The following is a 61033-nucleotide window of genomic DNA, read 5'->3' as shown; positions in this document are numbered from 1 at the left end:
AATGGCTGTAAAAAAAAAAAAAAAAAGAACCTGCATTAAAACACATCTGAAAATCACCAATAACAACGGTTAACAGGAAATAGTCGTGGAAAAATAACAGTCACATACGGATGTTGTATCCCTTATCTCACACTTGCACGTTGCTGTGTCTTACACCATTCTGGCACACAAGTTGCCCTGGTAGCAAGCAAAGCAATCTTTACATAGGCTTCTTTAAACAACAAACTATATTGAACCATCAGATATCACTTGATCAGGTGCTAGAAATAGGTTGCGGGCTACAGATCACTCACCAAGGTTTACACATTCATTGTACAGACCTACTGAACAGGCACACTCATTAGAAAAAGACAGCTCAGAGAAATGTGTCCTTAACAAGGATTCAAAATGGCAACAGAATCTCTGTCAAACTGTGTCCACGCACCAATAAAAAGTAAGAGGGTAGCTGTTATTTGCTTCATGCTAATATTGGACTTGGCTTTTGCGTAGAGAAAATGAGAGAGTGAGAGAGTAGTGGTGGGGACCAACCAAGACCCAGCTTCTCCGTAATATATGATCCTTCAGCGTCTTTCCTCCTCCAGGAATGGGGTTTTTCTATTGGCCCGGTGTTGATGGCTGACACGTAATGTGCCAAATCAAAATGAATATAGTGAATTATTGAGAACTGGAGACAGCTAACTACTCTATGTGAAGTACTCATTTACTACAGTATATGGGGTACGGATGTGATATTTGTGTGACTATCAAACTTGAATTACCCTTAAGAACGCTTTCCATTAGTTAACCATTTGTGAGCTGGACCTACTTTGTCATATCAGAGTACGATATATACTCTCCAGCTTCACAGTTATAGCTCTCTCTGGCTCCTGCTCGAAAGGGAAATAACAAATTAAGTAGAGGTAGAGCTGTGCTTGTGAGAAATCAGAGAGAGGGGCTGCAGCTTCCTGTGCCTTTGGGAAACAATCTGACTGGCGCAGACAGGACGTGGATTAACAGGGAAACAGGAAGTCTATGAGACAATAGAGATATTCAGGAGCAGCCACATCTGTGCGCCCCTGCATTTCTATTTGGTACAGAAAAACACACACAGTAAGTGTAAACAGATACGTAATTGGTAAGGATCTGTGTTGAACACTTGAACTTTACTTCTAGCCACTTCTTGGAAATCCACAAACAGTGGATAATAACACAATTGGATAGGCCCACATGTACTGGGCCTGAATAGGTCCACATTGTGCTTATATATATTTGGTAATAATGTGGACCCTTCTCCACTGCCTCCAGTGTAACTAGTCTAATAAAGATGAACCTACAGGCTCATAATTTACACGCTCAAATTATATTCCATGCATATGATGTCTTATAATGCATAAGAGAACTGCTTAATAAAACAGGCCTGGCATATGTTAATATACTGCAACCAGGATGCAACTCTGTTATGATGTAATACACAGTATGCAGATTGGGACAAGAGTAACCGTAGAGACATGTAAACTGCATTTTGCTGTCAAAAATAAGTTCATCCATTGCAAAGACTGATAGCACTGTGACTGTGATATCTTGGATGGGCTCTGTTCCAAAAGAGAGGGCTCTGTTCACCTACCTGTTTAAAACAGACCCATAATCTGTGATCTTCTTGTTCAAGAATGTCTTTGCTATCTTGCTCTGCCCCTCACCCTCCACAGTAAGACATTCCAGTAACTGACATTTTATTTCAGAAGCAGAATGAGGTAAGTGGAAGAGAGTCCATTAAGAGAATAATAAAAAGCAACACTCTTCTTGTGATTTCTTACATCTTCAAATCCTAAACCCCACCTGTCAAAGGCCTACTTTCAACCTGTACAGTATTCATGCTTTTCATTCGTTTGAAAAGAAACTTGCCCTTCAAATAGATGCTGCCTCACAAAAGGCCAGCTGTGCTGAGTCCTAGTTAAGCACCACGCTTTTGGACTCTGCCTGCCCTGATCGTATTCAGTCAGAAGGTCCCTTTGATTGAGAGAATATTTTACTGGAACACACAAAGAAACCTTTCATCAGACAGCAGTGGGTGTAGGAATGGACAGCGCTCAAGTATGCTGCCTCCTCTGTCAAAACCTTATCCTAGATGTACTCACATGTGACTAACAGGGTATCTGCATTTCATTTACATTTAAAGGCACTGTGTGTTTCGACAAATAGAAAGTTACGTTTCAGTCAATCACTGCTTTTTAAAATGCAATCATCATTTAAAGGCTGTTACATGGTGGGCGTTGCTTCATGTGCAAACAGCACATATTATTATATTGTTCATTATAAATCAAGTATGAGAATCACTGATAAGGATTTGTCATCACTCCAGCATATCTGATCCTGTGTGCAGATGTCATCCCGTGCATAGAACATACAGCATAATACAATATATATATCATAGTAGCAGTTCATGAGTACCGCCTTTGTTTTTGGTGCCTCTTATTATTTCATTTGGCAGTTTCGCTTCACGGTCCTGTCTCTCAAACTGCACAAGATAGCATCTCTTATAACAATAATCCTATTTGATTTGTGAATAGTTCTGTATGATTGCTGCTGTTTTGTACCTCTTTAAATGCCTAATAAATAATGGCACTCCAAATGACCCACATGTCTGCCAGGGCTTCCTGCTACACTCAGAACACTGAGACAAGCAAGCACAGGCCCTTTTAAAATGAGAGCGGTCTGCAGCAGTGTTGAATCCTGTGAGAGCTCACCATGCAATTTCATTACTGGACAAAAAAGACATGCCGAGTAAGCCAACCAGTCCATCTGGGAGCCAGGACAGAGCTGTGGATTTCATCTGTTTTAATTCTCTTGTTTTATGTGGTTTTCTACAGGGTATTCTGATGGGCTGGCCTCACTAAAGCACAACTATATAAGGTATATAACCAGCTGACACAAAATATATCTTCATGGTTATGAAGACCATGTCATTGGCTTTTATTGATTTGCCCCCAGTCTACAGCAGGGTGACCTTCACTCCCACATTGTTCCATGCTAGGCAGAGACAATGGGTCGCTTTGACTCCTCTGTACTTTCACAGCACAAAGATCAGGGTAACCCTGAGTTGTATCTCCCTGTGAGGTACTGGGTTAAGTTGTGATAGGTTTGTGGTGTTGGTGTGTGTGCTGGGCTTTCTGCTCATGTAAAAATGTAAGCCAAGGTTTAACTATATTAATAGGGCTGGAATAGATGTATTTAGACCAGTATACTTCCATTCACACAATGCACTGTTGCTGTTTTCTACTCTTTTGCATACATTGTTTTGTACACATACTGTACACATTTGTACACAGTGTTGCAAATTACTTTATAAACACAATGACTTTTAGATAATTTGAGTAGTTGCTGTAAACTGATATTCTAACACAATTTACAACAATTAAATAATCTGTCATGATTAATTTATCAGGAATGCATGCAATACCTGTGGATTACTATTACTGGAGAACAATGTAATGAATCATTAATGATGTGAACCTTCTACTAATAAAGAGGCAGTCTAACTGTCATCCTTTTTTAATGAACTGTTAAAAAAAGCCATAGGAAATCAGTGCCAAACTTTCAGAAACCTTTTTTTATTATTTCTGTGAGAAAAAAAAAACAACAACCAGACAAACACAAAACAATCTAATCCTTTCGCCAGTTGGACACAAGGCACAGCATCAACTCTTGAGTATCAAACCAGTCCAAGCCTACCAGATGATATAAAACACACAGAGGACAGAAATCAAAAAGGCCCGGGCCATTTTAAACTCTTTTAACCTTTCAATAAAAATGACAGTGCCTCATTTGAGAAAAGTCATTTCGGCAATCCATGAATTTGGTTTGGGCAGGGCAGTTCCTGTTGTTAGGCTACATTCAAACAGTTTGTGTTAGCAGGTTTCACAGACTGTACAGTCTATGCCCAATTTGGTAGGCCTGTAAGTTGGTAATGCCTGCAAGAATACATTCAAATTCTTAGCAAAAGAAGAACTGCAAACACTAGCATCATTGTCTACATAATACAGCAGCAGAAAGGGATGTATTCATTTATATTTCCCTCTAAATTCTGCAGTTAATTTTGTCCAATTTGCCCAGGAACTGTATCAGTATGTTTCCTATTTTTATTTGCAAGGAAACCATTAACAGACATTGAAAGAGTGAGTCGTTGGCTTTGATTGAAGCAGCAAAACAAATCTGAAAACAGCTGCTTGTGCTTCCTGTGGGATTCCTGTTTGGAATGACAGGGAACCAGGCTCACCAAACTCAACAGCAGTAACAATACAGTGCTTTTTAGGTGCTGCAAACTGCATGCATCATCGGAATCAAGTAAAATCATGCGTCAAACAACATATCTTACTAACCTGTTCTTTCTGGGTTCTTATTTGAAGCCTAAATTGAAAATATCCTTTTTGTAATGTGGTTTTATATATTTGTAGCTGGAGTATACTGTGCATACAGCTCTCTGAGATGCCATAGCATGAAGGGTGCTATATAGAAAATGGTATTTTACTGTTGCAGTGTTACTGTTGAGTCCACAAAATCAGCATCATATTTTTCTGCTTTAATTATTCAAAAAAAAAAAAAAGATCTTTCAATAGACACGTGATAGGGTTTTAAACAGACTGTGATCATTTCAAATAGAAAATAAATAAGATGTCTCGCCACTTGTGCAACTCTAATTAAACTGTGCAGATGGTTTAATTAAAATACATTTTAAACATACAATTTCTTTAAATAGGGTCCTCAGTTTGTAACATAGATATATATATATATATATATATATTTATATATATATATATATTATATATATCTTATATATATATATACTATATATGATCATATAATAAGTTAATCTTCAAAAAATTCTATACAAGCGAGCCTTCCAATTTAGAAATATTTTGAGAATGTATTAAGTAATAATTAGTTTGCTGAGTCTAAAAGTTTAAAATTGTCATCCCCAGTCATTATTATTATCATTATTATTATTATTATTATTATTATTATTATTATTATTGCAGTACCATAACTAAGTTTTCAGTTTCAATTACCTGTCCACAGCAAAAGGCTACCTGACTGTGTTCGAGTGAAAGTTAGAAAACATTCAGAAAAATAGATTATAAAAAATCTGATGCTTAATACGCTTTCCTGAATATGCCATCAACCAGGCTGAACTGTTTGTAGTCGCTGTGAAGTTGTACTTCATTTAAAACAAGTCTTATACGGTATCAGCCTTGTGCAAAGAAAACCTAAAAAGAAACAGACTTGCAGTGATGTTGTTGATTAACAAGGATTCTAATAAAAACAGTGACTCTTTGCTGCAGAGGCACCATAGTGTATGAGCCCTTGGAGCACTCCCCATAGATTAAAGGGATTTCATTTATTTTCTAGATAAGATGGTTTGTCATCCAGAGGATTCTAGGATGCACTGGAACATCTATTTTGATTGAATCAATGCGCTGATGATGCTGTCCATTGCTTAGGGACCTCCCTGTCCTGTCTGTTTCTATATGTTGTCAGTAGCTGTAGGATTTAGCTTTCATGTTGCAGTCAATTCCTTTGTATTTCATTGGGGGAACTTTGAATTGATTAGTATTGGGTTTGTCATCCGTAACATTGCTGAATAAATAAATACTTAAAGAAACTTGCAATGTCTTCAAATGTTGTACTTGTATTAGATTCACTAGATATATTGGACAGCCCTATCGATATATGTGTGAATGGTCTCTTAATGGTCACATTAAGATAGGTGGGTGTGTGCTAGCTATCCTCAAATTGGACACTGAGCTTGCAGAGGAGTGAGTGAGTGGCTAGTGGAGAAAAGCCCAAGTAGAAATAGATGATATAAAATAAGAATGTGGATATTAGCTGCATGGGTTAATTCTACAGTATTTAAGTACAGTGGCTCAGTATAATTGTATTGGGATAGTAATGGAGTCAATGACTGTGCTACTGAATGGCTCGGAGGGTTTTATTGTGCATGTTGTTCAGTAAGTGTTTCTCAGTATGGATGTGTATGGGCTTGTCGTTGGGGCTCCTGGGGTAATCTGCAGTGATTGTGTGGGGCTCCGGTATGGAGTGGCTCTGCTGGGGATATTGCCTGTGATCGGGCTCAGTGTTGCATGCTCAGTGAGCTGACTGTGCTCACATTATGACTCTTTGGAGTAGCTGTCCTCCTCTTCGCTGATGTGCCCCTTCTCCTCGCTCAGCCCGCTCTCGTCGATGTTCTCCAGTGAGTCCGCGTGCTGCAGGGACAGCTCTGCCGGGTTGATGCTGGGCAGGGTGTTCTGCTCGGGGTACAGCCAGGGCTTCAGGTGGGGGTTGTGCTTCCGCTTCCACTCGGGGTACTTCAGACAGGCCTTGTAGATCTTCTTCATTGCCTGCAGAGACACGCGGATTGCATATAGACATCAACATGCAAAGTGTGTACCATGTGACTTTCCAAAAGAAATGTCAAGGTAAAACTACAAGAAGCTAAGTGAAGTTAACAAATGTGGTTTGGCTATTGTGTCCTTCACTGAACTCTTGATCTTCACTGAAAGAGAAGAACGAGAACAAAGAAAGCGTTTCATTCACAGGACTAACAAGGGGAGAAAGGAGGCAAAACAGAAAGGAGACGAGAAAAGGGGAAAGGGATAAGGGGAAAAGGAAGACAGAAACCAGAGAACCAGAAAAGTGAAAGGAAGATAAGAAAGCAAGAAAAGATAGGGTGAGAAAGAAAGAAAGTACTAAAAGGGAGAAGGAAGAGAAGAGAAAGGGAAAGAGAAAGAACAGGGAACAAGGGAGGGGAGAAAGGGAAAGAAAAGACAAGAAAAAAGGGAAGAGAAGCAATAGTAAGAAAAGGAATAGAATGAAAAGACATACGATGAGAAAGGGAATGTAAAAAGAAAGAAAAGAAAGATAAGAATGATAGAAAAGAAAGGAGCGAAGAGAATAAAGGACAAAGAAAAGAGAAAAGAACAAAGAAAGAAGGAATGAACTTCTTTCTTTCTTTCTTTCTTTCTTTCTTTCTTTCTTTCTTTCTATTGTATGTCTGTCAACTAGAAGTGAAGAGCAGCTCCTGACCAGAAACAACACTTCAGTAATGAAATAGGAACCACAACATGATTGCAAACAACAGAAACAGAAGTGGATTAAAATGTAATGTGAACTTACTGACTTTATAGTAAAAAAGTTCCCCATATGCTGTAAATACTAGGTTAAAAACAACATCATATCTTGACACCAGACAGCAGCACAAATTAAGTAAGCAGGAGATCCCTACAACCTGACACTAGCTCCCCACGCCTCGACTGGGCTTCTGCTCTTCAAGATATACAAGAGAAGACCTACAGTGGTGTGGCTATTCAAATAGCTTAAAGAAAGATTATGTAAGTTTATTGAAATGAGTAACTTATAGTTACGTACTGTTAACTTATATTTACTTATTGGTGACCTATCTAGAACCGACTGTAATGAACCCAGAGGTACCCACAAGCCACCAGCCAAACTTAGACTTAAAAGCCAAAATGCACCTTTTAAAAAAAGAGCTGATGACTTTAATGAAGAAAAAAAACAACAGTAATGTTACAGCCAGACACTCACACATTATAAATGAATGAACCGAAATTACCTTTGGAGCCACAAACTGAGATACTTTATTTACCACCCACTTTGGTAAGGAACCTGAAAGAAATCATATAACATTATAGTAAAACTACCCTTACATACATGTAATACAACACATTATTCAGTCTTTCATATTTGTTGCTGTTACATTTTTAGATGCCAGTGTTTTCAGTTGGCTTTAAAACTGTGGTACAAGTTGGGAGAATGAGAACAGAAAAGAAACAGCTGACAGCAGTGTGGATGTGTCATGTAAATGAAGGATTGTTACCTTTGGGGTCCACCTGCGTCAGGTAGTAGAGGGTGCTGTTGTCACCGTTGGATTTGATCAGGTAGCCTGTCTGCACTGACACACCTCTCACATAGTCTTTCTTTTGGGGATATTTCTGAGAATTGAACAAGCATGTCAGTGACATTCATCCCCTGCCTTGGCTGCAAAGTTCAAATTAGCGCTATCAAAAAGAAAATCACCACGACCTGTATCACATTCTGACACTCTCAATAGCTAAAGTAGGTCCAGACTAATGATATAACTCAACCTGCATGTCTATAGATACAGGTTTAAACAAACTGACAGAAACCAGTATAGTATTACAGTTTGCATTAAAAAACAAAATAACATTAATATCTGATATTGTAAACTGTTCAATAAAATGGTAATTCAATAACTTGTCTAAACTATAGGATACATGTATGGTACCTTCAGTAGTGGCCCTCTATTGAGGCCACACTTTGTTGGTCCCCTGACTGGACTTTATATCAGAGTTTCCACTGCCCTAATAAATTCAGTGTTAGTTGATATTTCAGAGCAACTGAAGAATGACAGATAGCCATGCTCAGCTATCAATTTACAGGCGCATTTCTGCTGATACAGCCACTAGCATGGAACATTGAGCCACTCAACCCTAATTAATACCTGACACTTGGGAAGTACATTCGTGTACCTGAAATACACAGGTAGACTCTCCAACTTTACACCAACCAGCTGTCTGCTAAGCTGCTGTGCACTTCTAAAATATCCAAGCACTGCGGTACATTTGAAGCCTATAACTCAATGAATGCAGAATATTCTCCTTGCCTTTGGAGTGCCTAGGGAATACTAACACAGTGCTGTGTACCATCAAGCACTCTGCTATGTAGGATGAGGCTCTTACAACAAGATGGGTAGGGACAAGTTAAATTTTGATCATGAAATAATTGGTCCCTCTTTCAATTCCTTAAGCGCTCATTTCCAAGGTACATAAATAAAAAAAAAATGCATTTATTGAGTTTGAACTGATTTAGGACTTATCAGGGCAGGACAATGCAAGATTAAAAGTGTATGCAGCACAGCTTGAACTTACAGGATGCTTCACAGAGTAGTTAATAATCATGTAGTCACCGCCAAGAGGAAGCCAGGATCGCAGGGTGATGAAATCTCTATTCTTCAGCGGACTCGGGCACCTCCCTACAATTCACAGCCAAGGACACGAAGAACGTCACATTTTCACACAATGACTGATACCATGCTTTGTTTCATCTTGTGTGTGTGTGTGTGTGTGTGTGTGTGTGTGTGTGTGTGTGTGTGTGTGTGTGTGTGTGTGTGTGTGTGTGTTGTGTGTGTATATATATATATATATATATAGGTAGTGAACAAAAAAATGGAAACACCTGGGTAAATGAGAGACACCAAGTGTATTGAAAGCAAGGACTTACACACAGGTGTGACTCATGCGTTAATAAAGCAAATCATATCCCAGCATTCTTAGGGTTATGTAAAAAATGCTGGACAGGCCTGGTTGCCTATAACTATGGCTAGCATAGCTGCAAGAGGAGACCTCAGAGACTTTGAAAGATGGGTGACTGTTGAGGTGTGTTTGGCAGGATCTTCAGTGACCAAGACAGCTCAACTTGCTGATGTTTCACGAGCAACAGCGTCTAAGGTGATGTCGGCATGGAAAGACATCATCAGCAAAGGGCAACAATGGGCAGAAGTGCATACTCCAGGATTGTGATATCCATGCATTAATTTGAAGTGCAAGACAAAACAGGCGAGCAACTGCAGATCAATTGACTGTAAATTTCAACCTGGGGCGCGAGCAGCCAGTTTCATCAAAAACGGTCAGCCGAGAACTCCACAGAGGGGGGTGCCATAGTCGGGTTGCAGTGCACAAATCGCTCATCACACCTGGCAATGCACGTTTGCAAGTCCAGTGGTGCAAAGAGCACAGGCAATGGAATACCGAGCAGTGGAGAAATGTAATATGGTCAGATGAATCACTTTCACTATGTTCTCGACAAATGGACGAGTGCACGTGTGACGCCAACCTAAAGAACTCTACAGCCCTGAGTGCTTGGTTCCAACAGTAAAGGGTTCTGGTGGTTCTGTAATGTTGTGGGGCGCATTTTCCTGGCATGGTTTGGGTGCACTCATTCCCTTAAAAGGCAAGGTCAATGCTAATCACTATTTAATGGTACTGAGTGTTCATCTTCACCCCATGTTGCAGCATTTCTTTCCTGCCGGGGGTGGGGGAGTGGAGGAGGGGTGTCTTCCAGGATGACAATGCCACCATCCACAGAGCACGTGTGGTCGCCCAACGGTTAATGAGAATGACACTGATGTTATCCATATGTCATGGCCTCAGTCACCAGATCTGAACCCAATTGAGCCTGAGACAGCGTTTTCCACTTCCATCAACCAGGTGTGAGTTGATTGACTTTCTCATGGAAGAATGGTGCTGCATCCCTCTTGCAGAAAACCAGAGGCTGGTAGACTCTATGCCATGGTGCATTCAGGCCGTACTGGCTGCACGTGGTGGCCCAACGCCCTATTAAGTGACTTTACATAGGTGTATCCAATTTTTTGTCCACTACCCGTATACACACACACACACACACACACACACACACACCTCAAATTGGAGCTAGCTCAAATTGGATTTGACAGATACTCTGAATTGAATTAACCACAGCTCAAGAGAAATGACTGATTGCATTACGGGTGGATTTCAAAGAAATGAAAGGCCATTCGTTGATTTAATTACTCAGAAAGCAAATCAATAAAAAAAAACAAAAAAACAGCAAATGACTAGTATGGATGCAGTCCCTTTACAATCAGTTTGAGTTTTCTTTTCTATAGCAATTGCATTTTAGTTTTTCATATAAATTGGTGTTCTTTTGTTTCAGTTGCCCGCCTTAAAATGATGTATTGCATGGGCTAGTGGAGCAGTCAGTGTCTTCATGTCAGCAATACATCAAGGTCAATAGATGGCCCTGGCACTTACGTCATTTATGTCTATGGGAAGCAAATAGAGCCAAAAGTTTTGTATCACCTAGAATTTTAAGATTGAGACATAATTAAAAAATTTAAAAAATTAAAAAAACATAATTGAGATATTTTACTTAACATCACATAATCAAAGAAACCGGTAAATGACATTGCAAGTCATCTGGAAGCCATAATAGTACGAAACATTACATTTTTCCATTTTTGTCAGTTTTTGGTTACGTGGAAAACAACAAAGTGGTATGTAATTTAATATGTTAACGTAACACTACTTCACAGGTTTCATTCAACTTTACGAAGCATAATAAGTTAATTCTATAGGGTGATGCTAAACGTTTGGCCATTATTGTACAACTGAACAATACCTTTTCAGGCCAAAGCCCAGTGTTTCTCTGTTCTCCTGTGCACTGGCTTGCTGTGGTCATGTGCACTCGATGGCCTGTGGTATGTACTGTGTTTTTTAATCTGGTGCTTGTGCTGGGGGTTTATGTGCAATGAGTTGTGGTGATCTCAGCCCAGCTCTTTATCCAATGCTGTGCCTGCTGGAATCCCTGGACTGCAGAGCTGTCACTGGTGCCTAAACTCACTCAGGAGAATGGAACACACTGATTATAAATACATCTCTTTATAGCTAAGGCTTTCTGAAAAAAGCATAAGAAAAAAGTGAATGGCCAGCACAGTTCGCTATGATCACTAGACATGACAGCGATTCATCTGAAAGAGTTCAACCCAGTGCTAAGTCTAGTTTCTAGAGAGCCCCCCCTCTGTAATTCAGCCTGATTTGTGTGTGTGTGTGTGTGTGTGTGTGTGTGTGTGTGTGTGTTGTGTGTGTGTGTGTGTGTATATATGTTTGTTTGTCACATACAAAACAGTAAGGTTAACGTTGGAACATCTTTTAAATTTAAGATTTTGAACAACACATGTGTACTGTTCCATGAAAAGTGGAATTACCTTTTAGAGGAACATCTCCATACTTGTGGCAGACTGGTTGATGTGCAACAGACCAAGGTCTAATCAAATCAAGTTCTGACGAACCCCTGTGGGGTGGGAACCGAGTTATAAATCAATCAAAGACGAACCCTGTGGGGTGGGAACCGTCAGCTTTGACCCCTAGTCTTGTGGCACTTAAATGGGGAGGAACCACCAATCTTCCTGCAATATGGAGGGCTGCAATATGGAAACATGCACTAGTCTAGATCAGCACAAGCATTTTTAGCTCTACTATTTAACTCAAACGAGTAGCACGATTGTAGGTTACTGAATGCGGGCTTACAACCTCATCAATGCTAAGACCTGTCGATAACTGTATATATACACTCGATAACTGTATATATATATATATATATATATAATATATATATATATAGTATTAGATCTATATATATATATATTTAACATGCCAAATCCACTAGAGGGCAGTTTTGCTTTGTTTCCTATGTATAGTACTGTATTAACATTATAGTGTGATCTCTTAACTATACCAACGTACAGGAGTAATAGCCCACGTCAGCATTGACTGTCAGCTTTCCAATGTCGTAGGTATCAATCATGTTGGTATCCCATTTTTTACGGTAGCTGGTGTCATGCAGGACATCATACAGTGTTTCTGCAGTTACATCCTTGCAGACTATTTTCATCTGGAAAAAAAAAAAAAGATACATATTCAGCTCTAACACTACCAGGAAGTTCCTTAACCTGTCTACCTATACTCGTGTATACTTCATTGCAGGCACTGATAGAAGCTTGAGCTTCAAGCTTTATGTTAGAACAGTCCACAGTAAAGTGTAGTGAAAAAGCTTAGCACTGCCGCTACTAGCTTTGGAATACACTTTTAGATCTAACAAACGGGCAAATAACAATTCACTAGACATATGGTACAGAAAACCAGCTGGACTGGTTTCTGTAGGTTACTGCATTGCTGGTTTTGTGACTGTTTTCCCAAATTCAGTCTCATTAGCCAATCCATCTGTAATGCTGCTGCAGTGGCACAGATGTGTTGGAAGGGTTCCCTCATGCCTCTTTTCCTTTTATGCTGTGCTTACAGTTTTCCAGAGTGGTTCACAAAACAAAAATGGCTCCCTTAAGAAGAAAAGAGTCCGCTGCAGATCTCCCTGCACCTACCAGCATTCAGGGATCATTACACCATATTAGCCTTTAATGAGATTTTCACTGGAAACCAAAACTATCTGTCATCCACTTGAAAACCAAGACAACCTGAAGTGTGTGTGTTTTGAATGATTGTCAGCTGCCCGGCCAGTGCAGCTTCTTCAATAGCAGGTCAGTGCTGGTGCTAATTGCATGCTTAGTACAGTACAAACGCCTGTGATGAAGTGCCGGTTCAAGTTTCTGTGTCCCTTGGAGCACGGTCTCCTTCAATTGTCCTCATTAATTAGGGTCCAGACTACAGGTGATATTTCACACTCTGCCTCCGATTGAAAGAACGACAACAGCAGGGGTTTCAAGGGCCAGACTGGGGGAATGATTAGTTCAAGGCTCTGAACGGGAAGGCTTGGGAAGTGAACTGAGAGTGCATAAGACAGACTTGATCAAAGTACATTTCACATTGAATTATCTTGGGTTTGTAAAATCCTTTTAGAACAGGTAATCCTAACATAGGATTCTTCCCTTCCTCAAAGCTGTGAATTTCCTACACAGGCTCTATCAACAGAAAGGTATTTCTGTTCAAAATAGTATTGTGTGCTTGTTTCTCTCTATGCTGACACAGCACACTTTGCTGCTGCCATTTGGCTACTTGTTTATATTGAGAAATAAGCTGGGTCTCAACTGTACTGGATTCTTAATGTCAGCAAATGTAAACATGTTTTAAATCTGGATTTGAACAGGCATATCTCCCTGCAAAGCAAGTCTAGCAAGCTTATACCCTGCATGCTGACATCTCGCATCCCCTAAATGTGTATATCATTGCAGGGCTCTTAGAGAAAGCTCATTTATTAAATAGAGCTCAGTATAGACTTAAATATAGCAAATGCACCACATAGAAAGTATTGTGATGTCTCAGAGCAGACTTCAGTCTTAAACAGATTGGGAAACTAATGTTATTGTCTTAAGTAGTGCAGTTACTCTCTAACAGGTCTTACTGCACAGTGTTATTATAGACTTCCAGTTAGTACACTGGTAAGACAATACGGTATGAAGTAAATGATAGCAAGGCATAGGGGGAGGGGCTTTTTAGTGCCTCTAACTCTTTTGCTGCAAAGAAAAATAATCAACGCAGGTGTAGAAAGATGGGCCAGGCTTTTCAGAGATGGGCCAAATGAGTGAATTTCAATACTGAGTTTAAGATTGAAATCTGTTCTTAATTTCAAGACACACACACACACACACACACACACACACACACACACACACACACACACACCTTAACATTAGGGTTAGGGCCATAGAAGAATCACATTTAGAGTTATTTCATTTTTCAACACTTGATACTGTTGACAAAAACTATAGAGTTTCAGTGTCAATCTCACTCACCATCAAAATGTTTGCTGTATCGCTGGCCATATATTGGTGGCCATTCCGAAAACAGAGATTGTATGTGTGGCCATTCTGAAAACAGACACTGTATGTGTGGACATTTCCAAAAACAGAGACTGTATCAGTGGCCATTTCGAAAACATGTATTTTACTTGTTTCTGATACTGTAAAAAAAACAGCTGCTTTTTGAATAGGTTCATATTACTCTGCAAAGCCTAAGTAAAAACACGTGTGTCTTCAATTAGGAATATTTAGCACATGTTGCCCTTTTGCAGTCGCATTATGAGCGAACCTGCATAGCCATTAAAAACACAAAACAACAAAAATAAAACCTCTTATCTAAATGCCATTCCTTATACCAATGACTTCCCCAGCAACCTTCAGGTTAAGCTTTCAAATGCCAACCAGCCACTCTAGCAGAGAGGTACTTTTGATCTCAGACAGAATATTTTATTTCAGCCTGATTCCATAATTCATAGGTAGGAAATGTCAATATGATCTGTTGCCATAATTGCTGCAATAAGTGGTGAAAAACACAACTTAAATTTATTCCAGTGTAGGTTGATGACAGTTATTCATTCAATTACTTCTTGTTTTTGTTATTTGTTTTTCTTTCCACAAGCCCTGAAAGTTATTGTTGCTATAAAAGTCTACAAGCCATTTCTGTGTAAGTGCATTAGTAATTGTAACAACAGAGTTATAAAACTTGCAAGAGACAATTATTTGCATGACAAAGTAAAGTCTTACTAGTTCTATACTGTTAAACTCATTTGATTTCTCCATGCAGTATGTTTCCTTTGCACTTGGTCCATGATTTATTTCTTACAGATGAAACTGCTCAAGAACTGCGGAAGAAAATAAATCAAAACTAAAACATAAAAGCAGGACAAGCATGAGAGAGAATGTTAGACAGCTGAGGATCTATTAGTTATTTATGAGTGAGAAATGGAAACCAAGGGGGCTTTTTTTTCCGATAGGGCTCCCTTGGCAGGAGCAGGCAAGATGCGCAAAATCATGCTTACATAACAGTAAGCTGCCTACCTTTTATTGTCATGAAACAGGCTGCCCTCATGTTAATGCCTGTGCACATATCTTACCAAACCCGCACCCCATCATGACAGCTAACCCACTATGTTATGTAACTCCATCTTGATGTTTCAAAGCGCACTCTTCCCTTTGAGAACCGGATGAACATGTTTCCTCTGTTGTTCAATACCTCTATTATCTGCAGTCACAATGCTCCAAACTGCTGCTCTGCAGATGCATCGTAATATATTCAAAACGTTTAAGAATTTTTTTTTAAAAAAGCATATTGCCAAGACGCTTCTGGAATATTAAACCACAAGAGAGCATTTGGGTGACTGCATTACATGCTAATGTAAAAACAGCTGCGCTGTGAAGCATCCTGCATGTGCAGTGTTGGCAGTTAAACACAGTAAAAGGGCAATGAATCATATAGATCACCCAGGGTGTGCAAGCACTCCTTACTGATCTCGTAATGGCATCCTTTCGGATATACCGTAAAGAATGTACTCCGGGTGAATGGAATGTCGTATTCAATCACTTAAGCTGAGGGAACACAAAGCCACGTCTTCAGGAATAGTGGCTTGAAACCTGGTTCCAGGAGACCGGGAGACTTAGTATGAGGCAACTTTACTATACCAAAGCCCAAGTCTCCCCTGGTGCCATGCAATGGCCTGAAACCTAGTCCCCTAGTGGCTTCCTGTTACCCCAGCTTTAGGAGGGTGGCTGCTAGCTGAACTCTCTCTTCCACTCAACTGGCTCAGAATGCTGCTGCTAGAATGTTTACTCACACTCAGCAATTTAATTTGATCACTCCAGTACTCAGATCCATGCACTGGCTTTCTGTGAGTTATCATTTAGATTTTAAAGCTATTCTTACTACCTAGAAGGTCCTTTGTGGTTTTGGGTCTTCTTAACTTCCAGGACCTCTTATTCTCTATCTTCCAAGGCGTTCCCTAAGCACACATTTAATCCCAATTGGTATGCTGAAAATCAGCGCAATTTAATCATTTCAGTCTAGATTGAAGATGGGTCCCTTAGTGTCCTGTTGGAACTGATTATAACTACAAGCTAATTTTAAATTGTGAAGCGCCCTAGGATGCCTTGGAATGAACAGTATTATATAATATAATATAATATAATATATTATAATATGTATTGTAATTTATACTTGTATAATTAGTTGGCATGTAGAAACAAATGTTACCACACAGCTTTATAAATTGATGTGGCCTCCATTGATAAACAGAATTGTGATTGAAAATTACATGAATACAATTTAAATTTGATTTTAAAAAGTGAACTATGCATTGTCTTTTCTATCTGCCACTTCCCAGAGACAGTGAAATGCACAATGTGGAATATAATGCATTTCTAACTTAAATTTCTAAACAGTCCTCATTTCCACTGTAGATCTGTATTCCAAGTACATTTCAGGCACAATGCGATCTATTGCTGTTGTCAGTAGAGATGCAAACTCTCTATGTAAGACGATCACACTTTGTTTCGTTATTCATGAGACCCCCCCCCACCAAACCCTGACATCATTCAGTCAGGCTTCTGTGAATGGGATGACGTCAGTCCTTCCCTGTAAACTCAATTATTCATAGAGTGGTTAAGGGGATACTGATGAATTATGAAGGCGGATCTCTTATCCCGTTTTGTTTTGACTATCAGATTCTTATTTTAAATAATCCCCCCCACCTCACTGACAGAATGCCCCCTCCCCAACCATCCTGTGGTTCAGCTTGAGGTCTCCTCAAATGACTTGTATTCTTTCTCATACAGCAAAGCTCAGGTTACAGCTGGGCATTGTACTGGGAAACCTCACCCCAGGTTTTGACCACTGTTTTCCATTCTGAATTTTTCAAACGGGCCATGATGCTGTATACTGCCTTAAAGAGACAGTCTCCTATTTCTGACACAATTAATTGTCTAAGGAAAAACAACAGCATAACATAGTCATTAAGTTTTGATGTCACCAAATTTTTAAAAAGGTGCCTTATTCACAGTGTTGTACAACTCTGAAGTTGAAGATGTTGATTCCCTGGGCTGCAAATCGTTGCTACAGCATGAACGACTGGGGATGGATGTATTTACAGCCCTCCTCAAGAGTGAAAGAGCCACATCATTCTGGTTATGAAAAGGGATGATAAGGTACTTGGCTATTTTCAAATTTAAGGAGACACAAGATAAATGTGGTTAAACGTCTCAGCCAAAATATTCTCCCACCAACAGCCCAATGCCATCTAGCACCGTGTGTGGGATTGAGGAGTTCTAACCCAGCGGGAAGAGTGTTCCTTTCTCCCAATCAATACAACTATCAGTCTTTCTACTGCACAGCCTCCATCCGAGTGAAAGCTGTGCATTCATATCTTAAGCCTGTCCAAAGCCAAAAACCCATTCCCAAGTGAGGTTCGGAAGAATAAGAACTCTAATTGAATGAGAACTCTAATTGAATGCATTTCAAATCGACCCGATATTGGAAGCTATAGGGGGCCTGGGCTCTTCATTCGGGGAATTGATCCTAGTGCAGATTATCTTCAACAATGGGCAGATCAATTACAAAAGCCCTAAGGGCAGCATTGTGTACCTTGAAATGCACACAGATAAGCTTTGTTATGTAGTAATAACAGTGATCAGTAATTTGCAACACATAAACCAATTTCAGCCCTTTTCTACGTCCCTGTAGCATATTATTTTAATGTTCTGTAGACACAGGAAGCTCGTATACAAGTGGACCTCACAAATGCCACAAAAACAACCTTTTCATGTGTCCATCATGTGCTCATCTATATACATCTGCAAAGAGCAGATCCTGTTCAGGATGTTAACCCACAACTTGTCATTATTAACACTCACTTGAGCTCTAATAGGAAGCAGTGTTGGCAGCTTCATCAGCCAATACTTTCAGCCTGTAAAAATTGAACTTGTGAATTGGTAAGAAAATAAGCCAAGCAGTCAGGATGAACAAAGCACCCAGGGTAATGTTCTTGGTGTTGAATCACATCCCATTGTATAGTCAAATCCCTGCACTGCGTCAGAGAAAAAGGACAACTTAGCAACTTTTTAATTAGCAATACTCTTTTCCTCCAAGCGGACACTAGTATCTAGGCCTAACTCTAAAAGAGCTGTGTCATCTAAAGGTCATTTTCTGAACAGACTTAACTGGAGACTGCAGTAAAAGCATTGAAACAAAAACATTTTAAAACATCTCTAAATATATTTTGTTGAAATACTGTGCCTAGCTTTTTAAGCCTTTAAGAACGAAAGGCTAACTTCATTAAAAATGGCCTCAAATATTTCTATCCCGTCTACCTCCTCACCATGCAGAGTGGTGCCTGCATTAATTCAACAGCTCTGAGTGTGTTCTCATTAATCACCTGTCTGTATTCAAACTGAACGGATTCACAGATCAGGATGAACAAACTTGGCATTTTTAATGGATTTTGTCCTGCAATAAAATAATTTCCTAAGGCTGATAAACACTGCTCAATAACATTGCTGCAACTTCTCTAGGAAACTTGATAACATTGCAAAGAATTTGTACATGTTTATCTAAATCTGGGACATGCAGCCTGTAGACCCAGTGTATTAATTCCATTTCACTTATCAGTATATCACAATTTATTTATTTATTTATTTTTGACTTGCTTTTTCTCATTTTTCACATAAAAGCAGCACACTATTTTAAGTCGTACTGTGCAGGTTAATTGCTTCTCATCAACAGCGCACAAACCTGCTGCATTGAAAGAACCCATTCCCAACATAGGAGGCTTTTTTTCTGAAGAGGTGATGTCACTGCCCTGTGCCTTACGTTGCTGCAAGTAGATATTTAATTTGCTTTGCATTATTATGCAATGCGTGTGTACATGGAAACAGTATGCTAGTAATGCTAAATGTTTGTAATTGTTTTGTTTATTTTTGTTTGTGATGTGTGTCGTGCAGTATAAAATAAAATTAACAGTAATTCTAAAGGAAATTGCCTATATATGCCTGTGTGTATTCCAGCTAAGGGTTAAACTCTGATTATTCTTTAGTAATGTGCCGCCCGCTGTAAACATGAGGTCCAACTAGTTTTCTGGATATGCGGCCTGTGATAAAGGTTTGGTTGCGCACCTTTGATCTAAATGGAATACACGTTTCAAAACTGATTCCAAAAGTCCTCAAATACACGTCACATCAGTAAAATGGCATTTCATCATTAACACGTAGGGCTCACTTTTAAATGTTGACTAGCTATTCCGCCACCTTTATGTAGATTGCACCCATCCCACCTGTCGGAAAACAGCAGAAAAGTGTTTCATTTTATGATTGAAACAATGTTTGGGATAAGAGTGGGGTTAAAAGCCATTTAACAAAACTGTAACCCTGTATATGATGGAAGCCATGCAATGCCAGGGGGTGCTACCGCACCCCCAGCACCAGCATCCTTGGTTAAAACAGACGAAGACAGCGAGTTTTGGAAGTGTTGGAAGACATTTTTGATATCCAGGGCCTGTGAGCAGAAAAAGATAAGTAAAACAGTGTCTAGCATGCGCAGTATACTGTAACGAAACACGGTTCTTGCTGGCAGGGGTTTCTTACAGGTGGAGGTGGGACGTGAGCCGGGACATCCCACGCTGAAGCATAGTGCCGACACCGATGTACAAAAGAGCCTGCTCCCTTGCGGGAGCTGGTATCGGGCTTATGTCTTCATAAAGCAGGTTTATGGAGAACACTGTTTACTTGGTTTAACTTAAAATAGACAACTATTGTACCGAGAGCCATTAGATCGCCCATAACCACACTATTATTACATATATATTTTCTAATATGATGTGCATGTACGTTAGTACGTTACATTATAATGCACTACAAGTTTCACAGTTGTGGGTGTGTAATCTGTGCAGGGTTGATTTTTATTGATAGTGTCACTGCCAAATAGTGCCTCCGTTTAAATAACGATGTGACATTATTTGGCAAAGTGATACTATTTGGCATCTCTAGGTGTCTAATAGTGTCACTGCCAAATAGTGTCTCCGTTTAAATAACAATGTGACACTATTTGGCAATGACACTATTTGGCACCTATAGATGTCAAATTCTGCCAGGTGACACTATTTGGCAGTGACACTTTTAAGCATAACACTGGGACCTCCCGCACTGAAGCACAAACAGTGCCGAGCAGGTATAAGCATGGGGCGAGCAGTGGATTGATTACTTTAGATTAAGGACCCGTTTATAAATATGTTATTACATGTCAGTTATTAACAAGCAATAACAATTTATAACAATAACATTTTATTGTTAGCTTCACTAGCATTCCTTATTACTGGTGAAAAGCAAAACAAACAATGCATTTGTATACTTATATTCATGTGACATGTCTGTGCATCCAGCTCCATCAAAACAACTTCCTTCTTCTTTGCTCATTTGCACTGCACTGCGTCTTCGTACAGCAAAGCCTGGCATCATCATCATCATCATCATCATAATAATAATAATAATAATAATAATAACACACACGCTTGCCTTTAATTTCTGCACAGTTTTACTCTCCTGTTGGTCTCGGCACCACACCGTCACCCCCGCTTTGTTGTAGTGTACAGTCCATCCCTCCAGATTCTCACACTGCTCCCTGAACGAGTTGAAATCGGAATCGTCTGGGATCTGGACCGGCATCTCTGCTTGCGAGCAAGCAAATGAAGAGTTCGGGGGATGGTATTCGATTAAACTGGAATGCGTGTAGCCGATCAAACAACGAAAACAATCAAGAAAGCGTGTGCTCGTTCAATTTCCTTTCTGTCCCATAAACTCCTTTTCTTCACTTGTTGTTAAACCCTAAAATGATGTGTAAGGTATTATTACTGCAGTCTCCAGCGCCGTCCTTCTTGCACAGAATAACTCGCAATGGGTTTTAATGATATAGTTCTGCCACTTCCAATGTTATCTCCTCACTTTTTCTGCTACTGTAATGTTTATTTTTAATTTTTATTTATTCTCTATAATAGGAGGTGTCTATCTAAACGAGCATTTCTCACTGTCGCTTATTTATTTGTTATCCTTTTGATCAGGTGCCGCTGCCTCTCTGCACCGGTGCCTGTAGCAACATCACCGTCTGTCTTCACCCCTCTTCTTCATAACAAGGTAGGTTGATAGATAAATATCGGCGTTAATTATATCAGAAGCGGTTGGCTGTACCAGCTCCGTCGGTCAGACTGGCTGATCAGGCAGATCGAGTGTCCCGGTTGCCAGGTTACACTGGATTTATTTGCTTGACTATTATTCTGTTATGCCTCATGTGTTTTCGATGGATGGAATAGCAGCTCCGCTTCTCGTATTTCAGTAGCCTATGCGCCCCCCCCCCCCCCCCTCTCTCTCTCTCTCTCTCTCTCTCTCTCTCTCTCTCTCTCTCTCTCTCTCTCTCTCTCTCTCTCTCTCTCTCTCTCTCTCTCTCTCTCTCTCTCTCTCTCTCTCTCCAGTGGTACAGAGTAGCTGCAACAGTGTTCAAGGGTCTCAGCAGATGCGTGACAAAAATGGAAGGAAGTCCTAGCTGTCTATTTACCCCTATACCCTTTCGTAATACAGTATTAGAACTAGAACAATAATTGGTAATAATTGGTCCAATTAAGTAATTTAGGACACATCTGGAACAAAAACCAGGAGGGACACCAGACAATGGTTTAGATAAAATCCGCACGAAGCAAACACACCAATTTCAAAGAGGGGAACATGACATATACTCTGTAATTCACTTTCCAGTCCAATGTTATGACAGGCACACTAATGCTTTATGGATACATTATTGTTCTACCACAGGGTTTACGATTTCATGCTTAAATGTACGGATGAAATACCATCGTAATTATTTGACAACTGTACCCGTCAGTAAATTATAATCACATCTATATTAATGTATGTGTTACTTTTACCCAGCAAACACATCAGGAATGGACGATTGTACACCAACGGTTATAGCAGCATCAATAATGGCCAAACCCAATTTAAACATAGACACACTTAAAGATAAATGCAGTGTTTGCTTTGAATACGCTAGGGTTATTATTCCACCAGATGGCGCTCTTTACCAAAGGCATTTGATGGTTACGCGACACCAATGGCGCTCCGTAAACTACCAGTATTATTCAGGGATGGGGGGGGGGGGGGGGGTGGGGGGGGGGGGGGGGGGGGGGGGGGGGGGGTGGGGGGGGGGGGGGGGGGGGGGGGGGGGGGGGGGTGGGGGGGGGGGGGGGGGGGGGGGGGGGGGGGGGGGGGTATGCTTTTAGTATGAGTATTACAATAAATGCATTATTTATCATGACTTTCAGCTCAATTACTGTTATTACAGTAAATTAACAGCGCTGAACATTGTTGTCTTCTAGGGAGAGCAGTTTCTGTCACAGCTGACTTTTCCAGTTTAATCCAGGAAAAAATAATACATGGTTGAACAGCTTCACTTATTACAATTATTATTATTATTATTCAGACATGGAGTTATTAAGAGTTGGCTTGATTACAATGCAGTTTGCTTCAACACCTTGGGAAATCAATATAATCAATGCAAAGCATGCATTTTATGCTGTGCTGTACTGCGCACCTTTCATTTCCTGCTTTGAATAACACAAACACATACACAGGGAAAGCAAAGGTAAAACAGTTCACAATGGTGTTGATTTATTGCAGCATGGTAGACCCTTGTGGCAAAGGCAATTGGTTATTCTTGATATTTATACAGGTAAATATCAGAAATAAAGCGCTGTCATATTTATTTTGAACATTTACTTTTTTGCTTGGTAAATGCTAACATTTCCAATATTCTGACTTATACCATAACATATACAGCATAAAGTGTTTAGAAATGGAAACCCTTTTCAACAGCTTCAAATAGTTTTATTGTGACATCAACTCGTGGGCTGATCTAAGTGTAGCTCCAGGTCAATTCTGTTTAATTTTATTAGATTCCCCATCGCCCTCCTTACATTACCAAGGTCCTCAAGGCACCACATCATCCAAGTGAGTTTATACAGGCTGAGGAGCTCAGTGTCCAAGCCTTGGGTTTGGTTCAGGAGATTTTGAACATTTTAACTGTTCAAAGAGGCACGAAGACAACAGATGGGTTCAGATTTTTTTTTTTTTTTAATTGTCGAGCAATTCAATTCAACAACCAGATGTTGGGTGAGTTACAGCTTGGTGGTCTCAAAGAAATAAAACCCCACCAAAGCATGAACTAAAAAAAAGGCAATTCTTAGCAACAAATCCTTTATCATAGTCACTTTCTGAGAGTAGGGTTCTGTGTTTCATTGAAACATTTAAACAAGACAGCTTGAACTGAGTAAGCACTGTTGCACCGCAAGCATGAGTGTATCTATCATTGGATGCATTTTTGTTATGAGTGGAATATCATGCTTACTGTAACTAGTTTCAAATGTGTCCTTGCTTACATTCCAAACCAATGATGTGCTGCTGAAATTCAGGACAGAGCTGCGCTTCGGTACTTCAAACAACACTGCCACTGATGCATGTTTTTTAACAACTTTAAAAATTAATAATGTCAACATTCTACTGTTGTTTTAATATGGGGTTTAGGGAAAGCGGTTTGTGATTTACTGTGCAATCTTCCTACGACAAATAGTACATTCAGTACCCTCTACGCATTATATACAATATACAACTTTTTTTATTTTGTATATTTCAAATATTTGGAAAGTATTTGGAAAGAGAATCTCATATAATACTGTATTCCAATGTGTCTCTCTGTATTCAGAATAGTACAACCCTATCAGAATAATGAAGCATTCTAAATTATATTCAAAGATCATTAGAAATACCAAGAGTAAACTATGTGTTTCAGAACACAAATTATCATTGCAATATATAGGACTCGACTTGAGTAAGACTTTGGAAGGTTTTGTGATAGTTTCCGATTTGCTGCTAAGACATTTTTGTTGCCATGTGGGACTGCTCCACCCCAAGATATCTGCATTGGAAATCTCATCTGTACATAAACAAAGAGCATTAGTTGCCAGTGTCTTTATCTCATCTTCACAGACTGAAACTTGGAGACAGAAATAAACATACATATAAAAAACACTGGCAGTGAGCTACACTTCAGCTTCGGTCATTTTCAGCTAACAAGGATGACTTTCAGCTAAGCTTATAGACTTCTTTTTTTCTTCTAGATATATTGAGGATACACCACAGAGTATTGTAGTTATTAAACAAAATGAGGCTGGTTATCTTACCCACACACACCGCAATGTGTCCATCCTCCTGACTGACATAACCATGTTTAAACCTAAATGAAACAGTTGCATTCTGGGAATTATTTTGCTTTAGAACAAGCACTGCTTAACAATGCAGTGGCAATTTGTCAAATAGTGGCAATCTGCTATGTAGATGAGAAAGATAGCTTACAAAATATTAGCAAGAGTTGAATTAGCCCTTGCTAATAAGAGAAAATTGCACCGACAATCAGTGTAGTCCATCCATATCTACAGGTCCAAAATTAAGAAATGTAGTTTCTTTTAGTGTTTCTACATGTATACATCTCGCTACTATGTGATAACTATGATTCCCCAAGGTGTTAAACAGGGAGTTCTTCACCCATATATTGTGCCACTCTGTAGGCAGCCAGACTCAATGGTAATAGCCATGGTATCACTGACAATCACCAGCAATGGCCTGTTGAAATGATCCAGGTCTCAGGGGGTAACCCCTTGTGGACCCCCTGTTTGACATTGTGGCAGGACTAAAGCCTGCCCTGTACAATATGGTTTGTGTCTGATTATAAATAACATTGGATGGGTTTGTAACAAAAACAAATGTGTTGGATATGGCAGGGCTTCGCTCCATGCCTAATTGAAAGGAATGTGCAGTAGGTTTCCAGGTGTCAGTCGAAGAGTTGATAATCAATGAACCCTGGTCACCTGCCTTTAAAAAGGGTCTGGAGAGCCGGCCCTGGGTTCTTCTTTGTTCTTTGTTTGTTCTGTTCTTTGTCTACCAGCGTGGAGTCTGGTGGCTGTGTGGAGATCCAGGGGAAGAGGACCACTGTGTGTTAACCGGGATCCTGGTGTGTGCTAGGGATTCATTTTGGGGAATTTTAATCCCAGCAAAGTTTGGTTAGTTTGTATAGGAAGAAGGATCCGGGTGCAGGACCTCCCTTTTAGTGGGAGCAGCGAACGGCCTGAGCTTGGCCACCTTTTCTTTTATATCTTCTGTTTTTACTCATTGTGCTATTGTTTAGCATTTTTGTATTGTCATGTACACTGTGCTTGTATAATTCTGCACTAAGGCTTACCATTGCCGGTACCTTAGTGGTGGACACCAACCCCTGTGATTTGTAATAAACCTGGACGCCTGAGCGGCATTTCAACTGCAAACCCTCTGTGTCTCTCATGTCTCTCAGCGGATACTCACATAGTAACAGAATGCCCCTGTTACAGGCATCAAAACAAGATCAGAAGTACTAGTACCGTGCTGCAACAAGTCAGCACAATGTACAGAACACAGAGCAGAGACTAACCCAGCAGAGTATGAGAGGGAATATGATACAAACAGTGGATTAGTTGAAAAGCTACCCCTTCCTGTAATTAATATTGACAGACAGGCAGATTGAACATTTTGTAAACTAGGAGCTGATGTGCCTTAGGCCTTAGCAATCAGTAGACACGTAAGGACTGACTTAAACGATGGAAAACATCTTTCAAACCACAGGCAGCCCTAGACTGCGGTTAGGCAAACACAGACCGTCGCTGGTGACCAATAACAGGAAAGAATGTCAATGGAAAGCCCTTGTCAACCTTGGGGCTGACTCATGCAGGACCATCATCCCTCAACTCACAGGGTTTACCATTCTGGGAGCTGCAAAGCCCAACAGTGCTCCAGTCGAATATTTTGAGCCTTTGCTGGATGAGGGAATCATTGTTTGTTCGTACAGTACAGTATCTCACCAGTAAAGTTTCCATTTGGAATGTTCTGCAGGATCTAGCCTGGCTGCCATAAGAAAGAGTGGACAGGAATATGACTACCGCATAGATGCAGTATTTGGGTGCAGCTTGTGTGTAGGCCTGAAAAGCAAATGCAGAATCGAATATCCTTCATGTTAATGGGATGTCAATAAATGTTTACCACAGGATTCCAACAGCTGTTCTCATGGTCGCCAACATTTGTTTGCATGAACCCCAACAAAATACCTGGGTGTGTGCTACAAACTGGCCGAAATAAACAAACTGCTGTCTATATTGTGTGGGGTCACGTCTGTTGAAATCCACACGCCTGCTGCTCTCCAACATGTGTTTGTCAAGTGCTTTGTTCGAAATGGCTTGAAAGATAAATGTTCTACTGGAGGTAAGGTTTACTTCAGGTCAGGAAAGTCAGTGGGGGGGGGGGGGGGGGGGGGGGGGGGGGACTTAAGATGCTGAACCATTGGGGGGGGGGGGGTGGGGGGGGGGTGGGGGGGGGGGGGGGGGGGGATCCAAACACAAGGTCAGGTCAGCATGCTAGTAAAACAGTAATAGGAGCCTACCAAGCCTCCCGGAGGGTGCTTTCACAGTCATTCACTGGGGTGAACTTTGAACTCTAATGTGGTCTCTTCGAAAGCATGCGTTAATTGGGTGTGAAAGCTCCCCATAGGACTCATTCCTCCTCAGACCAACAGACAAGCTTCCTAATAGAAAAAGGAACACGAACGACCTTGTCTCGTTGTTTTGGAAACATGATTTGTGATTTTGGTATGTGTTGGTTGGCTGAATTGAATATTTGTCTAGGGAAACAATTGAAAGAAAGGCCACTTTAACATGAAACTTGAGACTTGAACTGCTTTGACTCAGCAGCAGAATAAAATACTAAAATAATGCATGAGCTGGGCAACATCAAGGGGAGGTTGTCCTGCTCAGTTGCCTTTAAATTTCACAGCCAGGAGTCCACCAAGCCATCTATTGCTGCACATTCTCCTACTGTGACAACACTTACTTTATTGAATTATTTCAATGCTGGGTAGCCCTTGCTCGTTTTCAAAGAGGCCATCTCATGCTGGGCAGAGGAATGCGTGTGAGAGATCTTAGCCAAGGCTTAGGGCCAGCTATGTCTTCTATTATTACACACACCTAAGGGATTTATGTATCTAAGGCATTTCTACGGGGAAAGCAGAACAAACAACACCCAGACAAACGGGACCCACGCAAATGTCCAAACTGAGAAAATCAACAAGAAAACCTGGATGCGCAGTTTACACAAGATAAACAGTTGGGGGGATGTGGCGCCAGACTCATGTGCTCCTTGTGCTTTGCTTCTAAACCCATAGAAGAGCACCTGCAATCACCGCAGAACAAGGCTGTGCACGTTCCTCTCCTCACAGACATAATAAGGCATCTCTGACCAGATTAAAGTGAGTTAGCTGAAAATCATGTTGTCTATAGATGATGAAGCTGGAGGCTATGTATCGGATTAAATAAAGAAAATAAAAAACTATTAGGAAGGAGATTGAGGACCTCACTTGGCAAGAGTTACAGCTACAATTATTGCTTTTTCTGCCTAAGCCCTGGAATTCCCTTCAGTAATAGCAGTAATTGCTCAACTTCTTGGAAATGCTGTTAACGGCATGATGTGACAGGGTGATTTCATCTGTCAGTCAGTCGTAACAGTCATTAAGTTAATGAACTGACTGTTTTTTTTTCGGACGCAAAATTTTCTGGACAGCCAGAAAAACAAGAACTCCATTGTGACAATTTATAGGTATTGGTTGATATTGTCCAGCTTAAGATTTATAACAATTAAAAAAAAAAAAAAAAAAAAAAAAAAACAATATTGAGTACATTTCACCCTTTTTTTAAATCCAAGCAAACCTTTGTGAGGTATGTAAGTGTCCTGTGAGGACTGCTTTCTGTCTGGGAAAGTCATTTGGAGGGGGTGCAGGGAGACTTTAAACTGAGACTTGCTGTCCTTCCAGCTCACTGTAACCATAGAGACAACAGCCTTCCCTTAACCCAGGCCCTGCCAGACAGGCTTCCTCAGTCAGCACTATTTTAAAGCTTGCGGTTAAATTTTTCACAGGTCAAGGCCTGCCAAATTCTTCATTCAACCCATGAACCTGGCATTCCTTAAATGATATGAGATATTCATTTAACTTTGCTTCGATGTTATTAAAACGGAGTTGTGGTGGGGGTGTTATTCTGGGTTGCAGGTTATTGAAAATCCTCTAAAAGGGTAGAATGTTTTTATACACAAGGGGAATGAAACTTCAAACTAACAGTAGGAAGCAGATAGCAGAGTGGATCCTCAGAATAGTTTCTCTCATGGGATGCAGCCAAATGGAATAGCTGCCGTATTCTTTTTTAACAGCTGGTAAATTGTATGGAAAGTTTGACTTCGATTCTTGGTCTGAGCATAGTACTATGCTTCAAATGACCTACTCCTAATTTCTTAGACTCCTCTACTCAGCGAGGGACACCTGGAGTCCTGTGCAAACACTGTGGTGTGAATTCAGACAGTATCAGCGTAAGGAAAAGGTTAACAAGGGCACAGCTGGAAAACAAAGCTGTACAGTACACACACTTCAGTGTTTCAGCAGATGTAGTGGAACAGCAATAGTAAATCTTCCACTCTGATGTATTCTTCCAATGTTGATAATGGACAGGGGATCTTCAGAACTATAGCCATGCAGTGGTTAAAATATAACAGAGCAAAGTCCCGTTAGGCGACTCCAGGAAACATTTGTAAACGTTCAGGTCTTTTAATGAACTAAATGCTCAATTCCAAATGAAAAGAAAGCCAAATTATAAAAAAACCATCTGTGGCCCTGTTCTTGTGTCACTCTCATTGTCTGGGGAATGCATCACAGATTACACTATGTAACACAGTTTTTGTTCCTGGGTAGTAAGTGTTATTTCCTAATTGCTTATGCCTCAAAAGTAAAGAAAATGGCTATTATTCCCCACAAACTTTGCTTTTGTGACCAGGACAGTGATATTTCAAAATATCACTATTTCCAATGGAAAAACAGGCAAATGTGTGTCTTTTCGTTCACATAAAGTCAGAAAAAAACAACATATGAATCCAAATTAACATGTATTTATACTAAAGTAATACAAAAATGACTACAAAAGATTTAGAAGTGAGTAGTTTTTCGAGATTTGCGATTATACTGTATTTACCTTTTTTTTACACCTTTCAAAATAAACTGAATATATAATCTATCCAGATTATTTTAATGACATGCTTTGCAATTTATACCCCCCTCAGGAATGCACTAAAGGTTTTCCGAAGTTTAACCGATAAATCTTTGAATGTCGTTTCTACCCACATGGGTTTTACAGTTCTTTACAAGTTCCAAAGAAACACTTTTTTATTCCAGGCAAATTCCCGGATGGATAATTCAGGAAAACTAGTATGTTGAAGAGATCAGGAATAGATCACAACATGTTATTGGTAAAGAATCCACAAACAGTGTCACCATGGAGTCTGGAGATCTTGACGCTGAATACAAGCCTTCAAACTGGGCTTGTGTGGCGAGAACCACTATTTTAACAGCCTTTTATAAAGATTTTGGAGTGAACACTTCAACCAATGACAGCGCACATGAAGAGGGTTACCAGATAACTATATTAACTTTCAGTTTCTCTATGAATTTGAAGCCCGTTGCTCAATCTTACATACACTAAGCCTTTGGACATAGCCCTGAGATCAACAAGAACTGAACAAATAATCGCTTCCCCAACTTTCACTCAAAAGGGGGCAATTGTTTTTTTCCACAGAATCTGTGTGTTTATATTTCCAATTTGACCCAACGCCCTTCTGTTCTAGAAACACTTAAGAGTAATTTTCTGTTCAACACACGTGCTAAGCAAGATGCTGGGTGCTTGCCCTTCCAGAAATCAAGCAAGACTAATCAAAATTCCCATCAAAGTAAAATACTGGAAAAAGTAGACATTTGATGCCGAAATCATGGTTTAGCAGAAACTTGATTTTAATCTGGAATGGCAGATGAACGTACAGTTCCCAGTCTGTATTTAACTGCCTGTTTTACCCTAATAAAACCATAACTGTTGCATATCTTTCTAGCCACCCACCATATTTCATCTTCCCTTGGGGTGATGCGTTTCTGGACAGCCCCAACATGTTTTACTCAATCAAGGTGCTGTGTTGCATTGACTACTGATTGACTCGTGGCTGCATGCTTCCTTGCTCATTTGGATTACAGGGTGCGGCTTTACGAAGATTCCTTTAGCAGTATGTTGAGCTGTGAATATTGGCTTTGGAATTGTACCGTTTAGAACTAGATCTGCAGTCCAAGTCAATATGATAGTGTTTCAATGCAGTTGATATGCTCCTGCCATTTAAAAAGTAGCTTTGCAGGCTTTTTAAACCCAAGTGACTGCTATCCTCCCATTCACTCTTTATCTCTTTAGACATGGAAACGAAACAAACTTTACACTGGTGTTACTGTAAGTGTAGTATAAAGAATGTGGTCCAGCGGTTTGTCATTTACACACAGATGTCCCGACTGTGTTTAATAGCCAATCCTTTTGGCACAGCAAGGAGTCTTATAAGTGTGACGCTGCCCTAACTGCTACTGGCAGCTGAGATAGAGCTTGTGCTTGTGTTCCTGATGCATTACCCAGCTGTCAGGTCAGTTTCTATGACACATTCCTAATCCTAACTCTTGCATGGGAGAAATGTTATAACACATGTCTTGTAAAAAAGATACATTTTAAATGAGTAGTAGAACAAAAATATGAAGTGGATTTATTATTATTATTATTATTATTATTATTATTATTATTATTATTATTATTATTATAATTAATAAAAACAATAATAATAATAATAATAATAATAATAATAATAATAATAATAATAATAATAATGTTATTATTTCCATCAGTGACAAAAAATGTGGCATTGTGTATTTTATTGGGAACTACTGCAAAGCTATCATGCAAACTTTAAACTCCTTTTATACACACACACAATGCAAAAGCTTTACAAGTATAGTAACCATATTTTTAACTGGAACAAAACTAAGTGGCCATGTGCCTAATATAACCAACACATCAAGCTTGTATGAAGTAATCTTAGTAACTGATTGTTCTTTACTAAAAGGTATGACTCACAGTGGAATCACGGCTCCACAGACCGTCTGGGTTTTATAATCTAAACAGCCTCTGTCTAACAATCTTGGTTTTGCTTCTTAGCAGAAATCAAGTATCTTAACAGCACAGCATTTCTGAGAGCCATACATCTTGTTCTCTTGGGTTCTTGAGTGTCCATTTTACTGAATTTGGTTAAACATGTCATTCAGACAAAGGTTCCTTCAGCAGCACTGTTCCTGAGAGCTCCATGTTTGTGTGAAGTGAAGTTCAACATGCATTGCAGTGCTTTGTGGAGGAAATGCTTGTGACAGCTTCCCACAGTGCTCTTAGCTTTAGATCACCAAATGCAACTGCATGAGTGCAAACAAGCTGATGGAACCGTGGGTGAATTCCACTGCAATCCTCACACCACATCCTTTTCAGGGCTTTGGGTTTGTTAAAAAACTATTAAACACTGGTTGTTAAACTTGGCTTCATTGAGAAATGAATATGCCCAGAGAAAGCAGTTTTTTTTTTTTTTTTTTTTAAATGCTATACCTAATGGAAGACAATCTTGTTGGTTGGTGGACTGGCTGTAGATATCCAAGTCAGCAGCTTTCTAACCACAAAGCTTGGCAGCAATACTTCTGGAACTGCATGTGCATAACCCACAGGATAAACCTCAGCTCTGAATGACAGTCTTAGGCTGTTAAAGCTGCATTGCAATGTTCGACTTCTGTTCCAAAAGTAATGAGAACAAAGAATTAATTAGGAACGATTTTCCCAAATAGAAATGTTTTTCTGTTATTTGAATATGTTTGAATGCTTTTAAATATGTTGCATATAATTTTTGTTTGACTAAACATTTGAATGGTAAGTGCGCTACCGTTCTTTAAAACAGGCGTCCACAGACAAACGCTCCTTGTTAAGGTGGGGGCGCGGTTATGAAGAGTCTTTTTACTCTATATTACAGAAAGCACGTAGCTTTTGCAAAATAAATTACACTATGGTTTAATACTTAGTTTTGCTAAATTACAGTAGTCGTCCAAACTTGTAAATAGTTTTTTCTTCCCTTGAAACCCTACAACTGAAAATACTTCACGGTGTTCTATTCTTTGTTGCCTGAGGGAACTTAAGGTCCATTATTCTGTTCTGCCCACTGCCTGGTCCAACCTCTCTCCGCCCCTTATAGCCTTTGTCACTACAGTATATAGAGCCCCAGCACTGTGTCGGGTGTGGAGGTGGACAACCAGGGACAAGAAGAATCATGAGGCATTTGGCATTGTTAACTTTCACGCTTGCTCTTTATGTGGTATTAACCACTGCAAAGTCTCCGTACCAACAAGTGCTCCAGCACAGTCGGATCAGAGGAAGACAGCATGGGTATGCACGAGTGTCTTTTTATTGTTTAAAACAGAGTATTATTATTATTATTATTATTATTATTATTATTATTATTATTATTATTATTATTATTATTATTATTATTGTTGTTGTTGTTGTTCATTATTTTCGACCATAAATTTAAACATAAAGTGACTTTAAATTCTTTTTATAAAACCACCCTATACTTTTTGGGATATGAAAAATATTGTTTTTTTTTTTTTTTCTTTTCTTTTTAATGTTATATTTTATTTATGTCATTTTCCGTTTTGAAACCACATTTTTTATTTTTATTGTAGTTTTCTTGTTCAGCTCGACGCAAAGTGGTATTTTATTATTATTATTATTATTATTATTATTATTATTATTATTATTATTATTATTATTATTATTATTATTATTATTATTATTATTACTACTCACGTGAAACCTGTTCCCTATCACTTCAGTTTGTTTAAATTCATTATTTTGATTGGCATTTTTGTAGGAAACTCTTTAGTTCAGGGTTTTAGCCCGTTGTGTACATTTAAATTATTTTACAGTTTTTAATGCACGGTTCTTGGTGTCGCATACTTAGGCTGTCCGTACCTTTTTAACTTGGAACCTGACAGCAAGCACAGGGTTGTGCGATCAAAAGGACTGCGTGAATACTGCTATAACTTAGGACACAAATGTAATGCTGCTCCATGATACTGGGATCATATTGCATGTTACACTTCTTAAAATGCTAGCATTGTGAACCTAATACTCACTGTCGTTTTGTTTTAAACTCAGCCCCAATGTGTGCGCCCTGCAGCAGCTCCATGGCACCAATAAGAAATACTTCACAAACTGCAAGCAGTGGTATCACCGGAAGATCTGTGGCAAGCCCACGTAAGTAAGGGTTATTACAGATAAGGATGGTACAGGGCATTCCAGTACATTTTTAACAAGCTGTGACTTTTTTTTTTTTTTTAAATGATAATTTATATTTAGTTATATCTAGCAGTCATAAGTTCATGTTTCATTTGATAAACACATTTAAGGTGGAACAAGAATTAAATTATTATGGAAAGGAACGAAGGGGCTGCTTTTTCATGCCACCTTAAATAAGTTAACCATTTTAATTTAGTCTTGAACCCAAAGAAGCAGAAAATTGGTCATGAGTATTCTATAAGAGCAGATCTGCACAAGAAGTGCAGGTGATTGAATACTGTATGTTTTCAAGAGAATACTGCTTTGGTTTGTACTTGGATCGGAGACAAGGAGCCACTGGTGCTATATTAAGTGGGTTTGTTCTGTTCTGGGTGAGAACTGAACCAGTACAGCAGCATGATGTTTGGTGATAACCTTTTTGTACAGTTTGCTGACTCCTGGAGAAGCCTTGAATAAAAAGTTATACCCCAGTGCTTTTATAATCTTAGTGTTATGGTGAAAGTCTGATACTGTCAATCCTCCTAACAGGAATGTGTCATTTTCTAAACGTGCCTATTCCCCTTCACCAGAAATATTCATCTACACAATTTTCAACAAGCTTAAACAATGACTGTCATTCCTCAAGACAATAATTACATTAGGTAGGTGGTTTCATCAGTGCCCCATTGGGTGTGCTGGCAGGGTGAGCTCTGGAAAGTAAAAAAAACAAACGAATTTGAATTTCTCCACATAGGAGTCTGACTTTGCTTTTTCACAATGCTGGAAGTTATTAAACTTGATTAAATAAGTGGCTGCGTGATTCAATGGAAAACCGAGCCAATTTACAAAATTGAAACTTGCATTAGTCATGCTAAACATCAGAAGCAATGGTTGTAGTAATCAAATCATGTGCATTCCTTCCTTAAACTGTAATCCGAGGAAGTTAGTCGAAGTAACCATAATGGCTTGTCATAAAGGATATTATCTCATGAAGCTTGTTTATTGCAGTGTCTGGTTATTAGAGACATTTCCAACTAAATAAAACAAAGCACAGACAGCAGTTTGTTTTCAGAGTGATTTGGGACTGAAATTGGAAACTGTTCCAAACCATGCAAGACATTCTTCAGCTTTCTTGAGGCTCCTTATTGCAGGAGGTGATGGAGCTCTGAAGAGTGCTGTGATAGGCTGCTCTTCTGTCCAGAGACTCGTGGTTTGGACTGGGGACCTCTCTGACCTCTCCATCAGCTGGTTTACAAAAAAAAAAAAAGCTAGGTTTACAAAAAGCAGATTCATTTCACATTAAACATTTCTGTCGTCAGTTTATAGACCATTTTTACTCTGTTTTTCTCAATCCAACGAATGCACCTTTTGAGTATGTATAGAATTGGCTTTCCAGGAATGAAGATATCCCACATGTTACACTAAGCCGGGGGTCTCCAACCCTGGTCCCGGAGAGCTATTGTGGCTGCTGATTTTCGTTTCAACCAATATCTCAGTTACTTAATTGAAAAAATTATTGGCTTAATTAGTCAAGATGAACAGATGTTCAAGATCTTTAGCCTCCAATGATGTAAAGACACCTATAAAACCTGTTAGATAGGGGCTTTCCAGGAACAGGGTTGGAGACCCCTGCTCTAAGCAAAGCATTTCATAAAGAATCTTTCACCACACCTGCACAGCATGGCAATGGTTACTAATAAATCTACAAACAACCATTTGCATTTATAATAATAAAAAAAAGTCTACCTTTCTTAATTGTATTGAATAATTTGTAAAGAGAATTTCAATATAAAACTTGTCATAGGATATTTCTTATTACTATATGCATAAAATGTCTGGTAAACTAGCAGGTTTTTTATATTAAAGCAATAATTGTGGTTGTAAAATGAATGTTACAACTTGAGGTTAACAAATTAAAATACTATGAAACCCTTCTTGCTAAACAGTCATGCAGCAGATTCATCCGTGGAGATACATGCCTCACTCTCAATATCAGTGTCGTGGGGGAAATTAATCTAAACTAACAAGGTTGTGTGGCTTTTTACCTGCGCATGAGCAAACAATCTCTTCAATAGATTTGCATTTTTCCAAATGACGCCGTGTTGATGAACAGAAGTGAAGCTTGATCTTAGCAGTGTAATTCTTTGAATTCAGATGTTCAGTTCAGGTTTATTGGTGGAATGACTTTAGGGCTCTATGAATGTTTGGGATGCATCATCTATGTATCCAGCATCCACCCCAAGCCCCACTCAACACATTTCATTTAATTCTAGATGCCTACATTAGGAACTTTTTGGTTGTACAGTAGGTTTTGATGTCTGTAACTATAAACAGCATAATTCCTTTGATTGCTTTGTTGTTATATTGTGAATATACTCAGTACTACGTGGCAGCGGAAACGTGTCAAATAAAGACAAGGGATTGCCAACCTCTGGCACGTTCCTGATTGGTACAAATCGTGGCTCTTACTAGAATTGGAGGATATTAATCAGATTGCAAAACCACATGTTTTCAGATTTCAGAATCATTTTCATATAACTTTTCAATGGGTGTTTTTCTTGCTGTATAGTGTTATTGTACGTTTTGTTTAAAGCTGTTAATGTGACGATTTAGTGGCTGGATGGAGAGATTCCTGAGGGGACTTCCTTTTTCTCCCATAAAAGCAGTTGCATGGCGTCTTGCAGACTTCACTTGGCATTCAAAAACGAGCATTTTTGGAAATGCTTCTGTTGGAAATTTTCTTTTTGGCCGTAAGAGTTTAAGCTCTCCTTAGACCCTTTTTTTTCCGAAGGAGTGCGCAGGAAGCTGTGGTGAGGAGTCCAGCTGAGTGGAAGTCCCAACAATTGCTCTCTTTGTATGGGAGCTGGGAGGTGGGATTCAGAGAGGTTCAGGTCACATGGTTAAAGAGAGCAGCTGCATGCAGTCCTGCGGGTCCCAACACAAACACACATTTACATACGCACACACACATGCACACACACGCACGCACGCACGCACACACACACACACACACACACACACACACACACACACACACACACACACACACACACACACACACACACACACGATCCCTGTTTAGTTTTCCTCTAGTTTTTACAGTAAATGGTACTTATCCATTCATTGGTTATCTACCTTCAATGCATTCCCCAGTGCACAGCTCACCTCACTGCACCATCACTTTCATAATCCACTTTCACTTCTAAGCCGCCTGCACACATTTGTCACATCGTTTGTATTTCAATCTTTCTCAGCAGCATTGCGACTGATAAAGTGAAAAAGTGCACACTTCTGCACTCACTGGAGGGTTATACAAGGTAACCGAGCAAACTGGGCTGCCTTCACCTGAGTTTGAAAAAAGAAAAGAGGGTTTTCAAACTGGCACAAAATGAGGCATGTTGGAAGTTCTGGATGGCTTGCTGTTTTAAAATGCTGTAAAGTATTAGAGTTATGCAATGCAGGGAGCATGCTCACGAAACAAGTGGTAAAACGACAGGTATTGGAACATGTTCCAGACAAAAGGATCAAGATTTCCTAACCCTTTAATCTACACTACACTCCCTTCACTTTCAATCTGGGACATCAAACAGAAGCAGAAGATATTTGAGCATAGTTCAAAGTCTGCATGTTATAACATTTCTGTATTTACAAAGACAAGCTGCTTTTCTTCCAGGATTTGAAATGCTGAGGCTGCCTTGCCCATATAGGTAGGTTGTTGTGGTTATAAGGGAAATGTTTGCAGTAAATAGAGGCTTCATTCTTGATCTAAAATCAAGGAAAGTTTTGTTTTTGTTTGTGTTTTTGTGAATACAGCACATTTCCACTTGTACATTACAGCTATGGCCAAAAGTTTAGCATCACCTAGAATTTTAGAGATATTTTATATATATATATATATATATATATATATATATATATATATATATATATATATATATATATATATATATATATTGTAATACAGCAGGGAGGGGGTTAATATCCTCCCTGCAGAAAACATGTGCCTATGCACATTTTGTTAATTGTTTTATTATTAATTATCACCTGCACCGGGTAGCTATTGTTAAATTAAACCCAGGTGCAAGGTATTTATAGAGAGCAGCCAGTCTGTACAGGGCTGCTGTGAGTGAAGAGCCCGGTTGCGCAAAGGCAACCGTAAAGTATCGTGGTGCCGAAAGGGTACGTGAGTGTGTGTTTAGTTTTTTTTTTTTGTGAACCGGTAAACAGGTTAGCTGTCCGGTCCTGTGTTAGTTAGGTTCCAGATTGTGTTGTACTTAGTGCTCCGAATGGGAGCTAGGTGTTTATTTTCTGTTTTGTTTATTTCGGTTTATTAAAAGTACGCGACAGCGCTGTAAAAATCAATTTCTTGGGTCTTGGGTCTGAATTTAAAGGGGCAACGAACCGTGTGAGTTGCAAGGATCTTTTACTATAATATATATACGTATATATATATAATATCTGGAAGCCATAATAGTATGCTTTTTCAATTTGTCAGTTTTGTAAGTTTATGTAATTCAATGTGTTACCATAACATTATTCAACAGGTTTCATCTGACTTTATGAAGCAAAATTTGATAATTCTATAGGGTGACACAAAACCTTTGGCCAGAGCCGTATACTAAGGCGAACCCCCAAAACGCGTTCATTGTAAATAAATGTTCTCCATTAAGAAAATCAGACACTGAGACTGAGCCAACATGCCAAATGATTCTGAGTCAGACCCAGTGCTCCCACAGTGGTAGTTCTCACCCGCTTCACTAAATGGACTCCATAACTTTAAAAAAAAGCAATTAAGTTACTGTAATTGCTGCTGTAGCATTTTTTAACATGACAGCAGTAGGAGGTCAATGTTAATCAACTGTGGCTAAGAGAACACAACTTTCTACAGGCTGGACTGCTTTTTTATCTACTGTACGTGGCTGTTACATAACACTATCCACTGAAAAGAAACATTGACAGGTAGAGAACCATTTCAGCTGTGCCTTGATTCATCTTCCTTCACCTCTTCTACTTCAACAACGACCATCTTAACACAGCCTTGTTAGTGTAGCTGTAAGACAAATGTGAAATGAAAGCCATTGACAGGGTGTTCAAATATGGGCTTCCCAGGCTCAGTGGCATGTGTGTAGTTAAAACCTCTTACAGTAAAGAGTAAAACCTCAAGAGACGGGAGCTTGGATTGCTAATGTGTTCTCTGGCAAGTTCTACATGTTGAAATGCGTAAGCTGGCCCTGCACTGTGCTAGGGAGCTCCTTAATTCTAAATATTTAGATTGCAAAGTGATTTATGTGATTTTATGGCAAGTAAAACACAGCCCAAGTGGACAGAGGAATTCTTTACTTTCCAGCTGACTGGCAGTTTTGAATGGAATCTATCTGTAGTTTTGAATGGAATCATGCTGTTCTCATGCTGTTTTTATTTCAGCTGCCAGTGTCTTTCTTGAAGGTGTACAAAATTGTCATACTTTTATTTAAATGTTTTTTTTTTACTCTGTTAACAACTAGCTTAGTAAAATATTTAACAGCTGTGTTTATTAAAGATGTAACTGTAGTTACAGTTAACAAGTTGGATCAGGTTTTATTTTATTATACTTTTTTTATTAGTTTATAAATAGGTTGATGTATATTACATAACTAACAAATAAAAATGAACACCATTAGTTAACATGTTAGTAAGGTAGTGTGTCATTTCAATATTTCAGTACTGGCTCTCATACAAATAAAGCTGCGTTGCCTAATACAGAATGAACAAACCATGAGCTTGGTTCCGTCCTGCACTGCCCCCTCATTATCTGGTACTGTGGCATGCGATTCATTGAGGCAAGAAAGCCTGCAGAGCTAAAAATGGAATTAAACAAGTAAAAACAAAAACTCTGTGAAATAAACATGCACTCTGAAAAAAAATACATGTGTGATGTTTATGTAGCTCTAACTCTAACCCTGTCCTAATAATATTTTCTTATGGCAACTTCACCTTTCATTGTGATCATTAATAGAGACGGTTATAAAAACATGGCTATAGACTAGTGTTTCGTTACAGTCTTTGCTAAATAATCAACTATTAAACATAAGAAAGAACAAAAAGTAAGTGAACCAATAGTTCAATGCTTAAAAAAAATGACATGTACTACCTAATAGAAATTAGAAGAATAAAGGAAAATAAATGGAGAAATACTCAATGCCATGACATCTGAAGGTTTAAATAGAAAGGAGCAGCAGATTGTTACATCATTAACTATAGAGTAAATTATGTCACAAGCACATTAATAGATTTCAATAGAAATAAATGAGAATAGTTACCTTGGCATCAAAAGCCTCCACTTTCCCTTGACAAAGGTATGCTAAAATGTTTTATTTCCACTTTTCTATACATTTAATAATGGCTTTTCATTGCAGGGTGATCACCTATGAATGCTGTCCAGGGTATGAAAAGGTCCAAGGGGAGAAAGGCTGCCCTGCAGGTAGGGAGAGCATTGCACGGCAGCTGTATTTATAGATTATTCTGGAGTAAATCTGATGCAGTCATCTGATTTCTCAGCCCATTTGTTTAAGCTCATCTTAGTGAATCGATCTCTCACTGTCCTTGTTTAAAATCCTCTCCGCTCTGTGCTTTCTCCAGCGCTTCCCCTTTCCAATATTTACAACACCCTGGGAGTAGTAGGAGCCACCACCACCAAGATGTACTCGGAAAGAGCTGAACTGCAGCCCGAAATCGAGGGGCCCGGGAGCTTCACCATCTTTGCCCCGAGCAACGAAGCCTGGTCCGCCCTGCCCACTGTAAGAGCTGCTCTGTTCCCCTGCTCTCCGCTGTAGAACAGCCAGTACCTATTGTCACCGGAGCTGGATCATACTCCAAGGAAAAGTAGAAATTTAACAATAATCAAGGGAAGGGATATGCAATTTGCACTTCTATGCAATTGTATATACTATTATCCAGGATATAACCCTCGAGATGTGGCATCTCGTTTACAAGGTGGGGCAGCAGCCACACATGAGATCCAGTTACATTTTTCATGCTAAACATTACAAATGCGTTTAGACTAGGGATTTTAATGGATTTATGATTAATCGATTAATCACACCTGTGGGCTTTGAACGAAAAAAAGATTGATCGATGAATCTTGTCTACCTCAGTGCCATATCAAAAACCATTGCACAAAAAAAAAACCTTGAAAAATAGTGGAGGGCATACCCAATATTTCACAATATCTCTTTCAATACAATTTCAAATATGACCATTAAACGGTGTGATTAATCGATGAATCGATTGTAGATCGGATGATTAATCGATCAATATTATATGTCACAATTAAAACCCCTAATTTAGATAATATAAAAGCAGCAAATCAAACACTTACCAATTCACTAAAATATTACAAACACTGTCTGTCTGTTCATAATAGCTGTAAGCTGTTCGTTAGAAAACAAAAACGGAATTGAAAGTGCCACGAAGCCTCTCGTCACTTGAAGCAGAACCTTGTGCCGAGCTTTTACCAATACATTTTGTAACTCAGCTTCTGCTTCGCTCTGCCCCATAGGAAATCCTGGATGCCCTTGTCAGCAATGTGAACATTGAGCTGCTTAACGCACTTCATTACCACATGGTGAACAGACGCCTGACCAGTGATGACCTGAAACACGGAATGGTCGTGCCTTCCATGTACCAGGACTTGAACCTGCTCATTCACCACTATCCCAATGGGGTGAGTATTACTCATTTACAGCTGCTCTTCAGAGCATTTATCATTGGCTTTTTCTTTTGTTTATCAGTATAATACAGTTTTACATTTCATAACCTTTTCTAGGCTGATGACAACAGCCTGGAACAGTTTCATGAATATTAAACTGCATTGTATTCATAATCATGTTTTATTTATTCAGTAAATTATTTATTACTTAAAGCTTTGTGCACATGGCTCATTGTTTCAGCTCTAATTGAAAATATGTAGACAATCCTTTAATTAAATAGACAACTGTCATTAATGAATCCTGCAAGCCACTTTAGACAGAAATTCATCAATTATTAAGCAGACAAATTAAGGATCGCCTGGAGTACAGAGAGACGAGACAAAGGATGAGTTTTTCAACCAACAACAGCCATCCACAACAGTTTTTACAGTACATTCACAAGCAAAGCATTACTATTCAAGTGCCTAGGGCATTGTCTTTTTCAATCAGGACCGTATCTGTTGTATCCTTTGCTGTTGCAATGGTATACTGAATTGAGTCCCACCATACTCATTCAGTGAACAAAATTCTCAATTGCTTTCAATTGGATGGTCAAGCAGAGGGCTTGGTTTGTGGCTTTGCTTCCTTTACTACAACAGACCATGAGGATCAACAGAGGAAGGGTTATTACCGGGTCTTATTCTCCCTGCAGATTGTGACAGTGAACTGTGCGCGTCTCATGAAGGCCGACCAACACGCTACCAATGGAGTCGTTCACGTCATTGACCGGGTCATCACAGCCATCACCAACACCATCCAGCAATCCATCGAGGGTAATGACCTGCTGGAGACACTGAGCGTGAGTTTCACAATCTCCCTCTTGCAGCACCCCCAACAAACCTGCAGCAACCTTAGCAGAGAGGGGACCCAAAAGCAGGGAAACAAGCACACAGGCCTTTATGCCAGCCAGCCTCCGTACACAACTCCACAAACAACCAGCAAATTGGGTGCAAAGTCTCTTTTAGACGTTTTATTTATTTCACAGACAAAGTAGCTCTACTGGGTCAGCTGTACAGATGACTAAAACAACTGATACCTTTGTGTCTTCTCCCCCGCCCCCTTCCCCCAATGTGCTGCAGACCGCTGTGGCCGCAGCTGGTCTGGAACAGGTTCTGGACAATGAGGGAGAATACACCTTCTTTGCTCCGACCAATGAGGCCTTTGAGAAGATCAATTCAGAAACCCTCAACAGGATCCTGGGAGACCCCGTTGCTCTGAAAGGTTAGCGGAGCGCATTTGGAGCTGTTTTGGTGGTTGGGTTGTTCTTGAAGTTAAAGTATAAATAAAGGTAACTGCTGCTTGACAGGGGTTACAAACACATAAGATCATAAGGTCTATGGATAAAATGCACACTTTTGTGATCAAATGAAAGGTTTCATCAAATGGAACAACCATCTCAAGTGTTTTCCAAAGGGTGAAATAGAGAACAGCAAGATTTTGTAACAACACAGTAATTACACATGAGGATGTGTATTTACATCCAATTAATTGCATAATTACACAATGTATTTACACAGGTGTTTGAGAATGAACAATGTAATTACTATGTAGGCACACGTGCAGTTAGAGTGGAGTGACAGAGTAGCTTGAGACAAGTCTTACCTGGATGACATATTTGCGGTACACCAAGCAGTATAGTAGTCTCCGGCTAAGAGAACACCGCTCAGGAAGCCAGAGAAGTTCTCTTAGTCAAAGTGTTCTTTAAGACTGAGTTGACCACCAGACACAATATGAATCAATAAGTAAATACATATTCATTACTTGTCATGACGCACGTGCATAAACATATTAAATTAACAGAATAAGTAAGAGAAAAGCAATATGCAAGTGTATGTTAATAAGTTATAATAATAATAGTAATAGACTAAGTAACATTAATAAACTACCTGTCAAACTAAATTAATACAGCACCCCTACACATGTTAAAAAATGCAGCAGCAGCTCTAGATTAATTATGAATACCTGTACAGGAGCAATACTCAAGACATGCATACTATTATAACAGGATGGAGAAGCAATTCACCAGCCCAGAAAACCCAAATTGCTGAATGAGTTGTGGCTGATTCACGTTTTCTTCAGGAGCTCAAACAATTTCCAACTTTTTGTAGCATTCTGAAAATATGAAATAAACCAATCACTGTGACTCAAGACACTCGCGTTGACGAGTCACATTTGAAAAGATTAAATTTGAATTTAAGTGTGACGATGATGAGTTATCAGGCTACAAAACAGTACTGTATCAGTTGTGAATGAATCACTGGCACTGCCAAAAAGGTGTTCTTTTAAGTGAAGTTCCTATACGAAGAGAGGGCTGCACTGGAATGGTTGTGTGTTCTCTTAGGAGATGTTCCTGTACGAGGAGACGGCGGCACTGAAATGGTTGTGCGTTTGTCTCTTGCAGACTTGCTGAACTACCATATTCTGAAGACAGTCCAGTGTTCAGAATCCATCGTGGCAGGCACACCCATGGAGACCCTGCAAGGCACTTCCCTGGAGGTGGGCTGCGATGGATCTGAGTTGACCCTCAACGGAAAAGCCATCATCACCAGCAAGGATCATCTGGGAACCAATGGTGTCATCCACTACATCAATGAGCTCCTCATCCCAGATTCAGGTAAGAAGTGGCCTTGTAGAGATCGCTAACAGAAACCTGTGGGACTAAGGATGGTTTTGGTTATTATTCTGAAACTTATTTATTTTTTTGCATGATGGTAAATTTGAAAACAAAGATCAGCAGCAGTTTTTAATTTGTAGGTCATTTTAAAATAAATCTTCCAACTTTTAGGTCACTCATGCACATACGTATTTGTGTCTTGAAGCGCCTATTCCGTTTGGTGGGCATGGACTGGAAATGATAAAAAATACTGTAGATACAGCTCTTCAGTGATTTGAATTCGCTGCTACAGCACAGAATGAAAAGAATGCATTTAAAAATAATTTCCCAGGGTTTGAGCCGGCATGTGGATTAGAGAGGTTGAAAAGAACATTGAGTATTAATTGGTAACACCTTCACATGCTCCTGCGATCTTTCTTTGAAGCTAAGACCCTCGCTGAGCTGGCAGAAGGCTCCACAGTGAGCACAGCCCTGAATCTCTTCAGTCAAGCTGGCCTGAGCTCCCACATGACTGGCAGCGAGACTATCACCGTGCTGGCACCCACTAACGATGCTTTCAAAGGTAGGGATGTTAGAACTAGCCAAGTTGCATCGGTGCATTAATGAGTGTATCTTCAGAAAACATTATTATTATTATTATTATTATTATTATTATTATTATTATTATTATTATTTTTTTATAAATTATGCCATTATTTACAGATACCACATTAAGAGTTACTCCTGAAGTGAAGAATCTCCTCAGGAACCATATTGTGAAGGAGCAGCTGTCCTCCAAGCACTTGTACCATGGACAGGTCCTGGAGACTCTGGGAGGGAAGAAGCTTAGAGTCTTTGTTTACCGCAATGTGAGCTTCTGAATTGCACCCTGCTTGCATGGTTTAACACATGGGGCAGTATTATCCTGGCTTCATTTTTTATTTTTTTTTAATCAAAACGCAATGTTTATTTTGTGCTGTATCTTTCTATTCCTCTTCCCCAGGCTGTGTGCATTGAGAACACCTGTGTTGCAGCCCACGACAAAAAAGGGCGCTATGGCAGCCTGTTTCACATGGAAAAGGTCCTCACCCCACCCGTTGGTACTGTCATGGACGTTCTGAAGGGAGACAATCGCTTCAGGTAAAGGAGGCTGGCGTTTCCATCAGTCCGCTGCATGCTAACAGGCAGGAATACAGTGTCTGTCCGGCAGAAACACCGGAGATCGGAGATAAAATGAAACTCCTTTTCATTTTATGTCTAAGTTTTTTTTTTTTTTTAAAGCAACAAATCTAAAAGGAAGAGCAAAACTTTGACATGACACCAATAAAAAAAGGCTTAATTTTAAGAGGGACCGAATGATGTGGAACACCCACCGCTTGTTCTGCCTCTTCCTACTGCAGTTTGAGCCACTAAATTCCTTTTTTTTTTTTTTTTAAGACAGGTTTCTGTTTATCTTAGTAATTTTTAATGTCTTGAATTTGCAGCACGCTGGTTGGTGCTGTCCAGAGAGCAGGCCTCACTGAGATGCTAAATCAGCAGGGTACTTACACAGTCTTTGCTCCCACCAATGAAGCCTTCAGTGCCATGCCTCGGGGGGAGCTGAACAAGCTCATGGGTAATGACTCTTCACACTGCCTTTGTTAAACGCTGCATACTGTTCAGTGGTTTCAATGGTCTTCTTATGCTGTATATTCAGTAGGGGTTAGCTGACAACTGGTATTTGTACTCGGAATTGCCTTTTAGAAGTATTTATCGACAGGTATTAAAAATGTCCATTCATTAACATGTTGATTTCAAAACAGGAAAAGTTGTCCTTCCCTCACCTTTACAACTGAGTACCTATCAAGGGTGATTAAATTCCACATTGAGTGTTTCCAGAGCTGATTGGAAACTAATTTTCCTCTGACATTTTTACTGCCGCACTGAAGCTGTGAACTTCTTAAAGGCAATTACAAGCACGTGTGCGAACATCAGCACACACCTAGTAGTTAGTGCTGTTTATATTTAGTACAATTACTTAAGATTCAGTGTTCTGTATCTTTAGATATTTAGACTTTAAGTCTAAACTTGACCAAAACAGCATTCTTCAAGAAGGTGACATGGATCATAGATAAGAGATAATGTTTTGATCAGATCAGCTGAGATTTTATTGAATTTGCGGGGTGATCTTAAATTTGTGTATTGTGTTGAATTGCTAGAAACGTTATGTTTGCTATCAGGTGAAGAACATGAGCCGTGGTCTGTTTCCCTGCTGTATTCTAGCACATTACCATAAATGGCTTTATTTTTTATTGATGTGGATACATGGTGTACTAACCAGATCTACGTTTGGCATTATAAACATAGAACACCATACGACAATGACATTAAGCAGATGTAAATAATGATGATACAGTGAACAAATATGAACAGAGGCTCTTTAAGATGTTTAGGTAACTGAAGTCCACACCCTTCAAGTATTCGTTTTACTGTCATGTGACTAATTCCTCGAGGTGTTTATGACAGCTCACACTGTACAGTAATACTGCAGAAGGAATATCTATCCTGAAAAAAAATAAGTACGACGTACAGCTTTCATTACCACTGTCCAACTAGCCCAGGCTAAGTCTCAAGAGATGTATGTGCTTTGTTGACCACTAGGGGTCTTTTTTTAAGCAAACATGGCTTTTAGCACTACCTGGAGGAGTTTTTTTGTATATTTGAACTGTATATTCAACTGCAGTAGCGAGAAACAGCTCAAAGGGTGGTGGTTTCAGACTTCTCTTTGGTCATGGCTATCACAGGTAACTCGCGGCAGCTGGCTGACCTCTTGAAGTACCACATTGGGGAGGAGATCCTGGTCAGTGGGGGAGTGGGATCTTACACCAGGCTAAAATCTCTCCAGGGTGACAAGCTTGAACTGAACATGGTACGTTCACAAGACTAACAGCACAGCGTAAGAGCATCTCTGGCGCGGCTTTCTCGTTCCAGTCAGCAGAGCAAAGACCTACTTTGAAGCCACATAGGTGTCCAAAGGATTTCCTGCTAGTTTTCCTCTGTTAAAATGACGTATTTGCTTCTTTGCCTTCACACTTGCTTCAAAAGACGTTGAATATTGTGTTCAGTAAGAATTAGGAGTTGCCCACTGCATCAATTTCATGGTATTAGCACTACTTATATAACACGTGAATTTCGTCTATTTATTTACTTTTGTAGGAAAAATATGTTGTTTTGTTTTCTTTATATAATACATATCTGTACATTTCCATAAGTAAATGTAAAAAAAAAACTTCTAAAGACCATTAAAAGGTCCTTCACACTTTAACACTTGGGGGTAGTGTTCACATCATCCACTGATGGGAGAATGTGAATCTCTTCAGGGTAATAAGCGTGAAAGACTTTTATTTGAAATGTCTGCCATTGAATTTATTGCCTTTTTTTTAGTATTTGTAGATGTAGCACTGTGTTATAGTTAGAGATGATGAGGCCACTTCGACTATAAATGACACTGGTCTCAGGAGTTCTTTTTGACTGCAGTTTGTGTCTAAAGAGACAAGTTGTCCTAAAGAGAGAACATTTCATTTTCTTTCAGAGGAATTACACTGTGAATGTTAACAGGGTCCCCGTGGCTGAAGCAGACATGATGGCTACCAATGGAGTGGTGTTTGCTGTCAACTCAATCATACAGCCTGTTGGTAAGGAATTCTGTCAGTCATTTTTTACAGAAGGAACTTATTTGTGTCATTTTATATCAAAGTGATTAGTAAGTTCACAAGCTGCTATTTTAAACTAAGTCATATTATATAGAGGTGTAGTAACTGTGGAGTAACTACCTTGCGATGAATTATTTAACCTTTTCGTTAATTAAAATGCTTCAAAGATTCCTAGATTTCACTGAAATAATTTTAAACTGTGTCTGAGCTGCATTTGCTCACTGAGAAGTCATTCTATTCAGTTGATCTGAACAGTAGCTCTGAGTAAGAATATCACCATATACAGTTCTCAATGAGAACACTGTTGAAGGAACTAGAGTAAATGTTTTCATACCACAAACGTGGCTATATCTTGCGTGGGATATATTTTTGTTATTCTACTTAAGTGGAATGACATGAGTGGGATAGCATGCTGATCGGGACTAGTTTAGAGTGTGTCTTTGCTTACATTCCAATCCAGTGACGTGCTGCTGAAATTCAGGACAGAACTGAGTTTTATAATAACTTTAAGTTTTTACTTTACTTTTATGTCTGAAATAATTTCAGATTTCTGTTGTTGGTTTGATTTGTATTGTCAGGGCTTGCGGTTTGCTGGGGCATCCTCTGAAGGCAAATAAAACCCCTACGGCACAAACAGTCATTCAGTATCCTCTATCTCTATGACTTCTCGTAGTTTCACATTGGAATTCTGATTGAGCATTTGGATGTTGTGGATGATGGTTTTGTGGTTGGCCAGGTGCAACAGCCTGAGATAACATTCCTTTTGCCCTCTTAGCTCTCGTAGCAGAAGGTTTAAACAAAAATTTCACACAGGTTGACAGAAATGCCTTACTGTTGGTTTCATAAGTTTTCTCTTGCCACAAACAGCCAGGACTGCAGGAGACGAGGCTGCAGAAAGTACCGTCAGGCAAGCCATGAGGGTGAGTTAGCATTCACATTGGTTATTATTACTGCTGCTATACTTTATTGGACCCTGTCACATGACAGCCAAGAGTATGAAGAGACAAGACGACAGACCCAATAGCTAGAGATTATGCAAAGCCTGGAGATTATGAATCTGATGAGTAGGAAGGGGTAAAACCATATCAAACCATCATCATCAACTGTGCATCTTCGACAGTTATCAGATATTATTATCATGATAAGCACTTTATACAGTGCCTCAGCTAAGGGCAGTCACAAAGGTTCTGCAGCAAAACAGTCAATAGTTCTCTTAAAGGTTTAGAAACAACACAGGTGATTTAAAAACACACATGAAATGTGTCATAAAGAAAGCTTTATAAATGTTCACCAGAACAATACATTTTATTGGATTTTTCTTTTTATTTCTCTGACCTTTTATTTTTGATTGCAGGCTCCAATCCAAATAATCAGACCAGGTAAATATTTATATATGCACATATAAATATCATGGGCCATATTCACAAAGCTTTTATTTATTTATATAAAAACATTTTTGATTAAAAGAATGAAGTGATATTAAGGTGTTTGTATGTCTATGTAACTCATGGGTTAAAGGGACCCTGTATTTCCTTTACAGTCCATATTTCGTAGTTACTGTTATGTTAATAGTTTCGTCTAAAGTAGGTGTAAAATATTTATATGATCCTGTAAAGCCTTAAAACAGGAGTGTCCAATCACGGTCCTGGAGGGCCATTCCACTCCAGGTTTAACAGGTTATACAATAAACTACTGCAGGGTCTGGATGGAGGTTTGATTGGCTCAATTAAACGATTAAGAACAGGGCTGGACCAAAGACCAGGACTGGAAGAACCAACTTTGGCCATGCCTGCCTTACTCAATACCATCAAACTCCAAATCAAAAATGATCATAAGAAACTCAAGTAAGTGTGGAACTTATTTTTCTTTTCCTCTTTTGTTTAGGTGAATTAGTTCGTAGATATTACTCTAGCAGAGAAGTCAGACGCACCCAGTAACTTCCATCGTGACAAAATGCTTTGGAGCCACTCTGGACAGACCCTTCCCGTCACAGCGGTTGAAAGTGATCTGGAACCCATTCTTGCTCTCGAATGTCAATGTGTATTCCTTCATTTGTATTCACCACCACATCAGCTCCTTTAAAAAAATGCTTACTTGACTTATTTTACCACATAAAAAAACCTAAAACTGTACAGATTGTTGGTGGTTTGGGGTAAGTATACATTATCTGCTGACTGACTCGTTTTGTTAACAGTATACATAATTGAATTGGTTTAAAACACCTTCCTGAACGTTAGTTTCAAGCAGAAATTGTTAAAAGCTGTGTTTTTTTTTTCTTCTTATAAATGTAGCATGATTGCATGGTATAAGCTAAAGCAGAAGAAAACAAGTTATTTAATTTCTGTGTCAACAAATGTTTAGGTGACACAGTCCAAATACTGTTTTACGAATGCTGTCGTAATCACATACACAAACTTTTTTGTAAACTAGCCATGCCTTCTACCTGCATATACAAATAAAGAGTTCATTTTGTAACAAAGGGGTTATGAGCTGGGTACTTGCATAAGGTGTTGTTGTTTTTACGTTATATTATAATGGAGGTACTCTGTGTGTTAAATCAGAGTTTTAGGTTACATATTGCTTACCTAATTCCATGCTATAAGGTTCCCCATAAATGTTTCCCATAGTAATTTGCAAAACAGACAGGCAAATGGAACTTAATCTTAGTGGTTATACATTTACCATATGCTTTCAGTGAATAGAAGTGGCATGTAATCATGGCCTAATCCAGTAAAGGCCTGAGAGGCTGTTGTTTCCAATGCCGATGACCCCAGGGTACTGCAGGACACTTCACACTCTGTTTGCAGCTTGGGAAGATGAATGACCCCTTATAACACAGGAGACATGTGCCAGCTGTTACAGCTACAGCACAGGGCCAGCCTGCTACTAGAGATGACCACAGGATTAATAATTTTATATTGAGGCATCTGGCTAGTCTGTTGAGTCTTACTGATTAGTCACAATATAAGTAGGTGATCATGAAGACATGCTAGCTATAAAAGGTTATCCTGCTACACACAAAATTTGGTATATGGGTGATACAGAAGAAGACTGGGATTGTGTGGAGACAGCTACCCTCAGCACAGGATAGAGTGTGCTCACAGGGCCACACTACTGCTAATCTTCATACGGAGGCTTGGATTCCCCCGTGCTGTCAATCACTTTGCAAATGTAATAAATACAACCAAGGAAATCTCTGAAAGTGTGGCTCTCCAGATATCCTGTGGTTCTGGCTGAAAAGCAGCGCCTATGTGAAGTGTAATCTGTGTGAAACCTAGCCCTGTGTTTGCAGTTTAATCTATCTCTATCAGCTGGAATTTCAGAGTCTGTCTCGGAGTTGGAGCACAGCTGCATGCACTTTCTTTTACAGTAAGTAAGACCATATGAATGCTGGCAGTTGTCCTTTCCACATGCCTACAGATATTAAAACTGTGTGTGTCAAGCTACTGAACAAGTCAATTCTCGTTCCATTTTGAACTGGTACATTTCCATGTAACTGCACACTGTAATCAACACACAAGCCTGCTTTAATTTGTTGTGCTTTAGCCAAGACACTGATGATAATGAATAATCATTTCAAAACCACCAATAAAAATGTCATACTAGCAAATAATTTTTTCACTAAAATTTTCAATCCTTCAAATGCATAAAATTATTTAATTATACTGTATACCTTCAAATTTAAGACGCCCTTGAATTCAAGACGCAGCCCAAATTTTCCATCCTGAATTTGAGGAAAAAATTAAACATCAAATAAATCTGTAATTACAAAAAAAAATATGGGGGTCTGATCAGCATTTCTGATCTGCCCAAGCTGGTACTGTTGGTTAGAAATGCTGAAATTGTAAAAGCTTTGCTTTGAATTCCTCATGAAGCTAATGATCCTTCTTTGAAAATAGCTGCCTGTATGTCAATAATGATAGATTGGTCAGTAACAGTATGTACTCGTGTAGTCACATCTTTGTTGGGGATTTTAATACATGCATCGCTAAACTGTACTTGAAGATGCAGGCTATTTTTGAGAAGCACAAAATGATCTTCCCATGCATCAACAGCATTCTCATGATTTAACTAGATTTAGAGATTTATTTGATCTTAACTTAGTTTCACAACTCTGTGTGTCTTCCACTCACTCTCCATTCAAGATGTGTTTTGAGCGCAAAGTAATGATTGGAGTTAGCTGTACTGTACTTCAATTCTAAACTGAAGTACAGTACAGCTGTGGTCAAGCATTTGCCAGAAGACCTACAGCCTACAATGGAAAGTGTGGTCTCCAGGAAGAGGGAAAAGTACAGAGGGATGTGTAAAATGAACCAGGAGGACTATGTCTTCATGCCTGATAAGAATTTAAACAGCAAAGAGCAATATCAACTATTCCGTAATCTTGAAAAGTATTGTGACAGTATAGCCTTATAAAGGTTTACCACACTCATTTTGTACTGTGTTTTTCAGTTGTTTCCATGGTAACCCTATTAATTTACCATTACTCAACCAGAAATAAGGTCCTCAGGAATGTTCTATGGAGTGAGTCTGTTGGCCCTGTTTTTTACATTGCATAAAGTGATCCTGACTCATGGTTTCAAAAACGGATTAAGTTTTTAGTCCAGTTGATATATGTTTCAATTTCATCAGTGTACAAGCACTGTATATAATTTAAAGGTTCAAGTAATTGAATGCCCCCTTCACGGAATTATTTCTGTAAGATGAATATGTTATTTTCCTTTCACACTGGCACTCCTACCAGGGTCCCGATCCTGATTCTGGCTACCCAGGTCACAATCCTGCACAGTGTGAAAACACATACGTGGGTCTTACCTGGGTAGCAGCGACCCACCTCAGGATGTGGGTCGACGCGCTTTAACCTGGGTTGAGAGAGACAAAATGCATGCCAGCCGTTCATAAGCCAACAAATTAACAAACAGCCTTGTGAAGGTTTCACTTCCGCAAGGAACATTTCTGTTTATTCTGTTTAGCCATATTCGTGTTGCTTGAGACACACCATGAGCCGGATTGCAGCAGGGATGAAGAAACATTTGCTCTAATCAACATTTGGGCTCAAGGTTCAATCCAAAGAAGAGTCCATAACAAGCTGCTTCCGGGGCATTGATACACACATTGTGTACTTGTGTCTGTCACCCAGGTCAACCCTGCTTTATCAAAATCAATGTGAAATCACATACCCGACCTGCATGCCACCGGGTCCTGACCAGGTAGGTTCCGACCCAGGTAGAGCATACCAGTGTGAAAGGGGCTTAAGTTTGATACACACATTACGTTCCATGGTTTGTTTTTTCATAATCATTATTGAAGGCTGCACATCTTTTCTTTTTTTGCTTTGCTTATAGAGAGAGCCCTTAGACTTTCCTAAGCACAATGAAGCCAGCCAGCCAGCCAGTAATGTGGAACACATGGGGCGTTATTAACACTTGTGCTTTCCTGTGGAGGGTCTGCTGCCTGGCACATTCCAGTACATGTTCCACTTGCTTAAGCATTTTGTAAAGGAGCTTTGTGTGTCTGGTAAGCAAATAGCAGCAGCCGGAGATGCCCCAACCCCTCCATACAGTGCATCACTCTGCAGGGTCATCTCATCGCTTTTAGAAAGATGATGATGATGATCATCATCATCATCATCATCGCCATCATCTTCTTCTTCTTCTTCTTCTTCTTCTTCTTCTTCTTCTTCTTCTTCAATCAGCTTTAACAGGTCTTTGGAATATTTTTTTTTCCAGCAGGAAATGATGTGTATTTATGCAAAAAAACATTTTACTAGGGAACCCACATTGTTACAAAACATCTTGTGGACGTGGGCCCTGGATGATAGAGAGGAAGTGGAACCAGACGGTTAGGAACAGAGCAGCTAATCTGGATACCAGGGAGATTGCTTTCTTTACTGTGTTGATTTATTAGTCAGTGTTGTACACTATACCCACAAAGGTGCATTCATCATTGAGAAAGTAACATATTAATTAAACTGATCCAAACTACACTTGAACTCACAACTATCTTCCCTGACGCAGGACAGAGAGAATACACACAATGGCGTGGAGTGAACACAGGGCTGCAGGCTTCATTATTTGCTGTATCTTAAATTGTATCTTTTTTTCCCCAGTGTTTTTCATTTTGCTTGCAAATATCCCAAATGAAACACTGCATGCGTGGACCGTTTCAAAGGCAATGGAAAGTGACTTCAGACTGAATTGAATTTTGGAACCTGGCTTATTTGGTTTGGCTAGAATATCAAACTCACTGTTATAGCTCAGCATTATTAATAAAAAAAAATTATCCACACTCATATCCTTCTCAGGCCATATATTATATTAAAAAGAAGGTTGGGATTTACATGGTAGATTTTATGTATTCATTCTAAATTCAAAATCTGTTTAAATAAATACAGGTAGGGAAAATTATTGGATTTAGTCACTTCTTTGTTGCTACAGGATATTTATCTGGTTTAAGTTTTTCCAAGTAATTACATTTTTGGAACAGAGCCTATTACCACATAGACATAGTCAGTTAATGCAGCGTTCTACCGATCATTACTTTGTAAACTCTTTTCAAGCAAAATATTTCTTAATTGTATAGTGCTGTTATCCTATAAAAACGAAAGATCAATTACTTGCAGCTAAGTAAGTTATGCAGAAACCCTAAGATACTATTTAATTACATGAATGAAGGTTCTGTCCCACTGAAGCAAAGCACCTTTTGAGACTGAACTAACTACATTACCTGCTTGTTCCTACTGCATTCTAACTACAGTAGACGTCACCGAGGCCAGTGGGGCTTCAAACCCACTATCTCCCAATCAGAAGTTAGCAACAATGATTTACAACAGAAACCAGTATTGTAACCAGTCTCTTGTTAATGAGCCCTACAGACAGATTCTCCATGTGGAAGACAGATTAGCTTTCAGTCCCTGTTCTGCAGTGTTCTGCAGTGATTTATCTCTTCAGATTCAGGTTTCATGCTGAGCAAAGTGTTAACAAGGAATATTTATGCAGGTGATGGGATTGCTGGCTGCGTGTTACACCTGACCCTGCTGTGCCTCGTTATCAATCAGCACGCAGACCCACAACAGGTTATGTCTTCTATCACCCCACTAGAGCTCAATGGCACCTCCTAGTGGCGAGGGATGACTTTCACTGATTCGGCACGTCAGGACCAAGCAATTTGAAATCTGAAATTGCTCCGATGTTAATAGTCTGAAATAATAACGATTGAACGGATTAACATTACTCAAGACACTTTCCAGCAGGCTGTGATCCGGGTACACATTCAACTAATGGCCAGGCAGTGTATTTCTGTTCAATAACAATAATTAAAAATGACCTTCCTCAACTGTGTTATAACATTAAAATGTACATGTGTACAATTTAAACATTCACTGTAAGATTCAAAGGTGAATGACTATATTTGTGCCTATATTTTAATGTTAGAAAATATTTAAGTTCAATGTGCCACAGTAAAACCTCCTTGTCTGTTTGAAAGATATCTTTCCCTTTAATGGAAGACACTTCTTAAGGCACTGTAATTTAGATCTGTTTTAAGTTCATGTCACTGTGATGAATGGCAGCTAAAAAGGGCTTTTCTGAGTGTTTGGACCCTCAAGGTCAGCTACAGAAGGCAGCTGATAAATCAAAACAGTACCAATGCCAGTGAAGTCTCAAAGCAACTCCAGCTAAGAGCTGACAAATCCCATGCACAGAAAAGACATTCTATTTTTCCATCTGTTCCTTCAAAGAAACAAAACAGCATATAGTACCTCGCTTCACACCACAGTAACTTGTTGGCACCTGAACCAGCTAAACCCCGAAGTGGGATGCATTACAATGGTCTGTAAAAGCATACAAAAAAATGGTTAGGTCCCACACATTAGACTTTAGCTCAGTCTTTACTCAAAGTTAGTTGTAGTCATTGTATTACAATGAATGAAATTCACTGTTTAAGAAGGGTCTGAGGCATTTCAATTTTACATCAACTTCTTGGCCTAGCAGGGTGTAAATCATTAATAGATGCTTTCACCTGAATTCAAGAGCTGTTCTTCAGTTTTTGCTCCCTGCCAGAGACATGTAATGTAGTCTGGGTCGGCCAAAGTGTCTTTATATTATATTACCCTCTAGTGTGTTGGCAGCAAAATAAAAGCAGACTTTATTCAACGTGACAGTTCAGCTTCCTGTAAAAAAAAAAAAAAAAAAAAAAAAGATTGATCATCAAACTGAAAATGCATAGAAAAATATATTTTAAAAATAATAACACAGATGTGTTTTTGAACTGTAGCCATTAGACATGCGTGGCTAAATATCACCCTCTGCTGGGTACAACACTGCATTACCTGTTTAAATATGTGTATTCTTTCTCTACTGTCCATCTGGGTTCCAAGCTATTGAATGAAACACAATTGTATGCAACAGACATTAAAACATACATTAGTATATTAAATCTATCTTGTCTCATGGTTGCACATATAGCTGTTTCTATATGGCACTTTCATATTTCACAATGAAGGTCACAAGTCCATGATGAATTGTGGGGAATTAAAAGCTCTGCAGACAGCATTAAACTGTCATGAATCGCAAACAGGCACTCTATTCTAATCCTGGTATTCAAACACTGAAAAATGGTTATGTCAACAGCAAAACCATGTGCTAATAGGCTCCAGCAGAGATAGCTGTGTGTACATTAATCTTCTGATTGCGTGAGAGAGGAGCAGTTGTTTGTTTTGGTTTTTTTTTTTTTTTTTGCAGTTACCACTTTGCAGCGTGTTAAAATGAAACCACCTAACACATTTCATTTGTGATTTTTGACGGTGGCTGCTGTGGCCAGTTCTGAACAACTAATCAATGTAGTAATTTTCATGCATCCCATTCTTCTATTGGGTATAGTGGCAAAGCAGAGCACATGTTCCCCATCCTAGATAATAATAGGACAGTCACAGAACTTCAAAGGCTGTTTCAAGGACTGTTTTGTGTGCGTGTGTGTGTGTGTGTTCATAAACATTCTTTTAAGTTAAACAAAGCTCTGTAAAAGGAACATCAAACAGGACTGAATAAAAAATATGCTTTAAAAAAAAAAAAAAAAAAAAAAAAAAAAAGTCCTTAAGTATTGTGAAGACAGTTGAATAACACCAAATATTCTGCAGTCCTAGTGCTGTGGATGCAGAAACTCGATAGCAATATGCTTCTCTACTGCATTGCAGGCTACTGCTACACAAAGCTATGCAAAGAAAGATGAAAGTAAAATAGTTATGCCTTCTACAGAGTGTTTAAAGTATTGGAACACACTGCAGAACGTAAATAAATAAAACGTCATACTTCATATATATTAAGACTTTATTTACATTCTATTTACGACCTTAATTTAAGTCCTCGGTATTACATATTAACAATAACGTTATTCTGACAACTACGCTGACAGGCACACTGACAGACACACACACACACACATATATATATATATATATACATATATATATATATATATATATATATATATATATATATATATATATATATATATATATATATAATTTCATTTACATATTTCTTTTCTTCTTTTTTTTAATTGTTTTAATAGCTGATAAGGCTTAATCGCTCTTGTGTGGACTTTTAAATGCTAGGCCGAATGGAGCCAAATTGTGACGTCACCCAGCCCGAGTAAATCCTTCCACGGAATACAATAAACCCAGGCAGAGGGATTGTATCCTTCCGCAGATTGCCACACTCCGAGCAATTTTAAATTAAATCAATGCACGAACTTTCAGTTATAGAAGTCTGCCGATGAGTTTTTTTCAGTTCGTAATTCGGTTCATTAATTTCAAATGAATTACACAATTAGTCTATTACAATTCCGGACCTGGGTTCAACTAAACAATTAATGGCTGGCTTTTTTTTAGTTTTTTTTTTGGCCTGCATCTTGCACCGTTCATTTTACTTCCTGGCAGTTTTACCTAAAGGAAATTAGATTCCAAGCAACTGAAAGAGATCCTGGGAATTGTAGTTTTATGTAGGCGTAGCAAAGACACCGTGAATTCCTTCGACGCCTGTTGTAGCACTGATGATATACTGTTATTTGTTGACAGGACATGCGGGGGGGACGACAAACATGACTCTGAACTAAATCAATACAAACAATAACATAGCAGCTTTGGAAGAGAGACTTACGATGTTTTATGACAGCGCTCGTATTTAATTCCTTGAACCAATACTATATTTGAAGGCTGCAAAACAAATCACATTTTGCCCTCACGTCCCTTTACCCCATTGTAACCGGAACAATTACTTTTAAATACGGGTAGGACAAAACACCCGCACAGGCGCTCTCTGTTGCTGACCCTGCCTTACTGTGTGTGCAATTCCTTGGCACTGTCTGTCTGAGACTCGAACGCCGAGCGCAAAAACGCGAGCCTTTGGCAGGCGGAGGGATACGGGCTGCGACGCTCCGCCTCCAGTCTCACTGACGCCAGGATTCAGAAGGCAGTGAGGGAGAGACAGTAGAAGGAAAAAAAAAAAAAAACACAACTAAATAAAGAAACGACCAAGGAAGTTACACCGCTTCCTAAAAGGTAAGAGATTTTATCAAACAACTTTCCGTGTTTGCGGTAAAACGCGGCATTATTTAAAACGCACGAGAAATACTTTCTTTTGGGTCTGGCGTTATATTGACTGAAAAACTTTTTTTTTTTTCATTCCTAAAACTTTAAGGTGGGGGGGGTGGAATGAGGAATCTGGGATCTGCAGACATGGCGTCAGTTTTGGAATGATTTCTCGTTGATTTGAACTTGACTGTGTTTAGAGTAACTCTGGGTTGTTTAACTCATCCCATGAGTTGCGTTGTAACTTGTGTTATTTTGTTGTTCCACAAATCTCGTAAGGTGAACCTTGATGTAATCGGGTTGAGTTTGATTTATTTATTTATTTATGTATTTATTTATTTGGAATTACTATTTCGTTTGTTTAACCGGGTAACAACAACACGCTTTGCTTAGTCGATCTAAAACGTTACGTCGATAGCAGTTTAAAATCAATTTTCTGAATGCTATGTTAAGATTGTGTGGGTGGATTTGTGTAACAGTTGTGCTGTTGCACATTACTTGGAGGTTAATGAAACGAGTACTGTGTGTTTTCATGAAAGTGAAACTCCGTCTTGTCGTGTCCTTTTCTGTGATCATTCTACTAATCCCACACTCATTCTTTCTTTATTTCTTTATTTATTGTGGACACCCATTTTCTTTGTACAGAACTTGCTGTAGTTTTAATTGTGTTGTTTGTCTGAAGTTAGCTTCGCACAGATGCAAATTAATTGAGTACAAGAAGACAACGGGTTGCAGGGATCATGCAACCGATTTGCACACATTCTCCAAAGTATTAATATTGGGTGTCTCTTTATCCACATCTACCAACCTACCTTACGGTCATACGGTCTGCGCTGGATGAAAATCGCAGACCAGGAGCTTTTCCTAAATTGGAAGGCTCGCTTACAGTTTTTAAATATAGAAAAACAAAAATCCAATTTTGATTTGACTTGTTATGAATACTAATAGCACATGTACATTCGTGTTGTATTCTGGTGACCTCGTGATGCTTTTTTGCTGGTAGGGTTCATGGTTGTCTGATTTCCAAGAGATTGCAGTGAAACTTGCTGAACTGTTGAGTGCATTTTGTGGTACATGTAGGCTCTCTGTCTGTAGCCTCACACTTGCATTTTAGAGACCAGCTTACTGAGTTAATCTGAAACTTGAAACACATTTTTATTTTTATTTATTTATTTTTTTTTGGCAGGCAGCAGCAAAAGAACAGACTGAAATGTACCGACCACAAGTGATTTTAAAGATGTTATCTGTATTTAAACGTGTTATTTTAGAAAAACAAACAAACTGTAAATAGCGCTTTCCCAGAGGAACATGAGGTTACTAATGTAAGGAGAGCCTAAGAAATGGTTGAAATGCTGCTGCATTGACAGCCCCGTTTTATGTTTAATTCCATAGGGTGAGTTTCATAACTGTACATTGTGATAATTGTAATCAAAGTTAAACATTCAGGGTTGGTTTTATTGACCCCACGTAGCACCAGCTCTGTGAAACCAGCAATTAAATACTTGAAAATTAATAAATCATCGGTGAATTAAATTGAAGACTCTGTATGTTTCATGTGACACCAACTGTCTTTGTTCTGTTTTTTCTTACAGGTCCCTGAAGTGTGCACAAGACAACTGAACATACAGTATATTAACAATCTGATTCTCTGGTATGGGATAGACACCTGAATATAGGAAGAAGGAAGAAGGAAAAGTATAGTTACTCTCTGTCATTTATACTGTGAATGGTTTCAGTCACCACAGAGTTTAAAAGTTGGCTCCATTTCACTTTGGCAACTAGTTTTGGACTGTGTCACAAATACTCTGCTACTGTGGTTTCTCTGTCCATTTCATTTTGGATGTATCAAGCTACAGTTGACCTTACTGTGGTTTCAGACCATCACCAACTAGCAAACTAGCAGACAACCTCCTAGCTGAGCCACTAGAAGGAGTCTCTTCTGGACAAAAAAATAAGAAAAAAAAATCAAGAAAATAAGCTGGCAAGCATTTTGACTGTGTAAAGAGGAAAACCCTTGGAGGAGAAACACCTTGCTGTGTTTTTTTTTTTCTGATCTTTGCCAAATTTACTGCAGGTCCTAACTGTGGTTCCGACCATGACGACAATGTCCAGCCTGTTCTCTTTCACTAGCCCGGCAGTGAAGCGGCTCTTGGGGTGGAAGCAGGGGGATGAAGAGGAGAAGTGGGCTGAGAAAGCAGTCGACGCTCTGGTTAAGAAGCTGAAAAAGAAGAAGGGTGCCATGGAAGACCTGGAGAAGGCGCTGAGTAGCCCCGGACAGCCCTCAAAATGCGTCACCATCCCTCGCTCCTTGGATGGCCGGCTTCAGGTGTCCCACCGCAAGGGCCTTCCCCATGTGATCTATTGCCGTGTCTGGCGCTGGCCTGACCTCCAGAGCCACCATGAGCTCAAGCCCCTTGAAGTGTGCGAGTATCCCTTTGGTTCCAAGCAGAAGGAAGTCTGCATCAACCCTTATCACTACAAACGAGTGGAGAGCCCAGGTACGTACAAGGTGAGGTGGGGCAAAGGTTTTTAAGCCTCAATCCTATCCACTGACGCAGTTGTGAACGTCACAGTTTAGTCTTTTGCACGGATCCAGAGAACTGCTTGAAAACTTCCAAGGACATTCTTTAGAACAGTTAATTATGACCGGGTAACTTTAGGCCCCTGTCTGTACATCCATATATCCTTTTTCATTTGTGAAAAATGGTTTGGACATTGTTTACAGTCATGA

The 61033-nt window shown here is 39.3% G+C and overlaps 3 protein-coding genes and 1 long non-coding RNA gene across 5 annotated transcripts in view; 2 read left to right on the top strand and 2 right to left on the bottom strand.

Annotated features, from left to right (window-relative positions):
* Nucleotides 1-4844: 4844 nt before the first annotated feature.
* Nucleotides 4845-21685, bottom strand: LOC121323768 (START domain-containing protein 10-like). The gene is made up of 6 exons (XM_041264970.1): nucleotides 20891-21685; nucleotides 12351-12498; nucleotides 8940-9043; nucleotides 7868-7982; nucleotides 7604-7656; nucleotides 4845-6371 (listed from the first exon to the last, which is right to left on the bottom strand). Exons 1-6 carry the CDS (start codon nucleotides 21038-21040, stop codon nucleotides 6141-6143), a joined length of 801 nt encoding a protein of 266 aa, XP_041120904.1. The 5' UTR covers nucleotides 21041-21685; the 3' UTR covers nucleotides 4845-6140.
* Nucleotides 21686-32499: 10814 nt separating this feature from the next.
* tgfbi (transforming growth factor, beta-induced) lies at nucleotides 32500-50189 on the top strand. The gene is made up of 17 exons (XM_041266459.1): nucleotides 32500-32808; nucleotides 33583-33681; nucleotides 40098-40162; nucleotides 40321-40478; nucleotides 41240-41404; nucleotides 42082-42228; nucleotides 42509-42650; nucleotides 43831-44043; nucleotides 44468-44605; nucleotides 44746-44891; nucleotides 45026-45162; nucleotides 45507-45637; nucleotides 46806-46930; nucleotides 47594-47696; nucleotides 48582-48634; nucleotides 49069-49093; nucleotides 49599-50189. Exons 1-17 carry the CDS (start codon nucleotides 32693-32695, stop codon nucleotides 49649-49651), a joined length of 2016 nt encoding a protein of 671 aa, XP_041122393.1. The 5' UTR covers nucleotides 32500-32692; the 3' UTR covers nucleotides 49652-50189.
* Nucleotides 50190-55674: 5485 nt separating this feature from the next.
* On the bottom strand, nucleotides 55675-58095 carry LOC121324622. The gene is made up of 3 exons (XR_005951250.1): nucleotides 57872-58095; nucleotides 56044-56091; nucleotides 55675-55884 (listed from the first exon to the last, which is right to left on the bottom strand). It is a non-coding gene; the product is annotated as an uncharacterized LOC121324622 (long non-coding RNA).
* Nucleotides 58096-58191: 96 nt separating this feature from the next.
* The window catches only part of LOC121324621 (mothers against decapentaplegic homolog 5), a 7242-nt gene continuing 4400 nt past the window's right edge, over nucleotides 58192-61033 (top strand). For both annotated transcript variants that reach the window (XM_041266707.1, XM_041266706.1), the window contains exons 1-2: nucleotides 58192-58272; nucleotides 59895-60800. In XM_041266707.1, coding sequence (XP_041122641.1) covers nucleotides 60398-60800 — 403 coding nt within the window. In that variant the 5' untranslated portion in view covers nucleotides 58192-58272; nucleotides 59895-60397. The remainder of the gene's footprint in view (nucleotides 58273-59894; nucleotides 60801-61033) is intronic.

This window comes from Polyodon spathula, chromosome 12 (genome assembly GCF_017654505.1).
Source record: "Polyodon spathula isolate WHYD16114869_AA chromosome 12, ASM1765450v1, whole genome shotgun sequence".
Classification (NCBI taxonomy): Eukaryota; Metazoa; Chordata; class Actinopteri; order Acipenseriformes; family Polyodontidae; genus Polyodon; species Polyodon spathula.
Note: the sequence above shows the minus strand (reverse complement) of the source record. Positions and strands in the feature narration are given on the sequence as shown.

What these genes read in the sequence shown, in the direction of transcription:
- LOC121323768 (XM_041264970.1), bottom strand. Translation starts at nt 21,040, where the DNA reads ATGCCGGTCCAGATCCCAGACGATTCCGATTTCAACTCGTTCAGGGAG. An exon ending in AAACTGTGCAGAAATTAAAG is followed by an intron (nt 12,499 to 20,890) that starts GCAAGCGTGTGT and finishes TTTTTTTTCCAG; the next exon opens with ATGAAAATAGTCTGCAAGGA. An exon ending in CTCAGTTTGTGGCTCCAAAG is followed by an intron (nt 6,372 to 7,603) that starts GTAATTTCGGTT and finishes GTGTCTCTGCAG; the next exon opens with GCAATGAAGAAGATCTACAA.
- tgfbi (XM_041266459.1), top strand. Translation starts at nt 32,693, where the DNA reads ATGAGGCATTTGGCATTGTTAACTTTCACGCTTGCTCTTTATGTGGTA. An exon ending in AAGATCTGTGGCAAGCCCAC is followed by an intron (nt 33,682 to 40,097) that starts GTAAGTAAGGGT and finishes TTTTCATTGCAG; the next exon opens with GGTGATCACCTATGAATGCT. An exon ending in GAGTCTTTGTTTACCGCAAT is followed by an intron (nt 44,892 to 45,025) that starts GTGAGCTTCTGA and finishes CCTCTTCCCCAG; the next exon opens with GCTGTGTGCATTGAGAACAC.